Here is a 72,089-nt window from a genome sequence, read left to right as displayed (position 1 = left end):
AGCCAGCATGAATCATTTTCTGCTCAGAAGGAGCCAGCCCTGGGGGAACAAGATGTGAGATTTCAGTTCATCAGGGCTAGGTGCCAAGTAATAGTTCCAGCTGCCATTGGCCAAAAGTTCACATGCAGGTTGCTTTGCCTCAGGGGTCTCAGTAAATATTAAATAACGCACTGGATGACCCTGGACAAGCTACTGAAACAATTCACCAATAGGTTAACTCATCCGTCAAGAAAGTAAGTGGTTTCTGGCTGGGCGCGGTGGCTCACACCTGTAATCGCAGCACTTTGGGAGGCAGAGACAGGTGGATCACTTGAGGTCAGGAGTTCAAGACCAGCCTGGCTAACATGGTGAAACCTCATCTCTACTAAAAACACAAAATTAACCGGGCGTGGTGGCGTGCGCCTGTAGTCCCAGCTACTCAGAAGGCTGAGGCAGGAGAATTGCTTAAACCCGGGAGGCGGAGGTTGCAGTGAGCCGAGATCATGCCATTGCACTCCAGCCTGGGTGACAAGAGTGAAACTCCGTCTAAAAACGAAACAAAACAAAACAAAACAAAAAAACAAACAAAAAAAGAAAAGTAAGTGGTTTCATGCTCAGTGTGGCCAGGTGTGTGACACAGAATGATTGTGGGAACAAAGGTACAAACAGAAATATTTATTCCTAGAAAGGCCACTGCCTTAGGTTGCGTTCCCTAGAAGTAGAGCCAGAGACAGAGATTCCTCTTCAAGGGATTTATTGGGAGAATGCTCTCCGGAGAAAAGGAGAGAGGCAGGCAGCATGAGGCAGGGGAGGAAAGTAAGCCAGAGTGTGGTCCAGCTTCGGTCTGCTCCCATGGGTGCTCTGGAGCACACATTGTGCACATTCATTAGTCTCACCTAGGGTAAGGGAGTGGGAGTAGGCCTTTTATACCCCGATGTCAATCAGTCATTGGCTGAGGTCCGTGGGCAGGTGAAGTGGGGGAGAAAGTGGGGTAGCCTCTCTCATGAGGGTGGTTTTGTTTTTGTTTTTGTTTTTGTTTTTGAGATGGAGTCTCACTTGTTGCCCAAGCTGGAGTGCAGTGGTGCAATCTTGGCTCACTGCAACCTCTGCCTCCCAGGTTCAAGCCATGCTCGTGCCTCAGCCTCCCGAGTAACTAGGACTACAGGCATGTGCCACCACACCCAGCTAATTTTTGTATTTTTAGTAGAGACGGGGTTTTGCCATGTTGGTCAGGCTGGTCTCGAACTCCTGACCTCAGGTGATCTGCCTGTCTTGTCCTCCTAAAGTGCTGGTGAGGGTGGCCTTGTTTGGCCCAGGGCAATTCTATACAGAAGAGGGCAGCAGAATTTTATCAGCAATACTCATATCTGTTGGCTGGAAAAAGAAGCACGAGCAGGATCCACTAGAGCTATCCTATGAATAACAAATAGAGGTATCTTCAGGTTTGTAGTGGATGGGAAATCACATATAAGTAGATGAAAACAAAACAAAAATAAATGGTGGTCCTACCATTCATGCAGATTTAAAAGCAATTTGAAGGGCATATATAATCAACTCATAAACATCACTCACCATTCCAGTGACAAACACTAGAACTGCTCTCACCTTTCCACACATATTTATTAAATTTCACATTGCCAACAAAGAATTCACATCTTAATATGTAAAGAGCTCCTACAAATTGATAAAATAAAAACTGATAGTTACGTAGGTGGCAGATTTTAACCAATTCAATGGATTTTGACCAATCCATTGAAGAGGAAATACAAATAGCTAACAGACATTAAAACAATCATTCAACTTTGCTGATAATCAAAGAAATACAAAGAAAGGAATATATTATACACTTTCACCTATGAAATTACAAATACTTTAAAATGAGAGCAGACAAAACTGGCAAGGGAAAGGAGAGATGGGTGCTCTCTACATAGTTGGCAGAAATATGGATGGGTCTTACTATTCTTGGAAAATAATTTTATAGTATGTTCATGGAATTTAGGAACGTTTAAACTCTCTGATTGGTATTTTTACTCCCAAGAATTCATCCTAAAAAATAATGCAAATGTTTCACTATCATCACATAATGTGACTGAGAAGTTGCTATATGCTAGGCATTGTGCTAATTGCATTAATATGCATTATTTCATTTCATCCATAAGTTTCCTTATGAGGTATTTTCATGAAGTCTTTTTTTTTTTTTTTTTTTTAGCAGGACAGGAAACTGAGACTTAAGGAAGTGAAGTAAGGTTATATTGTGAATAACTGAGGAAGCTGGGATGATCTGACTCTAGTGTGTGGACCTTTAATAACTTTACTTACTTTATGTGCTCATTCATATATGAGTTTAATAAGAGTAAAAAAAAGCTAATCTTTAAACAAAATAATTAAACCAGGCAAACTGTTCCTTGCTCCATTGATCAGGGAGACTTGGCAGGGTTTGGATTTCTAATTAAATCAGGCAGTTTTAATTAGGGTTCCTAGGGCTTTCTCCTTGTCCTGTGGAAAGTTTTGTGACGAGTTTTACATGAGAATATAAAACAGTCCCAGGCTCCTTCATGCAAGCTTGTGTTGTCAGCCACTGAATTTGACACCTTTTTTGGGTTAGGGTATCTGTGAACTGACAGGGGTTTATCGCAACCCATTACTGAAGCAATCAATTGCATATACCTGTTTACTTGTCTATCTTTTCCCCCAAACTGAGAGCTGTATAATAGCGGGGATAGTGTCTGTCTAATTTATTAACCTTAAAAGGTGAGAATGGGTTATGGGAGGCATTCAGCTGTGTCTTCCAAACTCTCACATATGAAAAAGAAGACATTTCACAAGAATGGCCCTTACAATGGCATTGTTGGTATTTGCAAACAATTTGGAAGGACATTTGGGTTATTTCTCGTTTTTGATTATTACAAGTATAGCTGCTATAAACATTTGCATATAACTGTTACATAAATGTAAATTTTCATTTCTCAGGAATAAATGCTCAGGAATGCTATTGTTGTTTTGTATAGTAGGTGCGTGTTTAACTTTTAAAGAAACCATTAAAGTGTTTTTCAGAGTGGATGTACTCCTCTCTTACATTCTGATCAGCAATACGTGAGTGACTCGGTTTTTCTTTTCTTTCTTTCTTTTTTTTTTGAGATGGAATTTCATTCTTGTTGCCCAGGCTGGAGTGCAATGGATGGCGCGATCTTGGCTCACCACAACCTCCGCCTCCCAGGTTCAAACGATTCTCTCAGCCTCCCGAGTAGCTGGAATTACAAACATGAACCACCGCGCCTGGCAGTTTATTTATTTATTTATTTATTTAGACGGAGTCTCGTTCTGTCGCCAGGCTGCAGTGCAGTGGCGCGATCTCAGCTCACTGCAACCTCTGCCTCCCGGGCTCAAGCGATTCTCCTGCCTCAGCCTCCCGAGTAGCTGGGATTACAGGCACACGTCACCACGCCCGGCTAATTTTTGCATTTTTAGTAGAGATGGGGTTTCACCATGTTGGTCAGGATGGTCTCGATCTCTTGACTTCATTATCTCCCTGCCTGGGCCTCCCGAAGAGCTGGGATTACAGGCATAAGCCACCTTTCCCAGCTGCATTTTGTATTTTTAATAGAGACAGGGTTTCTCCATGTTGGCCAGGCTGGTCTCGAACACCTGACCTCAGATGATACACCCGCCTTGGCTTCCCAAAGTGCTGGGAGTACAGGCGTGAGCCACCACATCCAGCCGACTCAGTTTTTCTTAATCATCAATAGTGTTTGGTGTTGTCACTATTTTTTAATTTAGCCATTCTGATAAGTGTGTAGTAATATCTCATTCTGGTTTTAATTTGCATCTCTTTACTGGCTGACAATATTAACCATCTTTTCATGTGCTTATTTATCATCTGTGTATCCTCCTTCGTGAAATGCCTCTACATGTCTTTTTTCCCATTTTCTAATTGGATTGTTTGTTTTTTAAGTTAAATTTTGAGTGATCTTTATATATTCTACCTACTTGTTTGATATGTGGTTTGCAAATATGTTTTTTCAGTCTCTAGTTTGTCTTTTCTCCTCTTAACAGGGTTTTTCATGGAGCAAAATTTTTTATATTGATGAAGTCCATTTTATTCAGTTTTTATTTTATAGTTTTTTTTCCTAAAAGTGTTATAGTCTTACATTAAAGTCCATAATCCATTTTGAGTTAATTTTTGTATAAGACGTCAGACTTAGGTTGAAGTTAACTTTCCCTCCTTCTGGGTATTCAGTTATTCCAGCATCATTTGTCAAAAAGGCTATTTCTCTATTGGATGGTTTTGCATTTGGGCATATTTGTATGGGTCTTTTATTAGTTCTCTATTCTGTTCCACTGATCTATGTAGATCGCCACCAATTCCACCAATATCAATCTTGATTACTATAGTTATAGACTAAGTGTTGAAAGCAGGTGGTCTGATTCTTCTCATTTTTCTTCTTTTTCAAAATTGTTTTAGCTATTGTAGTTTCTTTGCTTTTTCATCTAAAATTTAGAATACACTTCTTTATATCTAAAAAAGTATTGCCAGAATTTAGAGAAGGATCACATTAAACTTATAGATCAATTTGGGGAGAATTGACATCTTCACTCTTTTGACTCTTTCAATCCATGAACACCATACGTCCCTCATTTATTTAGATCTTTGATTTCTTTCATTTCGTAGTTTTTAGCATACCAGTCATACATATTTTGTTAGATTTACTTAAACATTTCATTGTTTTGAGTGGTTATAAATGATATTTTATTTTTAATTTGTTAGTTTGTACAAATACAATGATCATTGTATGTTTATCTTATATAAACTTTCTGTGTTCACTTATTAGTTCCAAGAGTTTTTAATTTTTTGGGTTTTTTTTTTTTGTAGATTCCTTGGGATTTCCTATGTGGACAATATGTCATCTGAAAATAGATAAAATTTTACTTCTTCTTTTTCTATCTGAATGCCTATTAATTATTTTTCTTGCCTTACTGCATTTGCTGAAATTTCTAGCATTATGTTGAAGAAAGGCAGTAAGAGTAGTATCCTTGCCTTGATTCTGATCTTAGTGAGAAGGCATTCAATCTTTCACCATTAAGCATAATGTCAGCTATAGGCATTTGTAGACTTTCCTTATCGAGTTGATAAGTTTCTCTCTATTTCTATTTTTCTGAGAGTTTTTAGAAATCATAAATGCATATAGAATTTTGTCAAATGATTTTTTCATAGATTGATATAATCATGTGATTTTTCTTCTTTAGACTGTTGATGTGGTGAATTGTTGAATATCAAACCAGTCTTGTATCCCTGGAATAAATTTGAGTTGGTCATTTTATATAATTCTTTTTTAAATGTTGCTGAATTATATTTGCTAATATTTTGTTAACAACTTTTGCATTTATATTCATGAAGGATATTGGTCTGTGAATGTCTTTTCTTCTTTGTATTGTCTTTGGTTTTGCTATCAAGGTATTATTTAAGCTTCATAAAATGAAGTGGGAAATAGTCCCTTGTCTTCTGTTTTCTGGAATAGATTGTATAGAACTAGTGTTAATTCTTCTTTAACATTTGCTAGAATTATCTAATAAAACGGTCTGGGTCTGGAGATTTCTTTTTGGAGAGTTTTTAAATGATGAATTACATTTCACTAATAGTTATAGGGCTAAGCAAATAATTATTTCACATTGGGTAAGGTGAGGTAGTTTGTGCTTTTCAAAGAATTGGTCCATTTAATCTAAGTTGTCAAATTTATGTGTGTAGTTCATAGTATTCCTTATGATGGGTTTGATATCTACAGGATCTGTGGTGATATTCCCTGCTTCATTCCCAATATTGGTAATTTATGCCTTCTCATTTTTTCTTTGCCAGTCTTGCTAGAGACTTGTCATTTTATTGCTCTTTCAAATAACTTGTCCTTTGTTTAACTGACTTTCTCTACTGTTTTTTGTTTTCAATTTCATTTATTTCTTTTTTTATCTTTATTGTTTTTGTTTTCTCCCTTCATTTGCTTTCTTTCCTTTTTTTCTTTTTCTTTTTTTTTTTTTGAGATGGAGTCTCACTGTTTCCCAGGCTGGAGTGCAATGGCATGGTCTTGGCTCACTGCAACCTCTGCCTCCCAGGTTCAAACAATTCTCCTGCCTCAGCCTCCCAAGTAGCTGGGACCACAGGTGTGTGCCACCATGCGCAGCTAATTTTTGTATTTTTAGTAGAGATGGGGTTTCACCATGTTGGCCAGGCTGGTCTTGAACTCCTGACCTCGTGATCCGCCCGCCTTGGCCTCCCAAAGTGCTGGGATTACAGGCGTAAGCCACCACGCCTGGCCCTTCATTTGCTTTCTAGGTTCTTGAGGTGGGAGCTTAGATTGTTGATTTGAAACTTCTTTTTTCAAAATATGAATTTAGTGCTATAAATTTTCCTCTCAGTACTGCTATAGATATATTCCATAACTTTTTATGTGTTATATTTTTTCTTTCAGTTTAATATATTTTAAAAATTTCCTTTGAGACTTCTTTTGTTGACCCATAGATTATTTATTTATTTATTTCCCTTTTTATCTTTACTGTTTTCTCCCTTCATTTGCTTTCTTTCTTTTTTAAATTTTTTTATTTTTATTTTTTATTTTTTGAGACAGAGTCTCACTCTGTTGCCCAGGCTGGAGTGCAGTGGCAAACTCTGCCTCCCAGGTTCAAGCAATTCTCCTGCCTCAGCCTCACAAGTAGCTGAGACTACAGGCACGTGCCACCACACCCAGGTAGCTCTTTTGTATTTTTGGTAGAGGTGGGGTTTCACCATGTTGGCCGGCCTCCCAAAGTGTTGGGATTACAGGTGTGAGCCACCAAAACCAGCCAGATTATTTAGACGTTATTTAGTGTGTTATTTAGTTTCTAAATGTTATGAAATTTTCTCCTGATATTTCTTTTATTTTTTTCTAGTTTGAGTTTATTGTGGTTGGATAACACACTCTGTATGATTTTCAATTCTTTTAAATTTGTTGAGTTTTTTTTTATTGGCTTAGGATATGGTCTATCTTGATGTATGTTCCATGGGCTCCTGAAGATAATGTGTGTTCCGTTGCAGCTGTTGGGTGAAGCATTCTCTCTACATCATTTGGGTCCTGTTGGTTCATAGGGTTGTTGAGTTCTACATCCTTGCTGACTTTCTATCTAGTTGTTCTATCAATAGTTGAGAGAATGGTGTTAAAATCTCCAACTAAAATTGTGAATTTGTGTATTTCTTTTTTCAGTTCTATCAATTTTTATTTCACATATTTTGCAACTCTATTGTTTGGTACATACACATTTAGGATTGCAATGTTTTCTTGGTGGATTGGCTGTTTAATTATTATGTAACGCCCCTCTCTGTCTCCAGTAATTTTATTTTATTTTCGGAAGTTCATGTTATCTGATATGAATATAGTTACATCTACTTTCTTTTGATTAATGTTTGCATGATGTTCCTTCCCCATCCTTTTACTTTTTATTTATTAATTTATTTTTCAAAAATTTTTTTGAGATAGGGTCATGCTCTGTTGCTCAGGCTGGAGTGCAGTCTCAACCCTCCAGTTTCAAGTGATCCACCCACCTTAGCCTCTCGAGTAGCTAGGATGACAGGTATGTGCCACCATGCACGGCTAATTTATTATTTTTTTAAATGTTTAGTAGAGATGAGGTCTTGCTATGTTGTCCAGGCAGGTCTTGAACTCCTGGTCTCAAGCAATCCTCCCACCTCAGCCTCCCAAAATGTTAGGATTACAGGCATGAGCCACTATGCCTGGCTTATCCTTTTACTTTTAATCTGTCATTTACTTTTGTTGTATTTGAAGTGAGTTTCTTACAGATAGCATGGACTTGGCTCGCGTTTTAAAATCCCCTATACCAATCTCTTTCCTTTTGATACAAACTCTTGCACTGTCACCCAGACTGGAGTGCAGTGGCAGAATCTAGACTCGTGGCAACCTCTGCCACCTGGGTTCAAGCAATTCTCATGCCTCAGCCTCCAGAGTAGCTGGGACTACAGATGTGCGCCACCATGTCTGGCTAATTTTTGTATTTTTAGTAGAGACAGGATTTCCCAATGTTGGCCAGGCTGGTGTCAAACTTCTGGCCTTAAGTGATCTGCCCACCTCGGCCTCCCAAAGTGCTGGAATTACAGATGTGAGCCACTGCGTCTGGCCCAATCTCTATCTTTTAATTGAGTACGTAGACCATTTATATTACATGTAATTATTGAGATGGTAAGTCAGCCACTTTACGTTTTGTTTTCTGTATGTACTCTGTTTTTCATTTCTTTGTTTTCTTTTCACTGCCTTTGTTGCTGTGGATTATTTAAATTTATTTTTAGACTTCTATTTTGATTTATTTATAGTGTTTTTGATTACATCTCTGTGTAGCTGTTTAATGATCTGTCTAGGTATTATATTATATGTACGTAACTTATCACAGTTTACTGGTGTAATCATTTCACCAATTTGAATGAAGAGACTTTTTTTGAGACGGAGTCTTGTTCTGTAGCCCAGGCTGGAGTGCAGTGGCATGATTTCGGCTCACTGCAACCTCTGCCTCCCAGGTTCAGGTGATTCTCCTGCCTCAGCTTCCTGAGTATCTGGGATTACAGGCATATGCCACCACACACAGCTAATTTTTGCATTTTTAACAGAGACAGGGTTTCACCATGTTGGCCAGGCTGGTTTCGAACTCCTGGCCTCAGGTGATCTGCCTGTCTCAGCCTCCCAAAGTGCTGGGATTATTAGTGGCCTTAGAAAAGGGACCCCAGAGAGCTGCCTTGTCTCTTCCATCATGGGAGGAGACAGTGAGAAGGTGCTGTTCTATGAACCGGGAGGTGGGCCCTCACCAGACATTGAATCTGGATACTTTGATCTTGAACTTCCCAGACTCTAGAACGGTGAGAAATAACTTTCTGTTGTTTATACGTCACCTAGCTTATGGTATTTTGTTATAGTGGCCTGAACAGACTAAGTCCCTGAGGCTCTTCTTTCTTTCTTTTCTTTTTTGGCTATTCTTTTTTTGTTGCTCAGATGGTATAATTTCTATTGTTCTATCTCTCAGTTTACAGTTTATTGATCCTTTCCTCTGTATGGTTCATTATGCTCTTGAACCCATTGATTGATTTTTATAATTTTGGTCATTATATATTTTACAAAATTAATTTTTTTAGAAAAGTTTAGACTCACAGTGGCCGGGCTTGGTGGCTCACGCCTGTAATCCCAGCACTTTGGGAGGCCGAGGCAGGCAGATCACCTGAGGTCAAGAGTTCAAGACTAGCCTGACCAACATAGAGAAACCCCATCTCTACTAAAAATACAAAATTAGCCGGGCGTGGTGCTGAATGCCTGTAATCCCAGCTACTTGGGAGGCTGAGGCAGGAGAATCGCTTGAACCTGGAAGGCGGAGGTTGCCGTGAGCCGAGATTGTGCCATTGCACTCCAGCCTGGGCAACAAAGCGAAACTCTTGTCTCAAAAAAAGAGAAAAGAAAAGTTTAGACTCACAGCAAAACTGAGTAGAAAATGCAGAGAGTTACCATATATTCTCTATCCCCATGCATCCACAGCACTGCCCTCCCCACCCCACGTTGGCATCCTGCACCAGAGTGGTATATCTGTTACAATCAATGAACTTACATTGACACATCATTATCATTCAAAGTTCATACTATATATTAGTGTTTACTCTTGGTGTAGTTATCATAGTTTTCAGCTATAACATTTCCGTGTGGTTCTTCACATCTTACCTTTCTTTGGCGAGCCTTTCTATTTGTTTGCTGAGACTATTTTTTCACTTGTTTCAATTGCTTATTAAAACATTTTTTATAACGACTACTTTAAATCTTCAGCAGAATATTCTAACATCTCTGTCATCTTGGTGATTTGGCATTTACTGATTATGTTTTTCATTCAATTTGAGATCTTTTGGTTCTTGGTAAAGTGAGTGGTTTTTAATGGAAACCTGACATTTTGGGTATTATGAGATTCTGGATCTTATTTAAACTTTTTGTTTTAGCTGGCTTCCTTTGATACTGGTCTGCTGAGAAATGAGTAATAAGAAAGTGCTGTCTTATTACTGCCAGGAGGGTAATAGAGATCACAGTTCCCTACCCAGCCTCTGTTGGTACTCAAAGGGCAAGGGCCTCCTTGTTACTACTGTGCAGAGGTGGGAGTGCTGGCCATCCACTAGGCCTCCACTGATACCTCCCTGGCTGGGAAGGATTGGAAGGCCTTGTTAGTGCTCCACATGTGGCCTCACTGACACTGTGTGGGGAGGGGAGCCTTTACCTGTTGGGAGGTGGCGACTCTATTTCCATTGACTGTTCCAGGGGGGAGATGAAAGGACACCTCATCGCTGCTGGGTGGGGTTGGAAATTCAGGCTCCATGTGGTCTTTACTGATACCCTCATGTCAAGGGTACTTGCTACCACCTGGCAGGGGTGAAAGTCCCAGCTCCTTACTTGGCCCTCTTTGATACCATCCCAGTAGGGGTTTGGGGTGTCCCTTTTCAGGTTGGCAAAGGTAGAAATCTAGACTCCCTGCTCCACCATTGCTGGCACACTGGGGGTAGGGCCACAGGTTTGTGTGTGTGTGTATGTGTGTGTGTGTATGTGTGTGTGTGTATGTGTGTGTGTGTGTGTGTGTGTGTTTCCTGTGGTGTTTGGCTAGAGTACAGTGGTTTTTACTTTTTTTTTTTTTTTTACTTATTTTATGTTTTAGTACTCACATCTTACACAAAAGTGATTTTTATTCAAAGGCTTTCTGTCTTTTTAGGCTGCTGCTCTCCTGGTCCTTCGGCTGGACAGAGCAGATTTCTGTTGGGGCTTTTCTGGTCTGCATCCATTGATGTTTCCATGTCAAGGGCTTCTTTAGCTCCAAGTCTGGAATACATGACGCAAAAAGAAAACCCAGAGAACTCATGATTGTGTTGTTTCTTAGTTCCTGAGGTCCCCAGCTGGTCTGCCTTCTTCTCTCCACCTTTCAGAGTCTTTTAAAGTTTGCTTTATGTATACAATGTCAAGGTTTTTATTTGTATTTAGGAGAAATAAGGAAACGTATGTTTTCTTCATCTTCCCTGTAGTGAATGTTGTCCATATATACTTTTATAAAGGTTAAAACACTGGCTCTGAGTAATCTGAAAAGGCTACAGACTTTATGATTTCAACTATATGGCATTCTAGAAAACACAAAACTATTGAAACAGTACAAAGATCAGTGGTTTCTAGAGGCTGGGGGGAAGGTGGGATGAATAGGTGGAGCACAGGGATTTTAGGCCGGGAAAACTATTCTGTATGATATGACAATGGTGGATACTTGCCATTATACACCTGTACAAACCCATAAAATGTACAATACAATGAGTGAACCCTAATGTAAACTACAGACTTTGGGTAATAATGATGTATTTATGTTGTTTCATCATTCTACCAAATGTAACCCTGGTGGGGGACCTTGGGGTGGGGGTGGGCTGTGTGTGTGATGGGGAAGAGCATGGGGGAGCTCCGTATTTTCTGCTCAATTTTGCTATAAATCTAAAACTGCTCTCAAAAAATAAAGTCTGTTAATTAAAACAATTGGGTCTATATGATGGTAAAATGTGTGCTCTTGCCTCCAGCTCACGACTCTCAGTGTGCCTGCATTCAGCTGCCCACTTCTCAACCCCTTGGGTCTTAATTCTGCGAAACCCTGGCCACTTTGCCTAAGCCCGAGACTGCCCTGGCCTTACTCAAGTTTGATCTGCTGTCCCTGCTACCTCCCTCTTCTTCATGGCTTAGAAGCTCCTGAACTTGGCACCAGACGGACTTGAGCGACAACCTCTCTAAGCCTCATTTTCCCCATCTGTATGAAAGAAAATGCCACCAGATTATTGCTTAAGGTTCAGGGTGGTGCCAGACCCAGCGTAGCCTCCTATTGCTCTGGGAGGCTGACTCTGGGAAGGTGGTCCTTTCAGATGCCCCATACAAGAAGTAAGGAGAGGGGGTGAGGAAAAGAGAGTGGAGCAGGACGACCTCCGGGGACCAGCACACAGCAGCTGGGCTGGCCAGCACCCTTCCTGCCACTGACACACCTCAAGACATGTTTGTTTTCTGGGTCCTCCTCAGGGTCAGAGTGGGAGCAGGGAGCACGTGGGGCGGTGGGGGACAGATGTTGTTTTTCAAGTGACAAGTGCGACTCTGTTTCCGATTCTCACAGGCAACCTGAATGCCCATCACATCAGGCAGGGAGAGCTGCCCAGATCTGACACTAACCCCTTGTGGAAGTGCCTGGCGGGTCCGTGGGGTGAGGGGGTACCTCCTACAGGGCAACGAAGGCGGAATGAATTTAGTGCCTGTGAATGAAGCGGGATTGGCAGCCTTTGAAACAAACTCTGTCTTTGTTCCTGACCGTACCTCCCAGACCAGGGCAGTGCCAGCTTTCTTCACTCCATCCTGCCCACATTCTTTGGCCCAACTCAGCTGTGAGGACAGGCACAGAGGCTCCCATGTTTTAAGCCCTAGAAGGAATCAGTTAATCTGTGTCTCGGAGACCCACAAGCAGCCTGCGGCCTGCACGGGTGGAGTCTTAGAGCTGAGTTGCCAAGATAGCAGCTTTCACACACTTGTGACTGTAGCCTACAGTGAGAAATAAATTTTGCACTATGACCCAGTGACACACACCCATCCACCCACACACGCACATTCATGTACACGCTCACACACAATCTAAACATTTAAAAAATGAGAGAAATAGACTAGACAGTATAAGAATGCAGTAAAGATAAATACTGTTTTGTGAAATGTGTGTATGTGTGTAACTCTGTGTGTGTGTTGAGTCACGCATGATAGAAAGTGTATTTCTGACTGTGGATTGTGGTAAAAAAAAAAATCAAAAGAAATTTGTCTGGATCATTGTTTCTCCAACTATATAGTAAATCACCAGACTAGAGATTGACAAAACACTTTACCATATTAAAGTCCCCGAAATTCCCACAGCAAAGAGAATCTGTTGAACTTTGCTGATACCCCTACTTCCCCCGCAAATGCTAATATTACTATGTCATGGAACCAATATTTCATAGAACACAGTCCTGGAAGGAATTTGAAAAATTCTCTAGAATTTCCACAGGAGTTTTTAGCCACAGGGTAAGAGGGAGTCTATTTCAACAAGTGCAGAATTACTAAATCTGTTATATTGTTGGTTGCCATGTAAGTTTTTTTTTAAGTCCTCCTGCTGAGAAATGTTTGAAACCTACACGTCTCATCCAGCTCTCTCATGTTATGATGGGGGAAGTGACTGGGCCAAGGTTATCCAGTGAGGTCATGGAGAACTGAGACTCAATTTTGCTGAGTTCTCAACTGTAAACCCCTGACTCCACCTCCAGGATCAGATAAATGCCCTGATGGAGGGAGGTTAGGGGCAAGATAATGTATATGAAATATATGAAACTTCTTTGAACAGGCAGAAAATGTATAATAAATCTAAGGAACATATATCTTTTTTCTAAGCCTCAGAAAGGAGATTCTGTAGTTCCAACCAGGAAGTTACCAACCCTATTGTATTGTAACTTAATGAAAACTTTTTCCTATTTTCCAATTCTAAAGAAAGTTGCTCATTGCTATATTAAAACAAATCCAAGAAGTAAGAATATTTAGGCATTACTCTTCTTCTAACTAAAGCCCTATTATTGTTTTCCCAGAAGAGACTTTGCCTATATTGCATTCAAACCAGCAAAAAAATGTCTATTCCTCATCCACAGAGGAATGGAAGTGAAAGTCGTTTTACACGCAATACTGTCTGTATCTAGCAATGCTCATTCAACTTTTGTTGAATGGACAAACGCTTGAACAGTGATTGCGTGTGTCAACGAAGCACTCTCTGTCCTTGGTCAGCCAGTTCTGTGCCACAGGAGCAGATCTCTAGGGACTCTCAATGGCTGCCTTGCCTTTTGGCTTCTGGTTGAGTTTGGCCCAGAGAGCACTGGCAGGGACTCAGAGAGTGGGGAAGAGTGGGTTTGCGTATTAATTCCCCTGGCTGCTTCCCTCTACTGAAGATCACAGCTCCTGCCAGGTGGTGGGAAGCCACCCAGCCCACCTTGTCCCTAGATTCCCATAACCACTCCCTTTGGCCTGGGGGTCACTGCCCCCACAGATACTGATTTAAGGTTTCTCTACATCCTGACTATACATTTGCAATTCCTTTGTTAACTCTCCCCAAGGTACCCCATTTGAGTAGGACCTTGACTGTTTGCTGCGGCCTTGACTTATACTCTGTTTTGTATTCATTTTCTCTTAATATTGCGTAATTTATTGCCTCCCCATCTCCTGCCCCATTTAGTGTGTTGACACTTGCTAAGATATAGAAGACTCATATTTCTCTCTTTTCTCTCCCTTTTGTTGAGAGGCAACCATGGAGATAGCAGGACTTCTTAACCCTGGGGTGCTTTAAAAAACTGAGGCCTGGGCCCCACCTGGAGATTCTGACTCACTGGGTCTGGGTGGGCCCCAGCATGTCTGTTAACAGAAACTCCCCAGGGAACAACTGATGAAGGGAGGGAGGCCTAGCTCTGCAATTTGTCTCTGTGAGATCATAGGCGAGTCCTTCTCCCGGGGCCTCCGTGCTCCACGTGTTGTGTGTGTGTGCGTGCGTGTGCGCCTGTGTGTGTGAGCATGTGTGTGTGAGATGATCTTCGCTCTCTGACTCTGGATCTTATATCGCAGTCCCTAATTCTGATCCCAGCGGCTGAGGCCAGGGTGAGAACTTGGGTTCTGACTGCATGCACCACTGCCCTCTTGTGGACATGCGCACAACTGTGACGGTGGCTGATGCGTTCTCCCCTGTCACCAATGTTAGGAATCAATAGTGCTTCAAGGGGTGATTTAGTCAAGCATAGCAAAGGCTGCGATTAATCACTCCCTGAAGATAGCCATCTCCTTTTTTAAACAGACTTTAGTGAAGACTTCATCCTGAGCATTCTTATTTTAAAAGTTGATTAATTTTTTTAGAATTAGCTTCCTATAGTAAGGGGATGGGGTGGAGTAATTGCTTTGTAGAATAACCATGATTAAAAATAAGGTGGAGCATTCAGGAAAAAGTCAAAAAGACCATCAAGTAGTCCCTGGGAGAGAGCCGCATAGCAGAGTGGCTGGGAGTCCCAGGGATGAGGGAGCAAAGGTTCTGCAGCTGAGCTGCTCAGAATGTTTCCTCCCCTGCTCGCAGATACCCCTCCTGAACGTCTTCTAACCCGCCCCCCCTTGGAAATTTCCTCCTCTGGTGTCAGCCTCCTCTTGCCCCATCTTCTCTCAGTTCCTTTCTTCGAGCCCCTTCCTGGCCTCTGTGTTCTACCACACACATGCTCTTCTGTTTCCTTTTGTTCAACAGATTTCACTGGCCCATTCGCAGAAAAAATGGTAACAACCTGTTAGCTGTTTTCATCAATTTATGTGATGTATTGTGCATTAATTACTAGTATTCTCTATGTCATATTATTATTATTAGAGATGATGGAAGAGGAAGGGCATTGTATATTAATTATCAGTATATTTCATATATATATATGTACGTACGTGTATTTGTTTGAGACAAGGTCTTGCTTTGTTGCCCAACTGGAGTGCAGCAGCACTGCAGCCTTGAGCTCCTGGCCTTGAACTCCTGGCCTCAAGTGATCCTCCCACCTTGGACTCCCAAAGTGCTAGGATTACAGGCGTGAGTCACCATGCCCAACTAGGACTATATAATAATTATTTTGGGGGAAAGATATAAGAAAAAGGATAAATGTGTTTCTAAAATTGGATATAATTTTGAACATTTAAATTTACCTGAAACAGTTTTTGTGTCATATTTGTACAATTTTTTTTTTCTTTTGAGACAGATTTTCGCTCTTGTTGCCCAGGCTGGGGTGCAAATGGCGCAATCTCGGCTCACTGCAACCTCTGCCTCCCGGGTTCAAGCAATTCTCCTGCCTCAGCCTCCCAAGTAGCTGGGATTACAAGCACGTGCCACCATGCTGGCTAATTTTTTTGTATTTAGTAGAGATGGGGTTTCACCATGTTGGTCGGCTTGTCTGTAACTCCTGACCTCAGGTGATCCACCCCGCCTCGGCCTCCCAAAGTGCTGGGATTATAGGCATGAGCCACTGCGCCCGGCCTTGTACAACTTTTAACAGTGATTTTGGGTTCTCCATGATCTCTCCTGCCGCCTCTGTGCTGCCATCATATGGGTTAATATGAATCCATTCAACAGTGTTTTTTCTTGAGCACCTACTCTGTGCCAAGCAGTGTTCTAGGTTCTGAGGATACAGAAGGGAACAAAATTATCTCTTCTCTCATAAAGCTCAGATTCTGATGAGAGGTGAATGTATACATAATCTGAGGGGATGGTTCTTAATTTATTTGCTTCAACAGTTCCTTCTGGAACTTTGGAAATAGGAACAAGCCACCAAGTACCCTTTTTTTTTCATCATCTCCAACATGTGATCTCTTTCTGATCAATTTCTGCAACTACTTTGCCATTTACTGGCAACTTTTTTTTTTTTGAGGCAGTTTTGCTCTTTTGCACAGGCTGGTGTGCAGTGGCGTGATCTCAGCTCACTGCAACCTCCTCCTCTCCAGTTCAAGCAATTCTCCTGCCTCAGCTTCCTGAATAGCTGGGATTACAGGTGTGCCACAGTGCCCTGCTATTTTTTTTTTTTTTTTGCATTTTTAGTAGAGATAGGGTTTTGTCATGTTGGTCTCGAACTCCTGACCTCAGGTGATCCACCTGCCTCTGCCTCCCGAAGTGCTGGGATTACAGGCATGAGCCACTGTGCCTGGCCTATTTATCAGCAACTTCTGATGGCTGAGTTCAATTAACAATTCATAATTGGATAACTTTTCTAGTAAAGCTGTACTTTGTTCTATTGCACTTTGTCAATGTTGCATTTTTTACATACTGAAGGTTTGTGGCAACCCTGCATCTAGCAAGTCTATTGGCACCATTTTCCCAACAGCAAGTGCTCACTTTGTGTGTCTGTGCCACATTTTGGTAATTCTTGCAAAATTTTAAACTTCTTTATTATCATTATATCTGTTATTATGATGATCTGTGATCAGTGATCTTTGATGTTACTGTTGTAATTGTTTTGGGGTGTCATGAACGGTGCCCACATAAGACAATAAACTTAATAGATAAATATTGTGTGTATTCTCACTGCTCCACTGGCTGTTTCCCCATCTCTCTCTCTCCTTGGGCCTCCCTATTCCCTGAGACTCAATGATATTAAAATTACGCCAGTTGATAACCCTACAATGGCCTCTTAGTGTTCAAGTGAAAGAAAGAGTTGTGCATCTCTAACTTTAAATCTAAAGCTAGAAATGATAAAACTTAGTGAGGAAGGCATCACGAAAGCCAACACAGGCTGAAAGCTAGGCCTCTTGTGCCAGTTAGCCACATTATGAATGCAAAGGAAAATTTATTGAAGGAAATTAAAAGTTCTGTGCCAGTGAATACATGAGTGATAAGAAAGCAAAAAAAAAAAAAAAACAAAAAAAAAACTTATTGCTGATATGGAAAAAGTTTTAGTGGTTTCAATAGAAGATCAAACCAGCCACAATATTCCCTTAAGCGAAAGCTTAATCCAGAGCAAGACCCTAACTCTCTTCCATTCTATGGAAGCTGAGAGAGGCAAGAAAGCTGCAGAAGAAAAATTCAAAGCTATCAGAGGTTGCTTCATGAGGCTTAAGGAAAGAAGTCGTCTCCATAACATCAAAGTCCAAGGTGAAGCAGCAAGTGCTGATGGAGAAGTTGCAGCAAGTTATCCAGAAGATCTAGCTAAGATAATTGATGAAAGTGGCTACATCACACAACATGTTTTTAATGTGGACAAAATAGCCTTCTATTGGAAGAAGATACCATCTTTCATAGCTATACAGAAGAAGTCAATGCCTGGCTTCAAAGCTTCAAAGGGCAGCTGACTCTCTTGTTAGGGGCTAGTGCAGATGCTGACTCATTCTAAAGATCCTAGGGACCTTAAACATTCTGCTAAATCTGCAGTGCCTGTGCTTTGTACATGGAATAACAAATCCTGGATGACAGCACATCTGTTAACGGTATGTTTTACTGAATATTTTAAGCCAACTCTTGAGACCTACTACTCTGAAACAAAAACTCCTTTCAAAATATTACTGCTCATTCACAATGCACTTGATCACCCAAGATATCTGATGAAGATGTACACAGAGATGAATATTGTTTTCATGCCTGCTAACACAAACACCCATTCTGCAGACCATGGATCAAGAAGTAATTTCAACTTTCAAGTCTTATTATTTAAGACATACGGATCAAGAAGTAATTTCAACTTTCAAGTCTTATTATTTAAGACATATATTTCATGAGGCTATAGATAGCTTTTTTTTTCCTGATGGATCTGAGCAAAGTAAATAGAGAAACTTCCGGAAAGGATTCACCATTTTAGATGTCATTATGAACATTTGTGACTCATAGGAAGAGGTCAAAATATCAACCTTAACAGGAGTTTGGAAGAAGTTGAATCCAACCCTCATGGATGACTTTGAGGGGTTGAAGACTTCAGTGGAAGAAGGAACTGCTGATGTGGCGGAAATAACAAGAGAGCTAGAGGTGGAGCCTGAAGATGTGACTAAATTGCTGCAATCTCATGATAAAACTTGCAAGGATGAGGACTTACTTTTCTTATGGATGAGCAAAGAAAGATGTTTCTTGAGATGGAATCTACTCCTGGTAAAGATGCTGTGAACATTGTTTTAATGACAACAAAGGATCTACACTATTACATAAACTTAGTTGATAAAGCAGCGGCAGGGTTTGAGAGGACTGACTATTTTTTTTTTTTTTTTGAAAGACAGGGTCTGGAACTCCTGTGCTCAAGAGATCCTCCCACCTCAACTTCCCATGTAGCTGGGATTACATTTGCATGCCACCATACCTGGCTGATGCCAATTTTGAAGGAAGTTTCCCTGTGGGTAAAGTACTATCAAACAGCATCACATGCAACAGAGAAGTCTTTTGTGAAAGGAAGAGTCAATCAATGTGGCAAACTTCATTGTTGTCTTATTTTAAGAAACTGCCCCAGCCACCCCAAGACCCTCCATCAGCAAAAAGATTACAAGTCACTAAAGGCTCCCATGATCATTAACATTTTTTAGCAATGAAATATTTTTAAATTAAGGTTTGTACATTGTTGTAGACATAATACTATTGCACACGTACTAGATTATAGTAACATAATTTTATATGCCCTGGGAAACTAAAAAATTCATGTGACTCACTTTATTGTGATATTCACTTTATTGCAGTGGCCTGGACCTTAACCTGCAATATCTCCAAGGGATGTCTGTAGTTGAAGTGACAGTAAGAAGAGGAAAGGAATGCCACTTTCCTGTGTTGAGCTTGTTCTTATAGGGTCTCCGGTTCTTGTACAAAGCTGTGAGTCTAACCCATGCTACATTGAGGCAGGATAGTATAGTGAGATGGAGACTCACAGATCTGGGTTCAAATTCTGGTTTTGCTACATATATATCTGCATGGGTTGGGGCGAATCACTTAACCTCTCCAAGGCTGATTCCCCGCAGGCTCCCACCCCTACCTCTTATAGAATGAAAAAGTGACACCAACCACCTAAGAGGCTTGGAGTAGTCAGTAAATGAGATTGTAGATGTATGCATGTGCGTTTGTGTGTGTATGTATTTACATAAGTGCTTAATATAGTGCCTGGCACAAAGCTCAATAAACAGTAGCTATTGTTACTGAATATAATCAAGTGTTTCTTAATTTTCACATGTTATATGGACTTTTAAATTAATTCCACTGTCACCAGAGAACATATTGCAGATAGTTTGACAAGTGCTGAAACAAGGGAAATACAGGTTAATATGGGTGGAAATAACAGGAACACCTGACATTTAGGCAGGCTGCCTGCAGAATGATTGTAAGCCTAAAACTGAAGGATAAGTGGGATATTCTGCCAGAGAAGGTGTGTAGGTAGGCGTGTGTGTGTTGGCCAGAGTAGTGGCTGAAGGACTTCAGCCTCATGGGGGAGGCCCATATGTGTAATTTAGTAGGTTCAGTGTATTTTAGTAAATGTTATGATGAAGGGAAGCTTGGGAATTTGGGGAGCACATCAAAGCCTAATGGATCTGCTTCATGAAGTTATGGGTATATAATGCTAAACAATATGCCCCAATGATTAAGCATGTGGATCTCAGACTTGGATTTGAATCCTCTTCTGCCTCTTAATAATCATTTTTCCTCGGGCAAGACACTAACCTTCTCTAAGTCTCAGTTTTCTCATCTATACAATGGGGTTAAAAATCCCTGCCTTGTGCAATCAATATGAAATCATCTGAGATCATGTATGCCAAGCAATTAGCACAAGACAGGTATCAGGGCTCTGTTAGTGGGAATGGGTATGGGTTTTTACAACGTCACCTGGCCCACCATGGGACTGTCTGCTGCTAGAGAACACCCAGGAAGCAGAAGGTGGAGAGAGAGGTAGACAAGAATATCTAGGAACCTTCCAGAAGGAGCCTATGGGCACAGCACACTGCGGCCATGGTAGACCCCACCAAGCTTGTGATTGCGGAAAAGCTGCATGTGTGGAGCATCAGTTTCAGAGGATTTGGACCCTTTTCCCAGCTCCGCATAGACTCATTCGACGAACTTGGACTTCCTGGGTCTCCATTTCCCTAAGTGAAAAATGCAAAGGGAATTTTCAAGGTAAATTGGATTCCTACCTCTCTGTCTCTCTCATGCATGGAGAATTAGATTAAGAAGAATTCAGAAGATTTGTCCACATTCAATAGAATGGAGCATTCAGATGACTCTGGGGTTGGCAGTGAGTTGCAAGGGAACAGTAGCCATGGACTTCACATCTCTGGCTCACCAGCTGGCCCCTAACGCTTGCCGTGTGCTTATTTTGTATCAGATACCACATTAAGTGCCTTACATGAGTCACCTCATTTAACTCTCTTAGTAGCCCTGTAAGGCAGGTACTATTATTATTCTCATTTTACAGATGAGGAATCTGTCACAGAGAGGTTAAGTAATTTGCCTTATGTCCCATAGTTGTTAGTTGTGGCCAATGTCTTTTCCAGCTCTTATAGTCTACCTAGATTGGAAGCTCTCTTTGAGGAGGAGCCTTATCATATTTATTTTTGAGTCCCCAAGGCCTAGAAGGCTTTCAGACTGTGTTTACTGCTTTGCTGAAGTCAGTGGTTTTAACTGTAAATCAAAGGTCCAAAACATAGAATCACTTGGTGAGCTTAGAAAGTGGCTCACGCAGACCAGATGCAGTGGCTCATGCCCGTATTCCCAGCACTTTGGGAGGCCGAGGCAGTTGGATGACCTGAGGTCAGGAGTTCAAGACCAGCCTGGCCAACATGGTGAAACCCCATCTCTACTAAAAATACAAAAATTAGCTGGGCGTGGTGGCAGGTGCGTGTAATCCCATCTACTTGGGAGGTTGAGGCAGGAGAATCACTTGAACCTGGGAGGTGGAGGTTGCAGTGAGCTGAGACCATGCCATTGCATGCCAACCTGGGTAACAAGAGTGAAACTCCATCTCAAAAAAAAAAAATGCAGTTCGCACGCCTGGGCTAGTCTCAGATCACTTGTATTCCATGCCTTGTGTGTCTAATGGAGAACCATGGAGCTAAATATTCTGATTATTATTATTATTTTTTGAGACAGAACTTTGCTTTGTTGCCCAGGCTGGAGTGCAGTGGTGCAATCATAGCTCACTGCAGCCTCAAACTCTTGTGCTCAAGAGATCCTCCCACCTCAACCTCCCAAGTAGCTGGGACTACAGGCATGCACCATCATTTCCAGCTGATTTTTTATTTTTAATTTTTAGAGACGGAGTCTTGCTCTGTTGCCCAGGCTGGTCTCAAGCTCCTGGCCTCAAATGATCCTCCAACCTTGGCCTCCCAAAGGAGTGTTACGAGCGTGAACACCTGGACAATATTCTGATTCTTTACCAACTGCTAGCCCTTCTCCCCTCTTTCTGCTTCTTGGCACTGGGGGGTGCTGTTGGATAGTTTAAAAAGTAGTATTTCTTCCACCCCCGGGTTTTTTTTTTTTTTTTTCAAATTTGTCTTGTGTATTTCGTCTCAAAAACTTGGTGGAGAGTTGATGAAATGGACAACAGCCTGAACTAGCCTTCCTGTGGCTCTCTTTAGAATGTTAACCATTGACGTTTAGGTAGGTAGATATAGAAAGTTTCTGGTGACTCTGCAGTTTAATTCCTTTTTCAGCCTTCCTCCAGGAGCAGTTTATCTTTGTTCAGGAGGACAATGTTTATAAGGAATTATGTGAGGTGTGGCAGGCTAAATAATGAACCTCCAGAGATGTTCATGTCCTAACCCCCACAAACCTGTGAATCTGTTACCTCACTTTGCAGGAGGGACCTTGCAGATGTGATTAAGGTAAGGATCTTGAGATAGGAAGATTATCCTGGTGGACCCTATGTAATCACAAGGGTGCTTAAATGCTGGAAGGGGAAGGCAGAAGGTTAGGGTAAGAGAAGGAGAGTTGAGAATAAACGGAAGAGTCAGAGTCAGAGAGTTGTGAAAATGCCCCACTGCTGGCTTTGAAGATGGAAGAAGGGGCTGCCAGTCATGGAATTAAGGCAGCCTGTAGAGCTGGAAGTGGGTTTTCCTCTAGAACTTCCAAAAGGAAGGAGGCTCTGCTTGATGCCTCAATTTTAGCCCAGTGAAACCCATTTTGGACTTCTGACCTACAGAATAGTAATATAGTAAATTCGCATTGTTTTAAGAGACTATGTGGTAATTTTAATTTTCATCTTTACAAAGATCCCAAAAATTACAAGAATAAAATTGTTACCCTCGATTTAACAAATGAGGAAAGAGAGACCTAGATTTTGAGTTACTTTCTCGGTGGCACTGAAAACTCAAGGCAGGGTGGTGACAAGGCCCCAGGTTTCCTGATTTCTGCTTTGTTCTCTTCACTAGGGCATAGAGGGCAACATGTCATAACAGGCAGAACTCCTTGGAAGTTGTCTAGCTCAGGGATGGTAAACAGGTTTTATTTGCTTCATGTGCCAACTCTGGACTATTGGGGGCACTGTACTGTGTCCTGCTTACTGGAAAAGGGTGCTGTGATTGATTAGCAATGTCTGCATGGGCTTCGGATGGGTAAGTCTCCCATGGCAACATGTGTGTCATGCATTTGCTGTACCTCAACTAATCCAACCCTCTCATTTAACCAACTAAGAATGGAATCCCAGAGAGGGGAATTGACTTATTCAAAATTATACAATCAACTAGAGACAGAGCTGGGATAATGGTTTTTCTCACTTACTGTCCAGCTCCCAAGGTCACCAATCAGATTTAAAGATTCCAACTTCCTTTTTCTTACCTTAGCAGGACTTCCATCGCTTAAATGGAAACCATTGAGGCAGCCCAGAACATTTATAACCATAGCCTTTCATCTCATCTCTGATGCTGTGTAGTACTAAACAAGTTGACTGATTTTTCTTCGTGCTTGCAGATTAATCTGTTTCCGCTAGATGTCTTCCCCTATCTCAAGGAGACTGGACAGTTCAAGCATTGTGAAGTTCCCTAACTAGATGTTGCCTAGGAAATGTCAGCCGAGAAAGTTGCAATGAAACACCTTGGCATTGAATGTATAGAGACCTTGACAGGCTGCTTGAGTTGGTAAATTGAGGTCTCTGTGTGTTTCCCTGAGAGGAAAAAAGAATGGCTAGATTTGCACTTTGCAAGAAATAAAAGAAGCAATCCTTTTACCTATGAGGTTATAAAACCCTGGCTTGATTTTGACATACGACTGGGCATTTCATATGGGCTTTTGGCCCTTTGTGGATGAGGCTGGGTTGCTCCCAGGTAATCATAAGCTCTGGGCCTTTTGGATTTGACGGAGGGCAGTGACTTAGGGTTGACACAAAGTATTCCACTTGGCTCTTCAAGCCAACTGTAGCCTCCTTAGGCCCTAGGATGTATGAACGGTTTGTAAACTGTAAAGTGCCTTGCAAATGAGAAGTAGAACTCCCATTGTCTTAGCAACAACATAAATTACTTTTGCATTTTTCAGAGTGGGGACTAGGGGGAAAAATAGGAAGTCTGTGGGAAATTTTGCTTATCAGTTACATGAATTCTTTTGCATCATTGAGTCAGTACACTGGGTTTTCCAGTAGAAAAGTTACAAACCACAAATGAAGAACCAAATCTTAAAAAAATTAGTTTTTATGGCTTAGTATTACTATTGCCCTAAAACTTAACAGTTTATTTTTTCCTAACACTCCACAGCATTTCAGAGGTTACAAAGTCCTTTCACATATATCATCCTGTTGACTTTCTATAACAAGTAGAAAGGCGTATTTCCCCCTCTCAGAGAAGAGGAAACAGAAGGCCAGAGAGGTTGAGTCACCGGTGGAAGGTCAGGTGTTGAGTCACTGGAGAGGTGGGGAATTGAACCAGGGTCTTTGGGTGTTGAATCCAGTAGTATTTCCATCCCATGGCTGTGGTCTTCCCAGGGTGAGTGTGGTTACTTGGTGTCTTGAGAGAGGAGTGGAGATCAGGGCCAGGGGAGAGATACATGTGGTTGGAGCAGCAATGTGGAACTCGGGTTGGGCTCGCACTGGTGAGAGGCTGGGCAGGCAGGATTCTGGGGGCCAAGGACAGGGCACAGCCAAGAGTTTGGCTTGGTAGCAGCCACAATAGTTGGGTTATGGGCTACATAATGTGCTGAAGGCTTTGTATGAATAATCTCATTTAATCTGTGGCAAATGCTGTTATTTTTTAGGATGTGAAATCTGAGTCAGGTCAGAGAGGTTAAAGATCTTGCTGAAAGTCACACGGCTTAGTAAGGGACGGAGCCCACATTAGAAACGTGGTATATTACACTTTGAAGCTTATGCCTCTGACTGCCACATGAAGCAGAACCGTGAGTCCATGAGCGTGGTACTGGGAAGTAGGCTTGTAAAAGCTGGGTGGGGCCAGCTGAGGAGGCTCTGAAATGCCAGACTGGGGAGCTTTGAGCATTGTCTTGTAGGCAGTGGGGAGCCACTAGCTGTGAAAGCAGAGCGGAGGTGTTCTCCTTCCCGAGTAAAACGGACGTTTCACTCAGAAGTCGAGTGGGCACGTGCGGTAGTTGCTGTGGCACCATCTCCATTGACTGTCATGCTGCTTCATCCCCTCTGCAGAGGGTGAGTCTCACTGTTTCCGCTATATTTTTCCAATTTCTTTTTAAAATAAAGGCCATTTCAGAGCCTCTTTTGGTCTCATAAATTCTGGAGCCATTCTTGCCGAGGGCTTAGTGAGGGTCCTGTGAGGATGCAGAGGGACAGCCGTGGGCCCCGCTGAGTTGTGCATCTGTCTCTGGCTGGCGGCTCCTGTAAAGCTGTTCCCTGGGGAAAGCACTCTTTGCCATCCTCACTGACTTCATACGCCCCTAAATAATCCTTGTGGGTGTAAGTGCTCCCATGGGGCCTCTCGGGAGAAAAGAACGTTCCTGAAACCGAAACTGGGCTGACGTTCATGCATCTCAAGCTCCTCAGTCATGCTGACGAGGGGACCATTTCCTGCCTGCCCATCCAGGCGGTCATCACTGACGCTACAGGGGCCTGGACTAGACTCCTCACTGCTGGCACATCAGAGCAGAGGCGGCTTCTTGGGGCTCTGGGAACTCACCAGTACCTGTATCTGAGGAGTGACGTCTTAGGGTGTGAAGTAAAGGAGCTGGAATGGCCTAGTCATCCTTCACTGTGATGTGTGGCTTTATGTCTGTGGCCCTTCTATCCTCATCAGTCATAGCAGAGCATCTCTGTATGTTGCTTTATACTTTATAAAGATTCTACACGCATACGAGCTCATTGAACACTCACACAGCAACCCTGGGAAGTAAAAATTACTATCTGTAATGTATAGGTCAGAGCACTGAGCCTCAGAGGACATCTCTTGGTGGCTTGGGACAAATTCAGTCTACTATCCTCTTTCTTTGCCCTACAAATGATTAACTGAGTGAAATGGGATTTTACTTTATTTATTGTAAGAATTGGCATCTTGCTCTGTTGCCCAGGCCGGAGTGCAGTGGCGCCCTCATAGCTCACTGTAGTTGCAAACTCCTGGGATCGCGGGATCTTCCTACCTCAGCCTCTTGAGTAGCTGGGACTACAGGCGCATCCCATAACACTCAGCTTAAAATGGGATTTTAAAGACTACCAAGCCAGGCATGAGGGGGAAAGCAGTGCTTAGAGACACTGCCAGTGTGCTGCCTTGCAGAAGGACTGTGCGTTGGGTGCCCGTCATTTGTTCCTCAGCACCATTCCCTTCCCTAACAGACTGCTTCCATGGGCTTCAGCAGCCTGTAACTTTTGAACAAGGCACAGGCAGGAAATTGGGGTAGGAGGGACAGAGGGCATTCTCCCAGCCAGAAGACCAGAGGTGGCTAAGTTCTAGGCAGCGCAGCTGCGGCTAACCCCAGGGCACTTCACTACCCTTGCTGGTTTCCTTAAAGTCTGCTCACATCTTTAAGAATAGTCCCTTTATTATAGATTTGAGTGTACTCCCTGCTTCCTGCTGGGAACTCACACAGCTCATTACACAGGTAGTGAACTAACTTAAAATGGTTCGTCACACGCAATAATGGGGGTACTGAATGTAAATGTCTGGTATTGATCTGTGAGTTGGAGAAGGTTGGGCTGTGTGTATGTGAGGCCAGGTCTCTCCTGGCTCTAGTTGGTAGACTTGAATCTTTTCCCGTTAGCCTCCTTTTCTTCTACTTCCTGCCCGGTGAGGAATTCTCCACATAGTAAAATTTCCAGGTAGTGAAATGTCCACTGTAAATGCTCTGGATTTGTAGCGAGTGTCTCAGGGGCAAGTCAGAATTTATTCTGGAGCCAGCAGTGCCTGCTTCATGCCCCGTGTCCACTGGGGGCAGTGGAGGTGCCAGTGGTAGTTCCCAGGGTCCAGCAGTGGCAGCAGTGGCACCCTCACCAGATTGTGCAGGATCTAGCAAAGATTTAACTTAGAACCTGTGCCATTCTCTAAAAGAGATAATTTGTGAAGTGTATGTGGTGATTATCATAGCAAACCCTGGCCAAAGCAGAAAAACAAGAACATTCATGAAAACTCCCAGGTCTGAGGCAGCTCTGTTCTGATTTCCAGATCATACTAGGAATGATCTCCCTCTCTTCAAGGTAGTGGACAGTTAATGCCACAGCCCTATGTTCTGATCAGAACCTATCTTTTGTGTTTGCAGTAGATTGTTAAAAATGGTTCATGTATTTTCAGGGTTCTCCAAAGAAACAGAACTAATAGTGTGTATATATACACTACTTTATACAAACACAGACACAGACACATGCTTTTTAATATATATACACACACTGTTATATATATATATATATACACACATACACTATTATATATGTATATGTTTGTGTATGTGTATACACATATGCAGAGCAAGAGAGAGAACATGAGAGAGAAAGAGAGAGAGGTTTATTTTAATGAATTGGCTCCCATGATTGAGGGGCCTGGTAAGTCTAAAGCCTGGATGACTGCTCAATAGGCTGGCAATTCAATAGAGCTGATGTAGTCTTGAGTCCAAAATCTGTGTGACAGGCCAGCATGCTGGAAACCCAGGCAGAAACTCCACTGCTTCTTTGTTGCAGACTTGAGGTAGAATGGCTTCTTTTTCAGGAAATCTGTGTTTTTGCTCTTAAAGCCTTCAACTGATTGGATGAGGTCCACCCACATTATTGAGGGAAATTTGCTTCAATTAAAGTCAATTGATTATAAATATTAATCGCATCCACAAATACCTTCACCCCAACATCTAGACTTGTGTTTGACCACACCTGGGCCCCACAGCCTAGCCAAGAGAGCACATCAGGTTAACCATCCCAGCTCCAGTGGATCATTTCTCCTAGGTCCATGTCCTTCATGATGTGATCTTGCTTGCCCCTCCCAACAAAGGCTGAAGTTGATCTCTGTGTTCTCTTGAATCTAGTCTGCACTTGTTACTTGCTTTGGCCTGTTGTAGAATGCAGCAGAATTGATACTCTGAGATGAAGGAGCCTTTTAAGAAGACTTTGTTTTCAGTCAGAGGGAAACACATGTGCCATGGCAAGAAGAGACAGGCCATGGAGAAGAACATAGACCCTGCATGGAGCAGAGAGGAGTGGTTCTCACTAAGCCCTGCCAGAATTCCTGATCCTCAGAATGAAGTGCAAAGAAAATGGGTGTTGCTTTAAACCACTAAGGCTGGGGGTGGTTTATTATACAGCAATGGAAAACTGAAATGCTATTGCATTCCGTTTTAGTTGACACACTGGGCGACAGGGTTGGAGCCCATGAATTCACAAATACTGAACAAATATTTTTATAATAAATACTTTGTGCATCATTGCTTATTGGAAGGCGCTCAGCCTTGGATCTGAGTTTGGACCTTGACCCTGTGGGTAATCTTTCTAAATGTCAGTTTCCAAATGGTGGAAAAAACCAGAATATCATGAGTATCAAAGGAGATAATGAATATAAAGCATGTGGGACATGTGAGTACCCGACAGATGGTGGCTATTAGTTTACTTTTATTACTGCAAAGAGGGCAGGGTCCTTGCTTTCAGTACGACCACAATTTAGTAAGGAAGTATAATTAATTATTGGGCTGAATATGATAATTAAAAATCTAACCATAACACAGAGGATTGGAGAGGGAGAGAGGCATTCCTTCCAGGGAGTGGCTTCCTAAAGGAGGTGGCATTTGAACCAGGACTAGAAAAAGAGTTTAGCAAGCTAGCATTCTAAATGACAGGCAGTCATAAATGGCAGCAAATCCTTTTTTTTTTTTTTTTAATTGAGACGGAATTTCACTGTTTTGCTCAAGCTGGAGTGAAGTGATGTGATCTTGGCTCACTGCAACCTCCGCCTCCTGGGTTCAAGGGATTCTCTTGCCTCAGCCTCCCGAGTAGCTGGGACTGCAGGCGCATGCCACCAGGTACAGCTAATTTTTGTATTTTTAGTAGAGATGGGGTTTCACCATGTTGGCTAGGCTGGTCTTGAACTCCCGACCTCAAGTGATCCGCCTGGCAAAGTGCTGGGATTACAGGCATGAGCCACCGCACCTGGTCTGGCAGCAATTCTTGTACTTGAGGTTTTCTGTGTTATCTGATTTTATTCCTTGTTTGTCTCTGCAGCCTTTTCTTCTTAAAGTACAATACACACACAGATCAGAGCCGAGCAATACAAGTGGGAGGTGGCCAAGGGAAGGCAAAGTGCTCCCATATGGCCTCCCCCGAGGCTGGGCCTGTGGTGAGCAGGGGGCTCAGGATCTGTCCTGCATTTGCCCCAAAGTTTGCAGCCCCCAGTACCATTGGTCTGAGTGTTAACAGGGATTCACCATCTTGGATTTCAGAACCACTAGGAGGGCTGGGCTCTAGCCAGATGCACCCAGCATTTTGCCTTCATAAATCCTTCTGGATCAGGCAGCATCTTGGATTAGATATAATCCAGCAGGGGTGGCAGTGGACGTGTCAGGCAGGGGCCTTGGCAATGGAATCTTCAGCCCTTCCTGAGTTACCCTTTCAATCTCCAGCTCCATTACAGTTTTTGTGACTTTGTTCAGTTACTTCACTTCTCTGTGCCCACTTTCCTTCTCTGTAAAATGAAGATAATTACACCTCTTTTCTAGGCCGCTGTGAGGAAGAGATGTAATACCATGTGGGGAGCATCAAGCCCCATGCCTGGCATGCTATGGGCCCTCAGCGTGTGCTCTTTCCTTTTCTCTTCCCCTCCCACCATCACTGCTTGGCTTCACTTCAAGCAATGCCTCTGCCCCTTGGCTTTCTCAGGAGTGCTGACTCCTTGGCTGCGGCTCACTCTTAGCAGCCTCTGTTGGTGGGAGGAGTGTGGGCCTCATAGTATGTGAAAAGATGGCAGGCTTTGAGGAAGAAGGACCTGAGTTCAAATCTTTTTTTCTTTTTAGAGACCGGGTCTTGCTCTGTAGCCTAGGCTGGAGTGTAGTGGTGAGATTATAGCTCACTGTAGCCTTGAACTCCTGGGCTCAAGCCATCCTCTTGCTTCAGCCTTCTGAGTAACTGGGACTGCAGGTGCATCCCACTAAGCTAATTTTTAATTTTTTTTGTAGAGATATGGGTCTCACTATGTTGCCTAGACTGGCCTCAAATTCCTGGCTTCAAGTGATCCTCCTGCCTTGTCCTCCCAAAGTGTTAGGATTACAGGTGTGAGCCACTGTGCCTGGTTCTGAGTTCAAATCTTGATGCAGTCATTCACTAACTGGGTGGCCTCAGAAAAATTACTTGCACTTGCTAAGCTTCTGTTTTCTTACTTGAAAAATGATATCTAAATATCTACTTTATGCAGTCCTTATGAGATGAGATGACTTAATGAATGAAACATCCCCAACCCAGTGCTTAATAAACATTTCACCCCTTCACTTAGGAGCATGTAGTACCCCATCATGTTCCAACTTGTATTTTGATCTACAATTCTGATTTCTATATGTATTTAGTAGACAATAACCAAATGGACTGAATTTAATGACACCTCTAGAGTTTGTGGCCTCTGGTGACTTATCTGGAAGATGGAACACAGTATTGAGTGAAGTTTTCTGTTGGTCTGTCCTTGATGCCTGGTTGCCTTAGTTAACTGGAGCCAGTTCTCCCAGGTTAGATTCTAGGAGTGGTGTGGTCCGGGGAGGAGCTGGATTTGTGATCACTTCTTGCCAGTAGATTCTGCCCCAGGCCCTGGGGCTAGAGATAAATAAGAGAATTTCTGCCTCTCAGTAACTCAGAGTTTATCAGAAAAGACCAGCTAAACTAAATGCCCACAAGAGAAAGCAGGAAAAGATCTGAAATCGACATCCTAACATCACAATTAAAAGAAGCAGACAAGCAAGGGCAAACAAATTCAAAAGCTAGCAGAAGACAAGAAATAACTAAGATCAGAGCAGAACCGAAGGAGATAGAGACAAAAAAGCCCTTCAAAAAATCAATGAATCCAGGAGCTGGTTTTTTGAAAAGATCAACAAGATATATAGACCACTAGCAAGACTAATAAAGAAGGAAAGAGAGAAGAATCAAAAAGACGCAATAAAAAATGATAAAGGGGATATCACCACTGATCCCACAGAAATACAAACTACCATCAGAGAGTACTATGAACACCTCTACGCAAATAAACTAGAAAGTCTAGAAGAAAGGGATTTGTTCCTGGACACATACACCCTCCCAAGACTAAACCAGGAAGAAGTTGAATCTCTGAATAGAACAATAACAGGTTCTGAAATTGAGGCAATAATTAATAGCCTACCAACTAAAAAAAGTCCAGGACCAGATGGATTCACAGTGAATTCTACCAGAAGTACAAAGAAGAGCTGTTACCATTCCTTCTGAAACGATTCCAATCAATAGAAAAAGAGGGAATCCTCCCTGACTCATTTTACGAGGCCAGCATCATCCTGATACCAAAGTCTGGCAAAGACACAACAAAAATAGAATTTTAGACCAACATCCTTGATGAACATTGATGCAAAAATCCTCAATAAAATACTGGCAAACCGAATCCAGCAGCACATCAAAAAGTGAATCCTCCACAATCAAGTGGGCTTCATCCCTGGGACGCAAGGCTAGTTCAACATACATAAATCAATAAAAGTAATCCATCACATAAACAGAACCAATGACAAAAACCACATGATTATCTCAATAGATGCAGAAAAGGCCTTCGACAAAATTCAACAGCCCTTCATGCTAAAAACTCTCAATAAACTAGTTATTGATGGAATGTATCTCAAAATAATAAGAGCTATTTATGACAAATCCACAGCCAATATCATACTGAATGGGCAAAAACTGGAAGCATTCCCTTTGAAAACTGGCACAAGACAAGGATGCTCTCTCTAACCACTTCTATTCAACATAGTATTGGCAGTTCTGGCCAGGGCAATCAGGCAAGAGAAAGAAATAAAGGGTATTCAATTAGGAAAAGAGGAAGTCAAATTGTCCCTGTTTGCAGATGACATGATTGTATATTTAGAAAACCCCATTGTCTCAGCCCAAAATCTCCTTAAGCTGATAAGCAACTTCAACAGAGTTTCAGGATACAAAATCAATGTGCAAAAATCACAGGCATTCCTATACATCAATAATAGACAAAGAAAGAGCCAAATCATGAGTGAACTCCCATTTACAATTGCTTCAAAGAGAATAAAATACCTAGGAATCCAATTTACAAGGGATGTGAAGGACCTCTTCAAGGAGAACTACAAACCACTGCTCAATGAAATAAAAGAGGACAGAAAAAATGGAAGAACATTCCATGCTCATGGATAGGAAGAATCAATATCATGAAAATGGCCATACTACCCAAGGTAATTTATAGATTCAGTGCTATCCCCATCAAGCTACCATTGACTTTCTTCACAGAATTGGAAAAAACTACTTTAAATTTCATATGGAACCAAAAAACAGCCTGTATTGCCAAGACAATCCTAAGCCAAAAGAAAAAAGTTGGAGGCATCATGCTACCTGACTTCAAACTATACTACAAGGCTACAGTAACCAAAACAGCATGTTACTGGTACCAAAACAGAGATATACACCAATGGAACAGAACAGAGGCCCCAAAATAACACCACACATCTACAACCATCTGATCTTTAACAAACCTGACAAAAACAAGAAATGGGGAAAGGATTCCCTATTTAATAAATGGTGCTGGGAAAACTGTCTAGCCATATGTGGAAAGCTGAAACTGTATCACTTCCTTACACCTTATACAAAAATTAACTCAAAATGGATTAAAGACTTAAATGTAAGACCTAAAACCATAAAAACCCTGGAAGAAAACCTAGGCAATACCATTCAGGACATAGGCATGGGCAAAGACTTCATGACTAAACACCAAAAGCAATGACAATAAAAGCCAAAATAGAAAAATGGGATCTAACTAAACTAAAAAGCTTCTGCACAGCAAAAGAAACTATCATCAGAGTGAACAGACCACCTACAATGGGAGAAAATTTTTGCAATCTATATATCTGACAAAGGGCTAAATGAAGACATTTATGAAAAAATGCTCGTCATCACTGGTCATCAGAGAAACGCAAATCAAAACCACAATGAAATATCATCTCACACCAGTTAGAATGGCGATCGTTAAAAAGTCAGGAAACAACAGATGCTGGAGAGGATGTGGAAAAATAGGAACGCTTTTACACTGTTGGTGGGAGTGTAAGTTAGTTCAACCATTGTGGAAGACAGTGTGGCAATTCTGCAAGGATCTGAAACTAGAAATACCATTTGACTCCGCAATCCCATTACTGGGTATATACCCAAAGGATTATAAATCATGCTGCTATAAAGACACATGCACACCTATGTTTATTGCGGCACTATTCACAATAGCAAAGACTTGGAAACAACCCAAATGTCCATCAATAATAGACTGGATAAAGAAAATGTGGCACGTATACATCATGGAATACTATGCAGCCATAAAAAAGGATGAGTTCTCATTCTCTGCAAACTATCGCAAGGACAGAAAATAAAACACTGCATGTTCTCACTCATAGGTGGGAATTGAGAACACTTGGACACAGGGAGGGGAACATCACACACCGGGGTCTGTTGTGGGGTCAGGGAAGCGGGGAGGGATAGCATTAGGAGATATACCTAATGTAAATGACGAGTTAATGGGTACAGCACACCAACATGGCACATGTATACATATGTAACAAACCTGCCCGTTGTGCACATGTACCCTAGAACTTAAAGTATAATTAAAAAAAAAAAAAAGATGAATTCATGTCCTTTGCAGGGACATGGATAAAGCTGGAAACCATCATTTTCAGCAAAATATCACAGGGACAGAAAACCAAACACCACATGTTCTCACTCATAAGTGGTAGTTGAAAAATGAGAACCCATGGACACAGGGAGGGGAACATCACACACCAGGGTCTATTGGGGGGTTGGGGGCAAGGGGAGGGATAGCATTAGGAGAAATACCTAATGTAAATGACGAGTTGATGGGTGCAGCAAACCAACATGGCACATGTATACCTATGTAACAAAACTGCCTGTTGTGCACATGTACCCTAGAACTTAAAGTATAATAATAATTAAAAAAAAAAAAAAAAGAAAAGACCAGCTAATACAATCAAAAGTTCTGACCTTATGGTTTGGGATACAGATATGGTCCTCCTCAGTGGTATCCCAGAGTACAATCTTCTCGTTACCCCTGTCTTGCTCTTACTTGGAGGAAGCCCATGCCTTCTCCTCCAGTAACCTCATTATGACTCCATGGAAACTTACTAGTGTGTGTGGAGAGGCCAAGTCCTATAGACTCCCAGGTCATCACAAGAACACTGTGGTCAGACCTTACCCTTCAAGACAGGAGGTGCCCTACCTTCCGCTGGAGATGGCTTGCCTTGAGATGGGCTGATGACTAACAGGGTGGTTGGAGTGGGGAATTGGTGTAGCAATGGCAGTGATGAGAATCCGAAGGGGCCTTTGCCTTTATTTTTCTTGCTACTCCTGTCCAGGTTTCTTCAAAGAAGGAAGGTTCTCTTCCCCAAGGTTAAACTTGGTAACTAATCACACAGACAAAATCTTGCCTGGTAATCATGGCCAGGTATGGCCGAAAATGCTGGTGCTCAGCAATATTCATGTTCTTTTCTTCTTCGTGGGCATGGAGCTCAACTATGGTTCCAGACTACTTTGAAGTTAGGTGTTATCGTGTAAGTGTGTTCTTGCCAGGGGAACATGAGTGGAGGTGACTGCACAACTTCTAGAATTGGCTCACAGGTGGTGGTTGCTCTTTCCTGACCTGCTTGCTGTATGGAGAAGTCTCCGAGGACCTACATTGAAGGGGTCTGGGTTCCTGAACAACGCATAGAGTAAGACCTCCCACCCCCACCAACTGCAGTGGGAGAAGCAAGCCTTTTTTTTTTCTTTTTTCTTTTTTCTTTTTTGAGATGGAGTCTCGCCCTGTCGCCTAGGCTGGAGTGCAGTGATGTGATCTTGGCTCACTGCAACCTCCGCCTCCTGGGTTCAAGTGTTCCTCCAGCCTCAGTCTCCCCAGTAGCTGGGATTACAGGCATGTGCCGCTGCATCCAGCTGATTTTTGTATTTTTAGTAGAGATGGGGTTTCACCATGTTGCCCAAGCTGGCCTTGAACTTCTCATCTCAGGTGATCCATCTGCCTTGGCCTCCCAAAGTGCTGGGATTACAAGCGTTAGTCACCGCGCCTGACCGAGAAGTAAACCTTTAATGATGTTAAGCCATTGATTTAGGCACTTCAGTGATTTTCTCTAAAAGTGACTTGCTGCCTTATTTCTAGATACGACAGAAACTGACCTCACTTTAAGCATCCCTTGCCAAGAAGCCAATTATACAAGTGATGAGGAGAATTCAATATGGTGAGATGAATGCGGTGACAGGGACACACAGAGGGCTCTGGGAACTCAGAGAAGGTGCCAAACCCAAGCTGAGAGGCTCAATCAGGAGAGGCACTGCCACTCAGAACAGTTCAGAGGATGAGGTGGGGGATGGCGAGGACAAGGAGAAAGAGACAGGCAGGTTTCTGTGCAGAGTAAGCAGGGGCAGATGGGGGTGCCTGGCTAGGGTCAGGTCAGGAGCAGAGGCTAAGGAAGAAACGAGGAACCTGAGGGCAAAGAGTTAAGATCCCAAGTCCTGTGAGAGCTGGCTTGGTCGGCTAGGTTTTAGGATTCAAGGCTGAGGAGGGACATTTGCATCTCAACAGGAGGAGAAGCAAAAGGGTCACAGCCCTCCAGTCTCTGAATTACTGTGGGTTGGCTGTACCTACCACAGGATCTATAGGGAAGCACCTACAGTCACCTGATGTATTCTAGGTAGGGTGTAGAGAGGGATGCTGGCTTTGAGATCCATTTAAGAGGCAGAACTAGATTTGCTGACTATTTACAGTTGGAGGATGTCACGAAGAGAGGAGGTCAGGCCAATACCCAGGTTTTTGACTCAAGTGCCCGAGTAGATGGTTCTGCCATTCACTCACAAACTGGACTTGGGGATGGAACAGTGTTGTGCAGGAAGTAGGAAAATGAGTCTGGTCTGGGGGCATCTTGAGTTCAAATGGCCCATGAGACACCCAGTAAGAAAAGTCTCGTAGGCAGATTGCAGAATGCATCTGGATCTCACGAGTCAGGTTGGAGCTGGAGGCAGTAACTGAGAGGAGAAGCAGGCCAAGACTGAATCCTGGGGAGCACCAACATGATGGGAATGATAAAGAAGGGCCTGTGAAGGTCCTTCTGGTCCCCCCAGCCTCCAGTAACAATATTTCCCTCTTGCTTAGCACACAACCATGCATGGCCTGCATGGTTTCCTCAGCCCCAACTTCATTCCCTTAGATGAGCTGCTGGCCAAGGCCCACACACGCCTCCTTTCGGAGCCTGCCTAAGCTAGGACAGCCCTAGCAAGGCAAGTCACATTCTGCCTGAGGGCCCTGCTCTCCTAAGACTCCACAGCCAAACTTCAGTTTTCTACCTTCCCTGACTCAGCCCTAGTCTTGGGATTGGTGTTGGTGGCATGACTTCGGTCTGCAGAATTTATTATGGGCCCTGCTCTCCTCTACAGCCAGCCCACTGACTGTGTGACTTAGGCGTGAGTTCACATTTTGGGAATTTTAATACATGCTGAGCATCCCAGCCAGTCTAGATTTCTCTGTTTCTGTGCCAGTGGTTTCTTTAAGGTGATCCACTTCCCATTTGTCATTCTCTTTGCCAGACTTCCTCTGGCTCATTAACTAAAGTCCCCCAAAAAGAAGAAAGTATTTGGAAAGTGTGGTGAATGCTCCCTTTAGCTAATTGACCAACATGTCTGAAGTCCATGTGGTTTTCTTTACAGAGTCTGACCTGGATCAGAAACATTGGCTTCACTGGGGCTTACTATTATTGTTATTTTTTCCCTTCTTGAAGCTTTTACGGAACTTTTCTTCTTCCAGATTGACTTAAGCCCAAATACTCCCTTACCTTGTCTAAATTGTCACAGATGACTTGCTGACAACGAAAATATTGTAGACCGTCTGATTTGGTGTCGCGGGCTGCAGAATGATCAGACTCCGTAAAAGCCACCCCGAGGACTTCTCCCAGCTCTCATGGAAGGATTACTTGGGCATTAGTCTTTATGTCTTCAGTTTGGGGAAGTCCCAATCCCCGATTGGGTCCTTTATTACCATGATTTGCTTCCTATTTCTGTCTCTTTTCCTGCAGTGACCAGGTGAGCAGCGAGACCATTCACAAGAACAGGGATCCAGTAGCCATACCAGACTCCTCCTTCTTTCTTAAGCTCCGTATTCTATCAGCTCCAGGTCTGGCTGATTTGGCCTGCTGGTTTATTCAGCATGTATTTATTATGAGTCTACCATATAACAGGCACTACATTTTAGCACTGGGGGCGCAGTGATGAGCAGGGTAGTTGCAGTCCCCACACTGGTAGAGATTTCACTTCACAAGGAAGACAATAAAGCAATGACAATAGAGAGGAGTAAGTCTTCTGTAGGGGATATCACCCTGGGAGGATTCCATTCAGCTCAGGCTAAGTGAAGCAATACATGTGAAGTTAGTTTTAAGTTGCAAAGGGCTAATGCAAATGTCGGTCATGTGTTAAGATTATCAACTAGTTCTTAGAACCTGCTCTCCAAGGACAGAAAAGAAAGAGAGAAAAGGACAAAAGCTGTGGGTTAAGGAGAGACACAGGAGATGAGAAGCTAACAGCGAGAAAGAATGGGGCAGGAGAACCTGTGTCAGGACTGGACTGAAGAAAGTTCATTTTCTTGAACTGTGCAAGTTACTAGTCTCTGTGGTGAAAGTGAGTTTCCAAACCACTTGCTGGTCACCAGGAGGCCGCCAGGACCACTTCATCCAATTGCTTTCTTTCTCCCCATCCAGCTACTTCCCATCAGGATTCTACAGCTGAGGAAAGCATGGTCCGGAGAGAGGGTGGGACTTGCCAAGGTCCTTTAGTGAGCCAGGGACAGACCTGGACTAGAACTTTGGCCTCCTGACTCCTGCTCCAGGGCTTTTTCTCACTATGCATGTTTTTCTTTTTCTTGGTCAGGAGCACTTTTAATTTAATAAAAGAAAACGTACAGTTTCCTCTCTAACCAAAGATATCCTGTTCTATCTTTGGACATAGCAACAAAAGTGCAAAGTGATTGACAGGCCTGGCAATGTGCTTTCTCAGGCAGAATCTGGGCCGGGCCCTGGCCTGGTTCCTGCCTCTCTTGGGGGCTGCTAGTAGTTATGAAAGGATCATCACAACACTCAGGTGGTGGTCATGGTTGTGGGGGAAGGGGCCTCCTAGCAGGCTCCGCGACTGCAGCCACATTTGAAGGATGTGCTGGCTAGTCCAGAAACCCCTAGCTTGCCAGTCTGGGGGCCCCCATTGTCCTAATCCCATCGGGACTGGTCAGGTCTGAAGTTTCTCCTGCAGGCTGTGTCCCAGAGTCCCTGAGGCACTCTGACGAGGGTGCAGGGCCAGCGGCTTGGCTTCAGCTAACTCAGCTCCTTGGATTTGAAATGAGCCCTGCTGTCTGGAATGAGACTCGGTTGCCTGTGTGGCTTAAGATAACAGTAAGACCCAAAGTGTATTGAGACTTTACAATTTGCCAGGCATTGTTGTAAATGATTTGCATGCGATATCCTATTTGATCAACAGCCCTAGCAGAATGGTACTATTTTGAATGTCTGCATCATACAGATGAGGAAACTGAGGCACAAGAGGGCACCTCTCACAGGCAATAAATAGCCGAGCCAGGCAGACTCAGGCAGCATGATTTCAGAGGCCAGTGTACTCAACAATGAGGAATGTTGGGAATTGCAGCCTCTCCCAATGGGTCCCATACACCTGGGCTTTTGCCTCAGTTTTTCTAATCTGTACCCAAATTCCTTGATGAAGTTTAAGACCTTCTATATTAGTCGGGACTCTTGGTTCCATATGTCAGAAACTCAACTCAAATAGGTTTACGCAAATCACGGACTGGATCAGCTTCTTTCCAGTTCCTGAAACTGCAGGGATTGTGCTGAACTAAAGCATTACTGAAACTAGATACTCTGGTGATGGAGATGGGATTTTCCTTCTTTTCTCTGTCTTTCAACTCTGTGCTTCTTTGTATTTGCTGCATCCTCAGGCAGGTGCTTCCTAAGTGAGGGAAAGTTGGCCATGAGCACCTCCTGGCTTGTGTTCTGCTAGCTGGTGCTTCTTGTCCTAGTTTTAGAAGACACTTCCTGCCCCAGTTTTAGGAAAAGCCCTAATGCTTAGTTTGTACTAGGTTGGGTGAAGTGTCCATTCGAGACCAATCATGAGGAAAGGATCATTCTCTCCTAAATACTTTAAGGCATACTCTAATGTCCCCTGCATTAGTGTGGAGCCACAGCAGCCCTATTTGAACCGCATGGACAGGGAGTGGTAGGAGGTAGAAGTTCCTTAAGGGAAATGAGGCTATAAGGACAAGAAAGAGAAATGGATGCCTGGCAGATAAATACTGTCAGATGTTCCCAATACCTGCTCTGGGTCACTACTTAATGTTTGAGCCCTGAAGCCCTATTCAACCTCTGCCAGCCCTTTTGGAGTCATTTGACTCCAAACTGTCAGGTGCAGTGTCCCCATTCAAGCTGGTCTCTCAGGACTTTGAGTTTTGCCCCTTTTCCAACAATCCTTCTGCTGTGGCCCACCCGTCCAGCCCAGGTGTTCTACAGAGGAACAGGGTGGAGGGAAAGAGCCTTACCAACCTCAGTTCTGAGCTCTATCTCTTTGGGCCCCAGTTCCACATCTGTAAAATGGGGATAATGACACAAAGCTTGCCGGGTTGCTGTCAGGATTAGATAACGTGTATGCTTTGGCGCATGAGAAGTCACTTGGGACACGTGACTAAGTGACTGAGTCTCAGTAACTAAGGCTAATGGTTCTGGAGACTAGGTTTTAGACATCAGAATTGTTTTTAATGATGACCCTGAAGTTAGCTGCTTAGCACGATAATTCTGGTTAGTTTTTTAGGAGGAGCACCACCAGCGAGCGACCAGCTTCTCTGTGCCAGTCCCCGTTCACCTGGATTACAGCACAGTGCACCATGCAGAAGGTCAAGGAATAGCCTGTGCATCAGTCAGGAAACAGACAGCACACTCCAATTAGGACAGATCAAGAATGTCATAGAGGAACTATTTATGGCAGTATGGCAGGGTATAGGGAAGCCACAAAGAATGTTGCACAGCCCTGGAGCTAATAACAGAGAAACTTCTTTACCTTTCCTAGCCCTGAAGGGATGGGGAAGGAGTGGTAACTGGAACCAGAAAAAGACAAGGCTGTATGGAAAGTCCCCCTTACAGCAGCAGAGACCTGTAGGTGAGGGATCCAGCCAGCCTGCAGTAACCGGAAAGAGCAGGAGCTGCAGGAATAAATACCCCAATTTCTCTTTTCTCTTCTCCTCTAGTCTTCTGATCATATTTCCCATTGACTAGAGGGAAAGAAAGCCCACTGATGTAGTCTATACAAGTTAGGCACCAGGGATAGAGAGCCAAGTCTAGAGAGATGGATAGAAGGCCAAGTATAGAGTAGTGAAGGAGCATGGGTCAGCTGGCATATTGGCGTGTGACCTTGTTTCTGCCTTTAGTTTGTTGGAGATGGGAGCAATAATTTAGCACAGAGAAAAAGAGTCAGTATACTGCACTGATATACTCTCAGTGCAAACCAGGGGCTGTTGCAGACTGAGGAAGGGCTGTGGGTAGGAGAAGGCAGGTGAACCCACCCGGGTCCAAAACAGACCAACTGATAAAAAGCAGAGTCCACATTAATGAATAGATTCTGCCTTTTGGAGGAGGTGAGGTTGGAGTTGAGGAGCTGGATGGTCTATCTGCAGTTCTGAGTGGTCTTAAACATACAGGTTGCCTGAGTTCAAATTCTAACTCTTCTAGCTGTGCAACTTTTGGAGAGTTACTTAAACTCTCTGTTCCTCAGTTTCTTCATTTGTAAAATGGAAATCATGCTATTACCAGCCTGATGGGGGTAGTGCTGCTGATTAAATGAGTTAAAACATTCAAAGCACTTAGAATAATATCTAGTACATATTAAATACTCACTAAATCTTAGCTGCTTTTATTGTTATTATTATCGGAAAGAGTACTGAATGAAGAATCTTCAAACTTCTATACCAGTATTCATTCTGCCATGACTTGCTTCATGACCTTGGGCAAGTTGCTTTCCCTCTTTGGCTTTGTTTCCTCTTCTCTAAGGTTAAAAGGTGGGATCTGACACATTTTGGCTAGAAAATTCTACATTCTGCAAGTCCCAAGTCCATTACAGATTTTGCAAAAGCCCCCAAAGGCAAAGTGTGTTTCCAGGGCCTCTCTGGCTTCTGCCAAAGAGAGCTCCGGTTTCTTCTGTTAGCATCGGCTGGAGGAGTTCCCAATAAGGGACCAGTAAGGCTCCTCCCTGCAGGTGTCTCAGGGGCTGTGCTAATCTCTTTTTGATGGCGTCCATCTGCAGTGGATCCCCTGGAAGCACTGGCTGCCAGTGGGAGGGGCAAGCCCTTTGCTGCTGGTCCTTGGGGCAAATCACTCATCTCTGATGGTCTCTCCCTTGGGGCCTGAAGCCTGAGAGTTGGGATAGGAGGTCCCCTGAGTGGCTGGGGGAGGTGCAGATAGGCTTGGAGGCCATTACACCAACCCTGGCTGGGAAGGATGGCCTGATTCCATGTAAGGCTCTGATATCCCATCCTGGGATTTTCAACTGCCAATATGATCTCAAATGGCTTAAACTCAGGAAATTTGCCTTCCAATTCTTTTTTCCTGCTTCCTCATTGTGTTTCTTCTATTCCCTTCTCTTGATAAAATGTGAGCCCCTCAGCACAGCCCATGCATTTTGGCTCCTAGCTGCCTCTAAGCTCTCCTTGTTGCCATTGAAGTCCTTTGTTTTTGAGCTCCAGTTACTCTGGGGTCTCAGTTCCTTGGTTATACCAAGTGTTTTGTATTTCTGGAACTTAGCACATGCCTGGAACACCTCTCCTTTCTATTTCCCTTAGCTAATTCCTCTCACCCTTTAGATCTCCGGGAGGTCATTTCCTCCTCAGAGCCTTCCCTGACACCCGAGGTTACAAGTGATGATAGATATTGAGCATGTTGCCTATGACCGGCTTCTCTATGAGACCCTGAGGGCAGGGGCTGTTTCTGCCCTAATCAAGCTGGATTCCCCAAGCCTAGGACAGTGTCTGATTCTCAGAATCTATAATTAATGGAAACGTCTCCATCCATTACTCTTTCTTGTCTTTCTTCTTACTTTTCTTTCAAAAATGTAAATTTGCTGATGTTGCTCACCCATTTAAGATTGTCTGACTTTTTCCTCCTTCCTGGATAAAGGGTTTATTGACAAGGCTCATGAGGATGTGCCTCTTGCTCGTTTCCCAGCCCTGTCCCCATAAACACTCTGCTCCACCCATGCCCACTTGCATAGTTTCCAAGGGTATTGTGCTGTTTCTCCTCTCCAGCCTTTTGCACAGGCTGTTCATTCAGCCTTGCCTATCCTTCCTGACCATCTTTACCTAATTAACTCTTGTTCTTTTAGATCAGATCTCATGAGTCCCTTTCCCCAGAAAATCTGTCCTTAACCTTCCAGATGGGTCCGTTGTCTCTTCTGTCCCCCACGGTTCCCTGTGCCTGCTTTCCTCATTTTTCTGGTCATGCTGGCTAGGACTTGCTTATTGTTTGTTGTATTTCTCACTAGACTAAGAAGGACCTAAAAGGACTATGCCTTTTATTTCTGAATTCAGGCCACCTAATATAGTGCCTTGCACATAGTAGGTACTCAGCAAAGGTTTACTGAATAATGAGTTTTAGTAATGATTTAGTTAACCAGATCATGCCCAGCTTTGTATTGTGATAACATCACTTACTACCAGGATAGACCTCACTGGGTAAATGTACATAACAGTCATTTCTTACTGATGAAGCTTCAGTTTTGAAGTACTAGGTGCTTAGGGGAAATGGCTCTATCCTCACACCTGGGAGGATGAGTCATATTGGTTTAAGTCATCCATGGTTGTGTCAAACTCTTTGTCAGTTTTGGGATTGGGTATGGACATATCAACTGATCATATGGTCCATGGGACCTGAGAAGAAACTCGCTATGGGGCTTCTGGGAAAGAATTTCTTTGCTGATAGGAGAGATTCACAGGGGGAAAAAATGTCATCCTTTTTGGGTAATATGTCCTCAAGTTACCCCTGCTGCACTGTCTTGTGACAAGGAGGAGAGACTTCAACAACATGCAGAGAATGGCATAGGACAGGGATGGTAAACACCTGAGCCTTTGATGACATCTCCTGCCCCTGAGTTAAACACAAGTAGAATTTCCTCTTATTTCTGGACTTCTTGCTGTGTGAATTAATAAGCCCTCTAGTGTTTAAGCTCTTTTAAATTAAGTCTTCTGCTACTTTTAGCAAGAATCATTTAAAATGATTTTCTGCCAATGTGTTCTTGGACAAGTCATTTATTCTTGCTAAGCTTGAATTTCTTTACCTGTAAAAAAGAGATGCCCGTATTTCTGCACTTCTGTGCATCAGTGATCTTGTGAAAGAAGTGAATTTTCTTGGAATGAGGGAAGCACTAGACAAATGGAAGAAGGGATTAGCATTAGCCCCTGCTAGGGGACTTGGAATACAATGATTGGAGCTGACTCTCGTTCTTTCTCTCCCTATTTCTTTCACCAGGTAATAGGTTTAAACACCAAAAAGTATAGAAACATATAAGAATAAAAGATTCTCATCCTCCCCTTTCTCCAATGTGCTAATTCATACTGCCCACCAGCACTTCAGCAAGTAGCTACTGTTGCTCATTCCTTGTTTTTCTGCCCAGGGATGTTTTATATACATATAAATGCACAGTACAAGATGTGGTTTGACTGTGTCCTCACCCAAATCTCATCTTGAACTGTGGCTCTCACAGTTCCTACACATTATGGGAGGGACCCAGTGGGAGATAATTGAATCATGGGGTCGGTTCCCTCATACTGTTCTCATGGTAGTGAATAAGTCTCACAAGATCTGCTGGTTTTAAAAGGGGTTTACGTTTTTGCTTAGCTCTCATTCTCTCTTGTCTGCCGCCATGTAAGATGTGACTTTCACCTTCTGCCATGGTTGTGAGGGCTTCTCCAGCTCTGTGGAACTGTGAGTCCATTAAACCTCTTTTTCTGTATAAATTACCCAGTCTCAGGTATGTCTTTACCAGCAGTGTGAAACAGACTAATACAGTACACAAACATAGGGTACTATTCTCTCAACTGATTTTTTTAACTTAAAGAGCACAGTATACCACTGTCCTAGTCCAGTTTACTTTTTCATTTTAGCAGTGTATCTTGAGATTTTTCCGTAACAGCACATAATGAACTTCTTGTTTTCTTTTATAGTAGCCTAACATTCCATTATAGGGATGCATTAATTTATTTCCTCAGTTCCTCATCGATTATCCTTTAGGTTGTTCCAAGACATTATCATTGTAAACAGTGTAGTGATGAATAACATAATAAGTCTGGTTTAACCGTAGAAGAAATTTTTAGGAGTGGAATTGTTGGGACAAAGGATATATGCATTTATAGCATTAAAAAATGTGGCTGCTTGCATCTTAATTACTAAATGAGGTCTGAGGGAAAGAGACTGCAGACTCCCTCTTTCACCCAGCCCCATGCCATACCTGCTCCAGATATTATCCTGGGCCAGTCTGACCTTTCTTTGCTCCACAAATATTTATTGTGGACATTAGAAAAATAGTCATGTGGGATGGCTCTTTCCTGAATGAATGAGCTAGACGAGAGCCTGGAGATGACTTGATAGATGATGACTGGGAGCCCAGAGAGGTCGAGTGCTGCAGGGCTGCACAACAGAGCTGGAACGAAGACCTAGGGCTTTGTGATTCCCAGTCCAGGATTCTTACTTTTGTGCTGGCGCTCGTCTCTCCACTGCAGTGCTAGTCTGAAAACAACCTCAGGGAGACTTCACCATAATTAAGTTCACATCTTGAGTAGCATTCTGCGTGGACTCCATGGGCTTTTTACACATTCTAGTCCTGTCATATGCAATCACTCATCATTCATTCATTCATCCATTCATTCAGGGTTCACAGAAAGGAAACATCAGGGTACATCTCCAGAGGTGTTTGTGGGGGTGCTGTGTGCAGGGCAGCCCTGCTCTGCCTTGCAGTGGCTGGTCCTCACCAGGAGCAGGAGGTCGTTCTAATCTGTTCCACTTCAAGAGGATAAAGACAAACTGGATATCTGGGAGAGGAAACTGGAGTGGGGAGGGGACTTGCAAACAGGTCCCATAAAGGTGATTGGGGGAAGTAGAGCGGTTGTCTTGAAGAGGAGGTTTGGGGAGCCTGAGCTAGAGAGGGCAGAGGGTTCTGTGCTGGTCCTGAGAAGAGGGAGAGACAGACTCCTGGGAGCTGTTGAGAGGGAGTAAGAGTGGACACTAACATCAGAGAGGTCCAACCCTGGGCTGGGCAGCTCTGAGGGGTAAGTGTGTCATTCCTGCTGAAGACCCTTCAGTGGAAGGGTCTTCCACTCTCTTAACTATTAGAATGAAGGTCAAACTCTTTACCATGGCCTGCGAGAGCCCACATGCTCTGGCCTCCTGCCCCCTGACACCTCCCCTTTAGCCTCATCTTATGCTACTGGGCCTTCCTTCTTTAGCTCCCCGTTCACACTTACCTGCTTCAGTGCCCTTGCACATGCTGCTCCCTTTAGAATGAGACCAAGGAGATACATTCCTTAATGGGATTACATGAACTAATAATACCAATGATAACAGTGACAGCACGTACATTTAGAGCACTTCCCACACTCCAGGGATTTTAAGCACTTCATATGTTTACTCATGTAGCGTGCACAAAAGCCCTATGAAGTTGGTGTTGTGCTTGTTCTCATTTTATAGATGGGAATCCAGCAGACTGGGTTGCTCAGGAAGCCAACTCTGAGACAGACATGGGCATGCAGTCTGTTTAAGAGGGAGTGCTCTTGGGACCAACACCGGTGGGAAGAGGGAAGAGGCAGGAGGGGCCCAGGGAAATTTTGAGCTGTAATATGGTCTCAGCCAAGACCTCAGCTGGCCCCATGGGGTGCTCTGGAACTTGGATGGTCCTTCAGTTGATCCAAGTGGGGTAAGGGGATTAGACTTTGCACTCCTATGTTGATCAGACATCGGATGTTAACATGAACTTGGGTGAGTCAGTTTTCTTGACCCAAGCGGACTTCCCAGAAAGGGCTGACAGCTGTGGGCTGTCTTGCCACAGCACTTCCAGCCGCTGAGGGCAATAAGTTCTTCATTCTGGAAGGGGTACCCCGTGACACATCACAGCAGCCAACACAGGAACCCAGGCATAGACAGGCCAAGTAACTGCCCTAAAGTCCTGCAGCTTTAAGTGGGGAGGCGGGTATCAGGATTGGAACTCAGGTTATATTGCCTCCTAGGGAATTTTTGCATGCATTTAGAATAGTGTCTGACAATAAGTGCTCAATAAAGGTTAGCTGCTCTTGTTATTGTTGTTATTATTTTATAAGTGGGAAAACTAGACAGTGGTGAAGTTAAATCATGTTCCTAAGGTCACACAGCTACTAAGGACTAGAGGTGGAGTTTTAACCCCATTTCATTAGTTAGAAAATTAATACAAGTCCCATTAGAGCAAGGACTTCTTTATCAATAGGGGCTAGAATGCCTGGCACATTGTAGGTGTGCCGTAAAAATTTGTGAAGTTAATTATGTGCTCATTTAATTAAAATATTTATGGAGCTTTGAGTCTGACTCCCCAGGCCTTTGTTCCCTCCACCAGCAGATCTGAGTGTTTTCTGGCTGACATTGGAGACTATCTGGTCTAAACACTCTCATTTTATGGATGAGCAAACCGAGGCTCAGAAGAGACTCACCCAAGGTTCCAGAGCCTCTCAGTGGCTGGTCAGGACTCCTACCGAGGTCTCTGGACTTTGTAGTCTTGTGTTCTTTCGACTGTGTCAACGTGTACTGCGGCTGCCTGGAGATCAAATGCGAAGGCTGACTCCGAAGGTCCTGGCTGGATCCTGAGTTTCCACATTTCCAGTGAGCTCCCAGCTGGTTCTGATGCGATGATGCTGGTCCATGGACCACCCTTTGAGAAGCAAGGGAGTCAGCGGTCACAAATATTTGAGAGCAGGAGATCCCCAAGAGCCAAAGCAGGTCGGTGCTGCGATTTGGTGTTGAATGGCCGGGGCCTGTTCCTCTTCCTGCCACACGTAATCCAGGTGCTGTCAACAGGCAGCAGGAACACCTGGTTGTGGGGTCACAAATTCACTCAGGTGCCCGGCTGTTCCCTACTGAGCCTCTCCAGTAAATCAGTCATCTGTCAGAACTGGCTTAGACCGCCTGGTGTGCTGGAGCTGCAGCAGCTGGGCCTGGTGGGTTCCCAGGAGGGGCGCCTGCAACATGGGCTGCACAGGCGAGTTGCAACTCTGACTCTGCTCAGGTGGGCCAGAGGCAGGCCCCGGCTTGAGGCCAGGATCTGCTACTTACTCACCTGGAGGACTTGGGTGAGCCACCAACATCACCTCTCTGAGCCTCAGTCTCCTCACTTGTAAAATGGGATCATAGTACTTGCCTCCTCATAGGTAGTTGTGAGGCTTCAATGACGTAATGCATGTAAAGTTCTCAGCAGGCACTTAGTAAATGCTTGATGAATATTTGTTTTTCTTATGTTTATTTTTATGGGAGCTAGGTCTTCCAGAGAAATTCTTGGCAATAGGAAGGAAGGAGTGGAGGATTACTCAGCTTCCTATACATGGGGCTGGTAGGTATGAGTCAGGCCGGGGTCTGTGTGGGAGGGATTCCCACATCTTAACATCCACTTGTGTGTTCATGCAGAAATCTGAGCATCAGCCCGGCCTCTGCCCTTACCCTCACCCCCACATCCAGTCAATCAGCAGTTCCTTTCCTTTCTAACTTCTGAGTATCTTTCGGTATCCTCTGAGTATCTCTTATTTTCCGTGGCCTAAGTAAATGGACCATGCTTGGTGATGTACTGGTATTTTCTTTAACTTTCCCAGGCCCCTGCAAGACTTGTGAGAGACAGGCCTTATTATGTTCACTTTACAGATGGAAATATCTAGGCTCACAGTGGTCAAGCGGCTTCCCCTGTTAGTCAGTGACCAAATCTGATGAATCTCAGGTCTGCTGGGTCATGGAGACTGTGCTTTAGATGCTACACATTAGTCCTAGATAAGCAATCTTTGCAATGTGTTTTGCTTTGCATTTTAATGCATTTATCACTTGGTCTTTCCTGTGCCAGATGCCGCTCTTTGCCCAGTCATTGAACCACTTTCCTAACCGCTCATCTCCACATTCCAAAGCCTCCAGCATCTCTGGCTGGGAGACAAGGTTTGGCTGTCTGCCCAGGGTCCCCTGAGTCAAGCACATCTTTGGATCAAAAGTGACACAGATTTGTCCTGAAGTCCTGAATTTCCTCGGAGAAATAATAGATGATGAGCCTTTCACCATAAATGACTGCTGAGCTCTTTGAAATCCTTTTCACACTTCCCCACTCCTCCCTTCACTGTCACTGGTCCAAGCCACCGTCATCTCTTGGATTTCTTTCTAAGCTTCTTGAATTGACTTTTTCACTTTTTCAATCTCTGCTTCATACCACAACTAGACCTTGTTTTATAAATGCAAATCAGATTCCTTTTTTTTTTTTTTTTTTTGAGATGGAGTCTTGCTCTGTCGCCCAGGCTGTTGTACAGGGGCATGATCTCGGCTCACTGCAACCTCTGCCTCCTGGGTTCAAGTGATTCTCCTGCCTCAGCCCCCGAGTAGCTGGGATTACAGTTGCGTGCCACCACACCCGGCTAGTTTTTGTATTTTTAGTAGAGAAGGGTTTTCACCATGTTGGCCAGGCTGGTCTCGAACTCCTGACCTCAGGTTATCTGCCCACTTCGGCCTCCCAAAATGCTGGGATTATAGGCGTGAGCCGCTGTGCCCAGCTGCAAATCAGATTCTTACACTCCTGCATAAAACCCTGCAAAGGATCTCTTTTATCCTTGGAATGAAGTCTGGAGTCCTCACCCTGACCTACAAGGGCCTTTACGATCTGGTTCCTACCTACCCCCACCTCTCCAGCCTTTTCACGTCCATTTGTCCTGTCATTGCAGGCACATTAACTGTCTGTTTCCTACCAGGCCTCTGCCTGGATGGCTGTTCATCCTGTAAGTCCCCTCAGGGAAGTCATCTCTGACTCCGCACAGCTGGGCTTTGAGCCTATGCTCTGTCCCTCCCAGAAGCCCCTGCCCCTCTTGTTATAACGGGCCTCATGCTATTGCAATTGGCACATTGAATAGGTTGGTCTTGGTGAGATATAAGCATGAAACAATTTTATTTTTTCTTGAATCATTACCTTCACATGTGCTCAATGGAATACACCTTTACGGCAGATCTGAGCATTTTCTGGCCAGTTAGTCCTTTAAAACTACAATCTCATTTCCAATTTGGGATTTATCTTTCTCCCTGGTCCAGGCAGGTCCTTTTGGCATCTGGATCTTTCCAGGGTCATGAAACCCATGGGTGGAATAGGGCATAAACATCTATTATGTGCTAAGTACTATATTTTAAACAAATGAGTGGATGAAGGGCATGGGACTTTGGAATTAATCCCAGTTTGGGGATTAGGATTAGTTATTTCTCAGGATCTTGGGCAAGTTATTTGCCTTCTCTCAGCCTCAATTTCTTTATCTCTAATGTGGGGTTAATAATCTCTACTTGGCAGTTTGGGCTGAAGAGTAAATGTAAAATGAAATGATAACTACAAACTTCTTAGCATAGCACTGACTGGTGCTCCATAGATGCCAATTCCTCTTCCTTATCTGTGACCATGGGGATGGTAATCCACTCCCCCCATAGGGCTGTGCTTACAACTTCGTGGGAAAACATGGAAATGAGGGCTTACTAACTGTCATTTTATTTTTTTAGGATTCCCGTTATGGTGTCTTCTAATGCCTCTAAGTTTGCATTGTGCAAATCAAACTCTCTAAAAAATATAGGCCAAATGGATTGAAGTGGGAGAAACCCCCCTCCTCCTCTGTTGGGTCACACAGCTAGCCTGTGTGAGGAGGGGTCTTGCTCAAGTTAAGCTGGCTATCCCTGCCCTCCTCATACCCCCTCATTATACCCTGCTAGGAATGTGAACTCACTGAGCAAGCTGTCCCTGGCTAGCCACAGAGCCTGCACCTTGCAGGGTGCGCATCTGATGCCCCAGCAGCTTTTGAAAGTGCCTCATCTGGGGAGTGAGTACCTCTCCAGGTCTGGGAGCAGGGAATTAACTGTTCGAGGCTTTTAGGTCCATGAGCAGGTGGTACAGAGGTAGGTGGTTGGGACAGGTGCCAAAAACGATTGGAAGAATGTGGGGAAAGCATTTCGTTGAGGAAGCAGAAACGTGTGCACATGTGCACATGCGTGAGTGCATGTGTGCATGTGTGTTTGTGTAGGTGTAGGGTACTGGCGGTAGCTGCCACACCTCAGTTCCAATTTCCCTTCAATCAAATTCCACTCAGCACCCTCTCCCTAAGTCGCTGCTTTGTGCTGGGCTCTGTACTGGGCGATGGAGGCAGATACATGAGATAAGACTGCATCCCTGAACTCAGGGAGCTCAGAGTCTCACCAAGGACAGAGATACTCCCAGTTTAAATTTTGAATAATGTAATGCGTATTTTTCTAGGATATGAAAGAGAGGTGGGAGCAATTTTTCTCTTGCCTCAATTAGATGTCAAAGATGCCATAGGCTTTTAGAGCTTGAAGGAAATTTAACAGGACTCAGGCCACCCATATATTGTGTGAGTGGGAAAATAGAGGCCCAGAGAGGGGAAGGAAGCCGTCCGAAGTCACCCTGTCATTTGTTGGTAGGAACATGGGCACGGCACACTTTGCAGATTCCTCTCTCCTTTTGCTAGCCAGTCTTTACTCCTCCTTCCACTTAAATGACATTGTGTTGGAGAAGTCCTTCTTTGTTATCCCTCACCCCTAGCTAGGGCAAGGCCTCGCTTGTAAACTCACTTGCCCTTTAAGCTTCCTGTTGGATAATACTCATTACAGCTGTAATTACTCATTCAACCTTCTCTCTCCAATTAGATTGTGAGTCCCAGGAGGGTAGGAGCCACGTCTGTCTTGTTCACTGCTCTATCTCCAGCACAGTAGGTGCTCAGTAAGTATTTGTTGAAGGATTAAATGCTTCATGACCCTGATGTCTGTCGTCTGAGTGCGTTGGGGTTTTCACCTGGCTCTTTTTTTCTGAGCATTACTAGAAAGGATTGCATGGGAAGTGAGGAACAAGGAAATAGGAAATTATGTGTTCAGAGTCCCCTCTGTGCCTGCCACTGGGCGGGTAACATTTCCACGTGTATTAGTCCGTTTTCATACTTCTATAAAGAACTGCCGGAGACTGGGTTATTTATAAAGGAAAGAGGTTTAGTTGACTCACAGTTCAGCATGGCTGGGGAGGCCTCAGGAAACTTACAATCATGGCGGAAGGCAAAGGGGAAGCAAGGCACCTTCTTGACAAGGAGAAGTGCTGAGTGAAGGTGGAAGAGCCCCTTATAAAACCATCAGGTCTTGTGAGAACTCACTCACTATCATGAGAACACCATGGGGGAAACTGCCCCCTCGGTTCAATTACCTCCACCTGGTCTCTCCCTTGACCCATGGGGACTATGGGGGTTACATTTCAAGATGAAATTTGGGTGGGGACACAAATCCTACCATATCACGAGGTGATCTCACTAGATCCTCTAGAAGCCTGAGCGCCTTGCAGGGCTGGAGAAGGGAACAGAGTCAGGAAATGGGCAATAGGGTGACAATGACACTCAGAGGCAGCCAGAGCCTTTCCAGGTGAGCTAGTCATTCAAAGTTCAGTGGGCCTTATGTCATCAAAACCGGCATGGGGAGGGCCTGGCTGGGTGTTGTTGGTGATGGCTCAAGCACAGGCACATCTCGTCAGTCCTGTTTGCTGGCTGTTCTGCTGCATGCCAAGTCTTCGTTAAGCCATTCTAGGGGGCAGCGGCTGTTGCCAGTGGCCTCTAACAGTTCCCTGCTGGATATTCATTTGCTGTCTGGTATACCCAACCTTCCTGGAAGCTGAGTGGTGTCTTATTCCTCGCTTTTTAGCTGTGTGATCTCTGGGCTTCAAATGCCACATCTGTAAAATGTGAAATAAAAGAGTACTAACTAATAGGCATCCTGTGAGGATTTAATGTCTTGAAACAAGCCAAATGCTTAGATAATGATATTAATACCTAATAAGGCCCCGTTCTCTCCCTAACATCTAGAACCAGTGTCTGGCATTGAATAGGTAATGGTACGAGTTTGCTAGGGCTGCTGTAATCAAGTCCTGTAGACTGGGTGGCTTAAACATCAGAAATTTATTTCTGCCCAGTTCCGGAGGCTGGAAGTCCAAGATCGATGTTAATAAGGTTGGTTCCTTCTGAGGTCTTTCTCCTTGGCTTGTAGGTGGCTAATCTTCTCCCTGTGTCTTTACATTGTGTGTATGTGTATGTTCTCTAATTCCCCCTTTCTAATAAGGTCATTGGTTGTATTGGATTAGGGTCCATGCTGATGACCTTATTTTAATTTAATTACCTCTATAAAGACTCTATCTCCAAAACTTGAGGCTATTTAGGCATGCATTCTCTGTTGCAACTGCACACCTCTGCTGTTGTAGTGCAAAAGCAGCCATCAACAGCATGTCAATGAATGAACATTGCTGTGTTCCAATAAAACTTTTTTTATAAAACAAGCCATGGGCCAGTTTGCTCACCCCGGCCCTCTGGGCCTCAGTTTCCTCATCCACAAATGGAGATATTAATAATTCCCTCCCTGAATTGTTGTCCCCAGTAAATACGATAGTTAACAGTCCTTAGCTACATTTTACTTAGCTCTTAATTTATGCCAGGCCCTGTGATATTTTTATAACATTATAAAGGAAACACTCTTGTATAAGAGTCCTGGATTAGGAATCAGGAGATTTGAGTCTATGATGGTATGTTTCTCACTATTTATGTAGTCAGGGGCAAGTGATTTCCCTTCTGAACTGAGTATCTTCATCTGTAAGGCAGGGACCACAGTGACTAGCTCAACGGCAATAGGTGGGAACATGCCAGGGCAACACAAACCCACCCTTTTTTTTTTTTTTTTTTGAGATGGAGGCTTGCTCTGTCGCCAGGCTGGAGGGCAGTGGTGTGATCTCGGCTCACTGCAACCTCTGCCTCCTGGGTTCAAGTGATTCTTGTGCCTCAGCCTCCTGAGTAGCTGGGATTACAGGCATGTGCCACCACACCCAGCTAATTTTTGTATTTTTAGAAGAGATGGGGTTTCACCGTGTTGGCCAGGATGGTCTCGATCTCCTGACCTCAGGTTATCTGCCCACCTTGGCCTCCCAAAGTGCTGGAATTACAGGCGTGAGCCACTGCGCCTGGCCACAAGCCCACTCTTACTTGTCCCTATAACCCACAAGGGAGAGAAAGGAAGCTACCCTATCGCTTGATGTTAGGTAAGTGTGGGAAGGCTTTTATTCAAGCTGCTAGATGGTTCCCGACCGATTAAGTTGACTCCAGTTGCCCCTTTTATCTGATACCCTGAACCCTCTTCTTGACCTCCTTCTCTACTTAGGCTCTCACCAAAGCATGACTGCTGTGGAACTCAGACTCTCCCAGAGATTAGAAAGGAAACTTGCATAGGAAGTGCTTTAACTGGCCAAGGCGGAAGCATTTTTTTTTTCAGAGCTCTCCAAACTAGACAATCGAAGGCCCCGAGGAGAAATTTTCTTTTGGTGGGGCTGAGTTGGGGCTTGGATGGGGGTAGGAGGCCATGCAGAGGTTTTGCATAGCAATGCTTCTCACAGTGCTGGCTGTGAGACGGGAGATAGACCTGGTCTGGTTTTAAGCGGATACACTTCTCAGAGCTGTAATTTTTCCAGTGCCTTGCAGAACTTAAACGTTTGCTGAGATAGTTTTAAACCCTATTTTCTTCTCTTTCTCTGTGCATGCATGTGTGTGCATGTGTGTGTGTGTGTGGGCTTGTGTACACAAAGTCATGGAGGCCGTTGAAAGACTTCCTACTTTCTTAGCTTGCTTAGAGGACGTGAAGTGGGGAAGCGAACATACTTGCTGTCTCTCCAGCACTTCCTGTGTGGCACTCTGCTAGGTGGTTTGTACACATGATTTCTTTTAATAATGAGATAGACATTACCTTTCACAATTTAAAGATGAGGAAACGAGTCTCAGAGAGGCTAAGCTCCCTCCCAAGACCACATAGCTAGGAATGGAGGGAAGGAGGACCAAACCCTGATGGACCTGGGTGTAAGAGTACATTGAGAAGGTCTCCTTGATGGGAAACCTCACTCCATCCTTCCTACTACTTAGCTCTGAGCCCCTGGTTAGGCGTAGGCTCTCTGCAGGCGAAAGATAGAGCTGCAGCTACCTTTTGCCTCATGTGTTTATATACCTCCACTCACTCCTGCATGGGGGATGTCCGTCCCACTGGGACTCCAGCTGCACAGAAATGCTTCCTGCTGGGTCTGGCTTTGGGTTCAGAAAGTCTCTCTTATACCCTCCCTCTGCACGTGGCCATTTCAACGGTGATACAGCAGCTCTCACTTATTGAGCTGCTACTCTATGCAGGCACTGGGCTAAGTGATTTTCATATTTTAATTCTCACCTAACCTTATGAGTTAAGTAGGACTTGATATTTGCATGTTACAGATCAGAAAACTTAGAGAGTTTAAATAATGCACCACACAGCTAGTAGGTTGCAGAGCTGCGTAGTACCTCTAGGTCTGTCCAAGTTTAAAGTCCATGCTCTGAACCTCTCTGCTTCATTGTCCTACTTATCACATGGTATGACACTTTTCCATTTATGGGTCTGAGTCTCCTCTAGAATGAGACTCCCTGAGAGCGGGGCCCTAGGTGGTGGAGAGATGCTTGATTAGGGCCAGAAAGAACTGGTTGGGACCACGATTTTGACATTGAATGACTGTGTGTCCTTGGCACTTTATCTTTCCAAAGCTCTGTTTTTTTTTTTTTTTTTTTAAATTTTTGAAGTTGGGGTAATCATGTCCTGTATGGTGATATGATTATGGTAATACCATTCATGACAATATCAAAATGCCCAGTACATGTGCCACCAATGTTGGATGATCGAACAAATTCAAGCTCAGCCTTCCTGCAAGGCCGACTCTGCTGATACCCTGGGTGCGCCCTCAGACTTGCAGTCCTGGGTTAGAGAGCGGCTATTTCTGCTTTCACTTCCTTACACCGACAAAAGCTACTTGATAGGGATGCCTATCTGGTGCTGCAGGAGATGGCAAGAGTCCAAAATATTCTCCCCACACAAAGAAATCCAGCCTTATTAGGTTTCATATGACTCTCTAGCTTCCCGCTTCCCTTTCCTCTCCTTGACTAAAATAAACCTTGCACATCAAAATCTTACTCTGCATCCCCTAAAGGGACAAGTGCCTTCTCTGGAATCCCTTGGAGTCTTGAAATGCAAAGGCTAACTCAGTCTCTAGGGAGAGGGACTATTTTGAATTTCTCAAGAAACTAATTCAAGAAGTGTGCCCTCCCACTGCCCCCTACTCCCCAATTTCTCACAGTTGCAAGGACAATTCTGTGTGACAATTGGGACTGAAACATCAGATAGAAACTCAGGCCAGGCTGGGAGGATGCTGTAAATGCAGTCTCCCAGTCTGGCCTGAGTTTTGCTACTCCCTGCCCATCCCAGCTCCACCCTGGGTTCAGGACACAGAATGGGGGCTGAGGAGACACCCTTGGGATGGATAGGAGAGGTGCGCTGGAAGGGGCATAGGTTTTGAATTGCGAGAAGAAAAAATTGGGCCTGAATCTCCGTGCTTTACTTTCCGACCATGTGACTTTGGGTTTATCCTCAAACTTCTCTGTGCCCCAGCTTCTTTGTATGTAAGCAGGGATAGTGTTGACTAATTTGCCGATGGGTGTTACATGGCATGTTATCTGAAAATTATCCTGCTTGGAGTCTGACACTGAAAAATCACTTCTATTTATCAAACACCTATTATCCTAGATGGATCTAGCTGAGTCCAACAGAGCCTGAGAACATAATCAGGACTGCTGAGCCACTGGCTCCTGGTTCCTGATGTGTTTGTGGGGTAAGGGAGCTGCTGTGGAGGTTTTATTCATGGGAGACGAGATGAGGGAGGAAGAGAGCGTGGGAGGGAGAAGTTGATGAAAACCGCTAAAGATGCTAAAGATGTGTTTTTTACAAAGCGCTTGGTGAAATTTGGGTTCTAAGTAGGGCTTTTCTGGAGCTCAGCCGACCAGGTAAAATACAGCTCTGGGGGTGAAGGCCCCTTCCCCAGTTATCCATGGAATACGGAATGACCGGAGGGCTGCAGTGAGGACTGAACAGAGTTTAGTGAGTTTGGCGTGTGATGCCCAGGGAGCTGTGGGAGGGAAGCGCTGTTCTCACAATGGGGATGGCAGCCGGGAGGAGCCCTCCTCGAGAAGCCTGTAAGCTGAGGATATCACTGAGGGTAGCACAGAACCTAGTGTTTGTGAGATGTCTCAGAAAAACCAGGCGAGACTTTGAGGAAGGCCAAATTCCTTCATCAGCATGTGAGGGCTCTGAACCAGTAACATCTGAATTATTAATGTGACCTCATTTGTGCCGCCAGCCTGCTGGGGTCTGGGGATATTATTTTAGCTGAGGGTACCAGGGGATGTAATAGTATTGGTCTTGATTCTGGAAACTTTGGGGGTGGGGGATGGCATCTGGATCAGCTGCAATGGGCTTGGGGCAAACCAGCATCTGGCAGTGGAGTGAGCTTCCAGGAGGAACATGGGTCGCACTTTGCTAGTGGTTCAGGCTAGGGTGGAAAGGAGGGAGCAGGGGAAGGAAGACAGCCCCCAGGCCCTCTGGGAGCAGGAGTGAGAGTCAGGGGCTCCAGCTGATGGGCTGGGCTATGGACGGTAACTAATAATCGGTGAGAAGCATGATAGCATGGCTAGAAGCACTGTGGCCTACTGGTTAATTGCATGGGTTGGAACCACACTACCAAGGTTCAAAGGACAAGGAACAACTCTACAGTTCCCGACTCTGTCACCCTAGCTTGGCTGGCCACTTAGAAGCATGCTAAGTAGGCTTAGCATGTCAACTTTTATGATGTATCTCACCTACTATTTTGTGTGCTGATGGTTATACATTCAAGGTAGGTGGAGTCTGATCCTACAGTCGGGCCTTCAATGAATGTGATGGGCAAAAGAGGGTGAAGAAACCAGGCTGCAGATAACAAAGTCTGGTCTTCCAAAAGCCTCCTGGGAAGCAAACAACAACAACAGACATTACAAATATTTTTGGGAAGGGGATATATCCATATTGGAAACATTCAACCAGTATAGAAAGGTATAGAGTGAAAACGACATTTCCATCTGACCCTAGAAACTTATCTAGTCCTTCTTCTCAGGAGACTAGTTTCCTGAAATAGTCCATGCATATACAAGTGTATGTGAATGTGTATGTGTATAATATACATACTATCATGCAACTCAAATTAATTCTGTTTGTTATTTATTAAGTTCTTATGATTTCCCAAGAACAAGGCTAGTACCTTCACATATGCTATCTCATTTAGTTCTATAACAACCTTGTGCGGTATCTGTTACTTTGACGATTATGCAAGTCAAAGGAAATGGAGGCTTGGTGACAGGAGCCGCATAATTTGCCCATGGCCACAGAACTTGAGAGCACAGGAGCTGGGAATCAAATCAGGTCTGACTGGCCTTACAGGGGGTACACTCCCCACTACTTCATGCTGCCTCTTAAATGCTTATTGGAAAAATGTTTTTTGTGAATTTTCTAATTTGACCTTGGAAGGTATATTGTGGTCTCTCAATGCTGAAAGGTATTGTTAGAGACTGGAGAGACAATCTGGGACAGAGTGAATTTATTGGGGGCTCTTGGCTCCTCCATGTGTCCATGGACCATGTATCCATGGACCATGTATCCATAGCTGTGCATTTATTACCATCTGCTGTAGAAGTTGTGCTGGCTCCCATGGAACGTGACTGGACTTGCTCGTAGCTGCAGCCTCTCTAAGCTGAGTGTGTGTGCTTGTGTGTGTGTGTGTGAGTGTATGTTGGAAGTTTGGCTTAGGCCTGAGAAGCAGCCTGTTGTAGGTTTGCCATCAGTAAAGACCAAAGGGGACAGTGGAAGGAAATTTTGATTGCTTGTTCAGACTTTGCCCAACCTCCTTTCCTTTTTGATTTTACCAGTTTTTATAAAAACTCAAAGAAGAGCCTGTCCCAGTGAAAGGAGTCACCTCTCATTTTGTAAAGCTCTAAAACATGACAATATTACTGACTTTGCTCTGTTATTGTGAGGACCGAAGATAATAGTACATGTTTGTGCTTCTCCAACTCAGAGTAGTTGTAACTTTGATTCCACAGTTACACTTGTCAACCTCCAGAGAAGGCACAGGATGGATAATGATGTTCTAAACTATGAATGCACAGTGAATTTGAAGATATCATTGATTTTATTAATTCAAAGAGAGCATAAGGACATTATGGAGGAAATATATCACAGTGGTTAAGGAAACAGCTTCTGGAGCCAGACTGTCTAGGTCCAAATTCTGGCTCTGATACTTGCTGGCTTGGCACTTTATCTTTCAGGTAAGTTACTTGAACTTTAGGTAAGTTACTTAAGCTCTTTGCGCCTCAGTTTTCTCACCTGCACAATGGATGGAATAATAGCACCAGTTTCATAGGCATGCTATGAAGATTAAATAATTAATACATGTAAAAAGCTTAGAATAGCATCTGTTTTAGGTACTCAATAAATGTTAGCAAGTACTACTATATGGAACAGAGTACAAAATATCATATTCACTTAAAAGATAAAACAGAACACTGCAACAAATTTTTATACTTCCTGCAGTCTGCCCTGGGCTGTATTTTTGCAATAGACTGAATTTGGATGTTCATTCTGTGCAGCAAGGGACACTTTTCTGGAAAATTTGGCACATAGTTAGTATAAAATACATTACAGCTGTCATCATCAACATTGTTAGTATCATCCAAAGGCGTATAATGTCTGTGAAATTTGAGAAGCTGTTTATTTATTTTAATGAATCAGCATTGTTAGCTGAGGGAAACTTTCAGCTTTGCCTGGAGCAGGGTCTTTAGAGGTTGTTTGTAAAGCCTAGGAAAAAATCAAGGGACCATAGCTAATTGCAGCCTCTGACTCCTGGGCTCAAGTGATCCTCTTGCCTCAGCCTCCTAAGTAGCTGGGACCACAGGCGCCTGCCACTACACTTGGCTAATTTTTATTTTTATTTTTTGTAGAGATAAGATATTGCTATGTTGTCGAGGCAGGTCTGGAATTCCTGGGCTCAAATGATCCTCCCACCTCATCCTCCTAAAGTGTTGGGATTACAAGCAAGAGCCACCATGCCCAGCTGATAAATAAATTGTGTATGATAAAATTCTTCTGTGGCCTTCATTCCATTTCTACAACCATCAGCATTTTGCCACACTTGTTTCATCCATCAACTAGCCTCCCCAGCTTTTATTTTCTTGTAATATTTTAAAGCAAATTGTAGCCATCATGTCATTATGCCCTAAATATTTAAGTCTACTTTTAAAAAACTGAAGGGTTTTAACCTAAGCATAGTATCATTATCACATTTAACAAAATTAATAATTTATTGATGTCATCTAATACCAAGTTTCCTTTATTGCCTAAAAAGTCTTTTTACAGTTGGTCTGTTGGAATGAGGATTCCAACAAGGCCCACAATGTTCACACTAATTCTTATACATAACATATAGTTGAGAAGCTCTAAGCCCAATTAGGAGAAAAAAAGGAAAGGACAATTATAATTGCAGCCAATCATAATGGCTTAATGGAGGTAATGTTTTGAAAACTATTAATGTGCTTTTCTATTTTGCTTCCTTCCTTTCTTGACCTTTGCTCTAGGTGTCTTGAGGCATCCATCATCCTGGAAGAAGACTATGATTTATAACAGAAGGAATGCAAAAATAAAGAACAAGTTAATATTTCTCTTTTGGCATGTCAAATAGAATTATTCAGCAAGACGATAACCTTGCAAGCCAGGCGTTGTCTTGAAAAACCATTTCCAAATTTCTTTAATCCTTCCCTTTGGCTTTTCAACAATGCAGCCTGATTGAACCAGTTTATGGAGTTCTCCCCAAGTGCAGAGAAAATACCCACATCCTTTATTAGGGTATCTCTAAGAAACTGAAGTATGGAGGGCATGATGCAGGGGAAATCTGTCATTTTGGGGCCCTTTGTGATAGAGAGAAAGAGAGAGAAAGGAGGAAGAAGAAGATGAGAGAATCAGTTTTGATCATGTATTCTCCCAGCTTTGGCCCAGAAAATAGGGAGGCCTATTGGATGAGTGGGGATATCACCAAGGGCAGAGGAAGCTTTTGTCCTTCTCCCTGCTTGAGACTCTGCAGAATAGACTGTCATCCTGGGGTGTGACCACATCCACATGGCAGTGTGGTATGACCTGGCAGAGGGAGGCCTTGACACTTAGTTTTCCTGAGCCATTCTTATTTCCAGTGAGGCACAGATGGACCCAGAAAATGGTGGGAGTTTGGCTGGGGAGTAATACCAATGGGAGTCACCATGGTTGGGCAAGGTCAAGGTACTCCGTAGCAAGGGCTGCCCAGTGGACCACCTGGGCCAGGCCAATTGGAGTCACAGCAAATGGGAAGGAGTCTAGACCCAATAGATGAGTCCAAAAAGCTGCAGAGAGTGAGAGCTAGCAAGGCAGTCCCCTGGGCTCTGATCTGCTGAGGAAAGCCTAGGCCGTAAGTTACTCTTGTACAGACACAGACTTCAGCTGTGAATCCCAGTAGGGTAAGATGCATGCAGGTGGATCAGGGACTTCCACCTAACCCTGCCTAGAAGAGTAAGAGGAATCTGACGTTTTGCCTGCCGCGAAGGTGTTCAAGCTCCACCTGTCCCTCTTCATATGCAGATGTCATCTTGGAGGGGAGCTAGAAGACTGATGTGTTTGAGAAACTAAGCCTTTATTTCCCCTCAGAGGGGACCATTCTTTGAAGGGACCATTTAAATTATCGTGTAATACGAAGGTTCAAACTTTATTAGATATTAAAACAATGAGGTTGTCCTTTTGAATGGCTTTTGGCTATTTCCAAAAATCAAATCCGTTAGAAGTCAAAGATTAGACATACTGAAATGCTTCTAAAAATATTCTAACTGATGAATATATGAGAAAAGAATTAACCTCATTAATTATCCACTCGAATGTAAACTAAAACACTATTCTATACTTCCTTCTTTGAAATTCATAAACGTTGGAAAAAAATACAGAAAATCTACTAGTTAGTAGGAAAAAAGTTGTAGACAGAACAAAGGGGCCACATGCTCTTGGTCAATCTGAGTTTTGATGGAAGTTAAATGTTGCTGCCCTGGCATAACACTAACATTTATTAGGCACTTTGTCTGTGCCTGGTGCTGTTTTAAGAAATTTAGGTGCATTATTTCACTAAACCTTGTCAATAGCCTTATGAAATATATGCTATCATGGCCTCTTTTTATCAATGGGGAAACTGAGCCACAGAAAAAATAAATACCTTGTACAATTAGAAAATGGCAATTTGCTGGGTGCGATGGCTCACGCCTGTAATCCTAGCACTTTGGGAGGCTGAGGGAGGAGTTCAAGACTAGCCTGGCCAACATGGTGAAACCCCATCTCTACTAAAATACAAAAATTAGCTGGGCGTTATGGCGGGTGCCTGTAATCCCAGCGACTCGGGAGGCTGAGATGGGAGAATCACTTGAACCTGGGAGACGGTGGTCGCAGTGAGCCAAGATTGCACCACTGCACTCCAGCCTGGGCAGCTGAGCAAGACTCCATCTCAAAGAAAAAAAGAAAAAAGTGGCAAACTTAGGATTTGAGTCCAGGAAGTCTGATGTGAGGGCCACTGGCCTTAACCTCTGCCCTCTGCTTGCCCACAGGTTGGGACACACTGAAACCCTTCTTCCTATGTGACAAACATCAGGTCCTTACCACTGACTAGGGGATGGGTGGGGAATTCTAAACCATTTCTTCTTGTCTCTATTTCAGTTTTAAGCCTCTGTAACCTTAATGCTTGTCGACAGATCTGGTTGTTTTGAGGATTGATATGATATTTCTGAAAATAACTAGCAAAGATATAGGTGCTTAATCAGCATTGCTTCTAGAACCCAAATCTTGCTTAATTAGACAAATTAACACACTCTATTCTTTGAAAATATCTAGGGAAGAACTTGCCACTTGCTTCCTGCCTTTGCAAGTGGAATTTGCTGTTGAGGCTTCTCTGAATAGCATCACTGTCAGGCCCTGGATCATTTATATCACTTTATCAGGGGCTGAGAGACTTTAGGGAATCTTCCAGCCAAGCCCAAGAGATTGGCTCTTGGGCTCCAGTGATTGATCCACCACAAGAAGAGCATGCTCTTGGTTAGCTGCTGCCCCTTCAGCCTGGGCCCTGGAATAAAAATATGTGGAGCAGACTTGACCACAGTTTGCCGCTACACTTAACTGTCCAGCAGGCTGAAGTGGAGCTTCCCAGCCAAGCCTAGCCTGAATTGACTGAACCATCATTGATTTGCAGATCTGTAATTGTGACAATAAATTCTTGTTGTCAAAAGCTATTGAGTTTTGGGGTGTTTGTTATGCAGCATTATGGAAACAAAAGCTGCCAAATACAATGGGTTGTGTTCTAAAGTCCACATGCAGGTTTAAAATGTGAATGATGGGAGCTACACCCTGCTGCATCTGGAAACATAAAAGAGTATAACTTTAGGAAAGCAACATGAAGCTATATCTATATGAAGAGCTTTATTTTCCAACTTAGAAAATAACCAGGGGCTGGGCTTGGTGGCTCATGCCTATAATCCTAGCACTTTGGGAGGCCGAGGCAGGAGGATCACTTGAGGTTAGGTGTTCAAATCCAGTCTCGCCAACATGGCAGAACCTCGTCTCTACTAAAAATACAAAAAAATTAGCCAGGCGTGGTGGCAGGTACCTATAACCCAGCTACTTGGGAGGCTGAGGCAGGAGAATTGCTTGAATTCGGGAGCTGGAGGTTGTGGTGAGCTGAGATCTCACCACTGCACTCCAGCCTCGGCAACATAGTGAGACTCTGTCTCAAAAAAAAAAAAAAAAAAAAGCACAAAAAAGAAAGCCCCATAAACCAGGAATATGGAATGGATAACAGTTCATCACAGTGTTATTCCTAATAGTAAAACTTGGAAACCATCTTGAAGAATAACATTAGAATTATGATCAAGTAAACAATAGCCATATAATGGATTACTACATAGTCTGTCAGGACTAGGCTTAGCTAAGAAATACCTAAAATAGTGATTTAAGCCAGATTGAAACTTATTTCTCTGAATAAGTGAAGTCTAGAGGGAGGCAGTCCACACTTGGTGAGATGGCTCAATAGTCAGCCTCTTTCCAGCTTTCCACTCCCCATCCTTAGAGTGAGGCTCAGTCTTCGTGGCTCAGGATGGGTGCTGGAGAACCAGCCATCCATCACATCCACATTTCAAGCAACAGGATGATGTATGTATGCTGTCACTTTAAGGAGACATCTTAGAATTCCTCATACAACACTTTGTTTATATTTCAGTGGTAAAACATAACCACAACAGTGTTCCCAACTAAACATTTGGGTACTGTAACCATGGAAGAAAAGGAGAATACACATTGGGAGGCACACATACGCCTACTCATTAAATTTATAACCACGAAGACCTCCAGGGTGTTCCGCCTTACAATTTACCTTGGTGTCTGATAGCTACTGACTCTTTGCCTCCGTTATAAAATAACTACATTCCCAGAGTTTGTTGGAACAAAGAATGCCCGAGTATTTCCCATGGACTGAGCGTGGGCCACGTGTGAGAGGGAGCTAGTGTGAGAGGTAGAGGGAGAAACAGACTCTGTAGAAAGAGGCGAGAGGCGAGTGTTTGGGTTCCTTGGGGCTGCAGGAGCAGCGCGTAAAAGGAACTGCAGGTGTGGGGCTTAGAGCTCACAGACTGAGCTTTAAACACAGCTGAGCTGAGAGTGTGATAAAGCTGTCTTATGACAGTACCAGTCCATTAAGAATTTACCTGCCTGTCTCATTTTACCTCTCTTTCGTCTCTCCCCATCCCTGGGGAGCGAGGAGGCACAATTAGTAAGAAGGGTGAGGAAGTGTGGAAGTATCAAGTGGAGAAGGAGGGAAGAAGGATCATACCTTTCCTCAACCTACTCCCCTGCAAAGAAAGCTTCTGGCTTGCAGCAGACCCCTAGCTATGGGGAGGGGAAGTAGCTGACCCTTTGAATGAAAATTGGAGCTCTGATTATTCCATGGGACTTTTAATACTTGAATTGAGACTACATCTTTGATTTAAAAAGAAGGCAGGGCTTTTTTTTTTTTTTTAAATCCCCTACGTGTGAACGGAAGATTCATGAGAACTGTCATAATTTTCATCTAGAGGCAGAGGAGGAACAATTTTTCCCGATGTATTTTAAAGGCTATTATGAGACAAAAATAAAAGCACCACATCCTATGAGTCCTATTTGTTCACCATATCAGTTACATATAGGGCAATACTTATGTAATAATGTTAGCCAAAAAGGCAATGTGCAGATTTATATAATATGACCCAACTATGTGAAAACACACAGAGAGAGAGAGAGAGACCGAGTGAGGGAGAGAGAAAGAGGTGGGGGAGGTGGGGAGAGAGAGAGAGAGAAAAAGGAGAGAGAAGATAAAGGAGGTATGATAGGAAATAGCAAAATGTTCAAAGCATTGTTGTCTGCCCTGGGATAGAAGGCCGAGGGGCAATCTTGTCCTGTGAGCTCCCCAGCCATTCATTATTCCATGGCCTGTTGGCTTCCATCTCTGTATCATAACACTTTTTAAAAAAAAATTTTCACTGGGCTCAGTGGCTCACGTCTGTAACATCAGCACTTTGGGAGGCGGAGGCGGATGGATCACTAGGTCAGGAGTTCAAGACCAGCCTGGCCAACATGGTGAAACCCTGTCTCTATGAAAAATACAAAAATTACCTGGGCATGGTGACAGGCACCTGTAATCCCAGCTACTCAGGAAGCTGAGGCAGGAGAATCGCTTGAACTCAGGAGGCTGAGGCTGCAGTGAGCCGAGATTGCGCCACTGCACTCCAGCCTGGGCGACAGAGCGAGACTCTGTCTCAAAAAAAAAAAAAAAAAAAGTTTCGAGATTGTTGGTTTATTGGTTTATGCGTCTCTGATTAGACAGTAAACTACTTGAGTAAAGGAAACGTGGCTTCATTCAGCTTTCTCTCTACAGGGCCCAGAACAGAGCTTAGAACACAGTTAGTGTAGAATAAAGGTTAAACACTTATTTAAAAAGGCAGAACATTATTAAAGCAAAACCAAACCAAAACAAACAAAAACAATAGGCAAAGCTGAGGTCAAATGCTTTAGCTGAGTCCCCCAAATGTTGGAATCATTCTCCCATCTCTACTCCCAGATGATTTGCTTACCTTCCCAAAATGCCCCTAGCCCTGCATTAATGATCTGTGTGCTCATATTAGTTATCTGTAAACAACTTGAGGATTGGACCCATATAATAACAATAATAGTATTTATTTGACACCTATTACCTGCTGGGCAGGGTGCCAAGGCAATGCTGCCCACACTCTAATACATACCTGGGGACTTGTTAAAAAGCAGATTCTGATTCAGTAGGTCTGGGGTGGGCCTGAGTTCCTGCATTTGTAAAAGGTGTTGCCTATGCTGCTGGTCCCAGGACATGCTTGGAGCAGCAAAGTGCAAAGGACCTTAACTCATTTAATTCTTCAATCAATCCTTCAATAGGCAGGTACTATTTTACTCATTGCATTTTGCGATAAGAAAACCGAGGGTCCAAGCAGGCGAGTGAGGGTCATGCACTTATTAGCGGCATTGGCATTTGGACACAGTGCTGTCTAACTTCAAAGTGTGGAGTCTTTCCACAGTGCCACATGCTCAGCTTGCACAGGGGGCCTCTTACGGGAGCCATCTTTGCACTATCGGACCCTGGAAGGAAAAAGAAAAGGGAGAAAAAATTGTGTTTCTAAAAATAAACCTTGGGCTCTGGAGGAAGGCAAGGGACTGTGAGGGATTACTGTCCACTGGAGAAAGCACGAGCATCCTTTTCCGGAGTGTGCTCACAGGCTCCTCTCACAGCCCCAGGCCTGCCAGGAAAGGGCTCTCAGTTCCAACTGGGGGAGGGCCAGGACCTATCCCAGTCTGCTCAGTGGGATAGCACCGGAATGGAAGCATTCGCTTTAATGGGAAAGGCCTGTTTGCAGGCGAAGTAAAGTCAGTAACTCACACTTCAAACACCTGCAGGTTCATTAGCATCCTGACAACCCTCAGGTGAGGCAGGAGCTGTTACCTCCATTTACAGACGGGAAAACTGAGGGTCAGGCTGGCTCTCAAACCTGGGTCTTCTGATTCTTTCAAATCCTATGTGACACTACATTGAGCTCTTTGGGGTTCATAAAAGGAGGACCGGGAATGATGGAAAAGATCCAAACATCCGTTTTTGAAGGAGGGAAATCTGGGAGGAATGACCCTTGATTCAAATCCTGCCACTTAGGAGCTACACAGCAGTGAGCAGGTCAGTGGGCCTCTCTGAGCCTCTGTGTCCTTCTCTATAAAGTGAGTATAATGATTGTGTGTGTATACATATCTACGGCTCCTCATTATTCATAGATTTCCTATTTGCAAATTTACCTACTTACTAAAATTTATTTGTAACCCCCAAACAATGCTCGTGGTGTTTCTGCAGCCATCTGTGGACATGTACATAGTGGTGACAAATTTGAGTTACTTGATGCATGTTTCCATCTGAGGTTGAACAAGGCAATTTCCTGCCTTTTCATGATCTGTTTAGTGCTATGTTGTTTGCATTTTTGTGCTTTTTTCTTGGCCATGTTGCTGTTTATTATGGCCTCAAGAGTAATACTAAAGTACTGTCTAGTGTTTCTAACAGCAAGAAGTCTACAATATGCCTTCTGGAGAGAATGTGTGTTACATAAGCTTTGTTTGTGTATAAGCTGCAGTGCTATTGGATGTGAGTTCAATGTTAAATGCATCAACAGTATTTGTTTAATAAGGTGTGTTTAAACAGAAATACATAAAACAAAGTTATGTATTGATTAGTTGATGACAATGCAACAACCGGAGGTTGCAGGAACCTAACTCTGTACTTCCCCTAGGAAAGATGGTTCAGCATTCACAAATTCTGTGTTCACAGTAACTTTACAGAAGATAACTACTGCAAATAACAAACACGAGTTGACTGTATATATTTCAGGAACACATTGAATGTCAGTTCCTTTCTTCTGCAGTTTTACTCATTGACCTTCCTTGGAAGGGCCATGCTGGCGAGCCCTAGAGACTGTATCCATGGTCAGAGGCAGTGTGGCAGGGTAGGTAGGATAGTTGAGTGCATGAGTGTGAACTCTTCTTATAAGACCTTAAGCAATCTACATCACCTCTCTCTTTCCCATGTCTGCAAAAGAGTCTCTTTGTTGTCCATGTCTGTAGAAGGTGATGATATGGTACCTGCTTTATGGTTTGTTATGAGGATTAAGTAAGCTAAGATGTATAAAGTGTTTAGAACAGAGCTTGGTAAGCAGGGCTGGGACTAGGGTAAGCTGCCTAGGGTGCAAAAATCTATGGAGACACTCACCCTGTGCTTGCTTGCCTCCTTAAATTTTGTGCTCTGGGCTGGGCGCAGTAGTTCACGCCTGTAATCCCAGCACTTTGGGAGGCCGAGGTGGGTGGATCACCTGAGGTCAGGAGTTCAAGTCTGGCCAACATGGTGAAACCCCGTCTTTACTAAAAATACAAAATTAGCTGGGTGTGGTGGTGCACACCTGTACCCCCAGCTACCTGGGAGGCTGAGGCAGGAGAATTGATTGAACCCAGGAGATGGAGGTTGCAGGGAGCCAAGATCACATCACTGCACTCCCTCCAGCCTGGGCAACAAGAGAGAAACTCCATCTAAAAAAAAAAAAACCAAAAACCAAAAACCAAAAAACTTTTGTGTTCTGGGTGTCTTTCTCATTTTGCCCTTGTCCTGGCCCTGCTGGCAAATGAGTATTAGCTACTGCTATTATTAACAGGAAGTCCCCCCTGCCCTTCTGGAAATGGTCCTGGGGCCACTGTCAGCTGGTCTGGTTTTCTTTGAGGCCCGACCATCACTACAGGTGCAGCATGCTGTCTCTTTGGGCCTCTGTTTCTTCATCTGTCAAATGGATCATCTGTCAAATGGAGATGACCTCATTCTTCATGTCCTTGACCACATTGCCCACCTCTGAGGGTGGCTGTGAGGATCAGACGAGATAATGGGTGGGCAAGCTTTTGTAAACTGTAAAATGCAGGACAAACAGGAGGTGTTATTACTCATCTGTAATACCGCCTTCTAGCTCGGTCATCCATCAAACAATCTCAGCTTGAGTTGAACCTGCTCATGGCTTCAGCCCGCACCGCCTCTCAGGGAAATGAGTTCCATATGGCTAACCTCCATGGTAGGAAGGAGAACATTATTTTTTATTTATACTAAAAACTACATTCGAAAAAGCTTCACGCCTGGCCTTTTCCAAATCTGATATCCTGGGCTTCGGCTTTTACCTCGTAGGCTTGCTTTGGTCTTTGAAGGTACTGCCATAATTTTACAAGAAGACAGAGATGAGACATTTGTTGAGGACCTACTATGGGCTAGGCAATATGTTAAGTGCTTTAGGTGAACCCTCGGTAGTCCTTACAATAACTCTGCCAAACAGGTCATTTTATTCTCATTTCACAAGTGTGGAAATGGAGGCTAACGAGATTGAGTAGCTTACCTGGAGTCACAGTCAGTCAATGGTGGGGCCAGGATTTGAATTTGGTTCTGTCTGAGTTTAAAAGTGAGGATAGGGAGGTGCTGGAGGCTGGTGTTTCTATCACCGGCAGGCTTGGGGGGTCACACAGATTGTATATAACCTCCTTCCTTACCTGCTGGGTGACCTTGGGCAAGTTACTTTAAACTCTCTTAACCCTCAGTTTTGTTTTTCACCTGTAAAAACAGTGATTATAATAATGTTTACCTTGTAAGGTTGTTAGGAAATTTAAATGAGTTAATGTATGTCTAGCATTTATCACAGTCCCTGGCTCAGAATAAGTACTCATCAATGCTAGTTACTGTTTTAGGATGAGGAAACTGGCTAAATAAGTGGCCCCTTGGTATGGAAGGATAGCTATGTTTTGCAGTGGGGTGCAGAAATGATGCACTTACAAATGCTCCCAGCCCCCTTCCTGTGCCTGAGGGGGTGAGTGCCATTTTTCAGGCTCAGCTTCTTCTCCACCCACTCCTTCTCCTTTGGAGCCTCTTGTAGTCAGCCCTGCTCAAGTCCAAGAGCTCACAGCCATTCGCACTTCCTCCATCACCTGAGAGCATTATTAGGTACTTAGAAAACATCGTTTGTTGTCTTCATGATTTTGTCTGTAGCTCACTTTGGGCTTTGCAATGAGAAGGAGAGGCTTTGAAGGCTGGTTGGGTGTGTGGGAGAGCAGAGACAGGGGCTTTGGGCAGCCAGGTCCTGAGCGGAGCACCTTTTTACCCCAGGGAGATGCCAGGAGAGAATCTAGGGTCAAAGCCCGAGTTCAGTGCTTCTTCCCTGTGCAGAAAGGAGTGATCCCTCTGTGTGTGTGTGTGTGTGTGTGTGTGTGTGTGTGTGTGAGAGAGAGAGAAGGAATGTGAGCAGGAGGATTGGGAGGGCTTGTGTAAGAGTTTGTACGTGTTAGAAACGTGTAGAGTGATGATAAACTCACAGCGTTTCTAAGACAGGAAGCGATTGGATGTGCTGGGTAGCGAGTGTGAAGATGTGTGTTAGGGAGTCCGTGTGTTTTCCCCATGTGAGAGTGAACAGTGGGGGTGCAGCAGATGTGTGGCCGTCAGTGTGTGTTGGGGTCTGCGAAGGATTTATTTAGTCTCCCCTTCTGTGGATCTGAGTGGGAAGGTCACTGTCCCAGTGGCTGGGATGTGGAACAGAGCGGGCTGGGGAGTGGGAAGGTCCCCTTATTCCTGCACAGGAAGTCCCTTCACAAAGAGATTGGGTAGCAACAGATGCCAGGAGACGGCTGCGGCCTGGCCTAGTGGCCCCTTCCAGAGAACAAGGAAGGGAAAACAGATAGTGTTTGCACAAGAGATACTGAGAACCAAGTGCTTACGGGATTATGGGATCAGATTCTTATGAGATTACCAGATTGGGCAGGCTCTGAGGGATGATCTGGAGAGGACCTACTTCCTCAATGTAAGGTGGGATCCTGAGGTCCAAAGACAAAAGTCATTAGCCTCTGGTCGCAGACTTGACCTTGAACTTCACAGGGGCCTCAGGGGCTTGGACCAGTGAAAAGGAGGAAGCCTTGGCTGGGACGATGGAGTGGCTGTGTGGGTGGACAGGACGGAGGTCTCCAGGGGCAGTGGTTCAGTGCATAGATGTGGTGCCATCCAGAGTCGTCTGGTGGGATGGCGGTGGGTGATAATCAGCTGGAAGGGGCACAGCAGCAATTATGTGACTGGTGGCAGGGTTGTGGGGGTCAATGTCCAGCCCTCTGCAGTATCTGGGAGGAGTCAGAGAGAAACTTGTGGCAAGGAAAAAAGGGAAGACAGGAAATGGGGGTGGTGAACGGGGCAAACAAGGCAGAGCAAGGCCCATCTCAGGCTTTGCTGGAGGAACCCAGGGCAGCTGCATGCCCTCCCAGGCTTTTCAGTAGGGTGGCCAAGGCCTGGGTGGGCACAGTGATGGCTTATCCCTTCCATCTGCCCTTGGAGGCAGGCTAGCCTCATCCCGAGACACTCAGCTGACCCCACAGCAGTCTTAGCTGCACCCGAGGTAATCTTTTGGGAACCCATTCTCTCCTGTTTGATCCCAGTGTGCTCATTCTGAATCCTTTCTTCTGGGTCTGAGCTCCCTAGTTCCTGCTCCAGTTGTGACACATCTCTGCCTCTCCTGGATTTGGTGCATAAGACATGTGGGTGTCTCCCACTCTGGTCATTGTCAATGTTTTGGGCAGGGATTTCTGTGAAGGTCCCTCAGATAGAGCCTCAATGGGGCCACCCTGGCTTTCCTTAGGAGATGGAAGCTGAGGGAAGCTGTGCCCACCAGAGATCCCACCACGAATGTGGAGGATGTATGGGTGGTGGAGGCTGCCCCTCAAGCAGGCCACTTGTGGGAGAGGCCCTAGGGCTGGGTCTGAGGAGGCACGGCCCAGCCTGATGCAGGAGTCGTGGGAGGAAGATGAGGTCAGTGCCAGGAAGTGGAGTTGTGTTGGAGGCTGGGAGGGAGGGAGCTGGAGGGTCAAATTTGTGGAGTGGAGTGGCCCAGAGTGGCAAGCAGGCCAACATCAGCATGAAGGAGGTGCAGAGAGCTGAAGAGGTCTGAGAGAATAGAGCAAGGGATCTGGGGATCCAGTCTCCAGATGCTAGTCCTCCCAGTGGCTCCTGGGCAGGGAGAAATGAAGGACATGGGTCTCATTTGCTGATCATGTGTGAACTCATCTCCAGCAAAGAGGAAATGTTAGTTCAGGTTCTCTGAGAAGCACATGCCAAGAAAGGTTACTGGTTCGAGAGATGTATTCGGGGATTGCTTATGAAGGTTAAAGGAGAGACAGCAGGAGTTGGCAGGGTGAGCTGGCAGCCTTGATGCAGATCTGTTACCTGGGAAAGCAGATCTGTTACCTGGGAAGCAAGGAGGGTTGGGCAGGAAGGTCTCAGACTGCAGCACACCCCAGGGTAGTCTTGGCCAGGCTGCTGTCATAGTTCCCAAGCCAAGAAGCCCACGGCTGGAGGCCCACATCTGGTAGGAGTGGGTGGGCACCAGCACCCCACCGTGCCTGTCATTGGCTGGGTGCTTGTCCGGGGAAGCTGTGCCTCAGTGCACATGGGGTGGAGGGTGCAGAGGGGCAGCAGCCGCGGCGGTCACATCGGCATCCTTGGCTGGGCCTCCTGAAGGGCAGTTGGTGGTGTATTTCCATGGCCT

The 72,089-nt window shown here is 44.1% G+C and overlaps 1 long non-coding RNA gene across 1 annotated transcript; it reads left to right on the top strand.

Annotated features, from left to right (window-relative positions):
* Positions 1-25,053: 25,053 nt before the first annotated feature.
* Positions 25,054-61,168, top strand: LOC134807775 (uncharacterized). The gene is made up of 3 exons (XR_010149033.1): positions 25,054-25,138; positions 58,452-58,676; positions 59,982-61,168. It is a non-coding gene; the product is annotated as an uncharacterized LOC134807775 (long non-coding RNA).
* The last annotated feature ends 10,921 nt before the right edge of the window (positions 61,169-72,089 follow it).

This window comes from Pan troglodytes, chromosome 1 (assembly GCF_028858775.2).
Source record: "Pan troglodytes isolate AG18354 chromosome 1, NHGRI_mPanTro3-v2.0_pri, whole genome shotgun sequence".
In the NCBI taxonomy this organism is placed as follows: domain Eukaryota; kingdom Metazoa; phylum Chordata; class Mammalia; order Primates; family Hominidae; genus Pan; species Pan troglodytes.
Note: the sequence above shows the minus strand (reverse complement) of the source record. Positions and strands in the feature narration are given on the sequence as shown.